Genomic DNA, 72,089 nt, shown 5'->3' on the forward strand with positions numbered 1-72,089 from the left:
CTGCACCTTTCTATTAGTGGGTCATACACTGCACCTGTCTATTAGTGGGTCATACACTGCACCTATTAGTGGGTCATACACTGTACCCATCTATTAGCGGGTCATACACTGCACCTGTCTATTAGTGAGTCATACACTGCACCTGTCTACTAGTGGGTCATACACTGCACCTGTCTATTAGCGGGTCATACACTGCACCTGTCTATTAGTGGGTCATACACTGCACCTGTCTATTAGCGGGTCATACACTGCACCTGTCCATTAGTGGGTCATACACTGCACCTGTCTATTAGTGGGTCATACACTGCACCTGTCTATTAGTGGGTCATACACTGCACCTGTCTATTAGCGGGTCATACACCGCACCTGTCTATTAGTGGGTCATACACTGCACCTGTCTATTAGTAGGTCATACACTGCACCTGTCTATTAGTGGGTCATACACTGCACCTGTCTATTAGCGGGTCATACACGGCACCTGTCTATTAGTGGGTCATACACTGCACCTGTCTATTAATGGGTCATACACTGCACCTGTCTATTAGCGGGTCATACACCACACCTGTCTATTAGGGGATCATACACTGCACCTGTCTATTAGTGGGTCATACACTGCACCTGTCTATTAGTGGGTCATACACTGCACCTGTCTATTAGCGGATCATACACTGCACCTGTCTATTAGTGGGTCATACACTGCACCTGTCTATTAGCGGGTCATACACTGCACCTGTCTATTAGTGGGTCATACATTGCACCTGTCTATTAGCGGGTCATACACTGCACCTGTCTATTAGCGGGTCATACACGGCACCTGTCTATTAGTGGGTCATACACTGCACCTGTCTATTAGTGGGTCATATACTGCACCTATTAGTGGGTCATACACTGCACCTGTCTATTAGCGGGTCATACACTGCACCTGTCTATTAGCGGGTCATACACTGCACCTATCTATTAGCGGGTCATACACTGCACCTGTCTATTAGCGGGTCATACACTGCACCTGTCTATTAGCGGGTCATACACTGCACCTGTCTATTAGCGGGTCATACACTGCACCTGTCCATTAGTGGGTCATACACTGCACCTGTCTATTAGTGGGTCATACACTGCACCTGTCTATTAGAGGATCATACACTGCACCTGTCTATTAGTGGGTCATACACTGCACCTGTCTATTAATGGGTCATACACTGCACCTGTCTATTAGCGGGTCATACACGGCACCTGTCTATTAGTGGGTCATACACTGCACCTGTCTATTAATGGGTCATACACTGCACCTGTCTATTAGCGGGTCATACACCGCACCTGTCTATTAGGGGATCATACACTGCACCTGTCTATTAGTGGGTCATACACTGCACCTGTCTATTAGTGGGTCATACACTGCACCTGTCTATTAGTGGGTCATACACTGCACCTGTCTATTAGCGGGTCATACACTGCACCTGTCCATTAGTGGGTCATACACTGCACCTGTCTATTAGAGGATCATACACTGCACCTGTCTATTAGCGGGTCATACACTGCACCTGTCTATTAGCGGGTCATACACTGCACCTGTCTATTAGTAGGTCATACACTGCACCTGTCCATTAGTGGGTCATACACTGCACCTGTCTATTAGTGGGTCATACACGACACATGTCCATTAGTGGGTCATACACTGCACCTGTCTATTAGTGGGTCATACACTGCACCTGTCTATTAGTGGGTCATACACTGCACCTGTCTATTAGTTTGTCATACACTGCACCTGTCTATTAGTGGGTCATACACTGCACCTGTCTATTAGTAGGTCATACACTGCACCTGTCCATTAGTGGGTCATACACTGCACCTGTCCATTAGTGGGTCATACACTACACCTGTCTATTAGTGGGTCATACACTGCACCTGTCTATTAGTGGGTCATACACTGCACCTGTCCATTAGTGGGTCATACACTGCACCTGTCCATTAGTGGGTCATACACTGCACCTGTCCATTAGTAGGTCATACACTGCACCTGTCCAATAGTAGGTCATACACTGCACCTGTCTATTAGAGGATCATACACTGCACCTATCTGTTAGCGGGTCATGCACTGCACCTGTCTATTAGTGGGTCATACACTGCATCTGTCTATTAGAGGATCATACACTGCACCTGTCTATTAGCGGGTCATACACTGCACCTGTCCATTAGTGGGTCATACACTGCATCTGTCTATTAGAGGATCATACACTTCACCTGTCTATTAGCGGGTCATGCACTGCATCTGTCTATTAGAGGATCATACACTGCACCTGTCTATTAGCGGGTCATGCACTGCACTTGTCTATTAGCGGGTCATACACTGCACTGTCTATTAGCGGGTCATACACTGCACCTGTCTATTAGTGGGTCATACACTGCACCTGTCTATTAGTGGATCATACACTGCACCCATCTATTAGCGGGTCATACACTGCACCCATCTATTAGCGGGTCATACACTGCACCTGTCTATTAGCGGGTCATACACTGCACCTGTCTATTAGCGGGTCATACACTGCACCTGTCCATTAGTGGGTCATACACTGCATCTGTCTATTAGAGGATCATACACTGCACCTGTCTATTAGTGGGTCATGCACTGCACCTGTCTATTAGCGGGTCATGCACTTCACCTGTCTATTAGTGGGTCATACACTGCACCCGTCTATTAGTAGGTCATACACTGCACCTGTCTATTAGTGGGTCATACACTGCACCTGTCTATTATTGGGTCATACACTGCACCTGTCTATTAGTGGGTCATACACTGCATCTGTCTATTAGTGGGTCATACACGGCACCTGTCTATTAGCAGCTCATACACTGCACCTGTCTATTAGTGGGTCATACACTGCACCTGTCTATTAGCAGCTCATACACTGCACCTGTCTATTAGTGGGTCATACACTGCACCTGTCTATTAGTGGGTCATACACTGCACCTGTCCATTAGTAGGTCATACACTGCACCTGTCTATTAGTGGGTCATACACTGCACCTGTCTATTAGTGGGTCATACACTGCACCTGTCTATTAGTAGGTCATACACTGCACCTGTCTATTAGTGGGTCATACACTGCACCTGTCTATTAGAGGATCATACACTGCACCTGTCTATTAGGGGGTCATACACTGCACCTGTCTATTAGAGGATCATACACTGCACCTGTCTATTAGGGGGTCATACACTGCACCTGTCTATTAGCGGGTCATACACTGCACCTGTCTATTAGCGGGTCATACACTGCACCTGTCTATTAGAGGATCATACACTGCACCTATTAGTGGGTCATACACTGCACCTGTCTATTAGCGGGTCATACACTGCACCTGTCTATTAGTGGGTCATACACTGCACCTTTCTATTAGTGGGTCATACACTGCACCTGTCTATTAGTGGGTCATACACTGCACCTGTCTATTAGTGGGTCATACACTGCACCTGTCCATTAGTAGGTCATACACTGCACCTGTCTATTAGTGGGTCATACACTGCACCTGTCTATTAGTGGGTCATACACTGCACCTGTCTATTAGTAGGTCATACACTGCACCTGTCTATTAGTGGGTCATACACTGCACCTGTCTATTAGAGGATCATACACTGCACCTGTCTATTAGGGGGTCATACACTGCACCTGTCTATTAGAGGATCATACACTGCACCTGTCTATTAGGGGGTCATACACTGCACCTGTCTATTAGCGGGTCATACACTGCACCTGTCTATTAGCGGGTCATACACTGCACCTGTCTATTAGTGGGTCATACACTGCACCTTTCTATTAGTGGGTCATACACTGCACCTGTCTATTAGTGGGTCATACACTGCACCTATTAGTGGGTCATACACTGTACCCATCTATTAGCGGGTCATACACTGCACCTGTCTATTAGTGAGTCATACACTGCACCTGTCTACTAGTGGGTCATACACTGCACCTGTCTATTAGCGGGTCATACACTGCACCTGTCTATTAGGGGGTCATACACTGCACCTGTCTATTAGCGGGTCATGCACTTCACCTGTCTATTAGTGGGTCATACTGCACCCGTCTATTAGTAGGTCATACACTGCACCTGTCTATTAGTGGGTCATACACTGCACCTGTCTATTATTGGGTCATACACTGCACCTGTCTATTAGTGGGTCATACACTGCATCTGTCTATTAGTGGGTCATACACGGCACCTGTCTATTAGCAGCTCATACACTGCACCTGTCTATTAGTGGGTCATACACTGCACCTGTCTATTAGCAGCTCATACACTGCACCTGTCTATTAGTGGGTCATACACTGCACCTGTCTATTAGTGGGTCATACACTGCACCTGTCCATTAGTAGGTCATACACTGCACCTGTCTATTAGTGGGTCATACACTGCACCTGTCTATTAGTGGGTCATACACTGCACCTGTCTATTAGTAGGTCATACACTGCACCTGTCTATTAGTGGGTCATACACTGCACCTGTCTATTAGAGGATCATACACTGCACCTGTCTATTAGGGGGTCATACACTGCACCTGTCTATTAGAGGATCATACACTGCACCTGTCTATTAGGGGGTCATACACTGCACCTGTCTATTAGCGGGTCATACACTGCACCTGTCTATTAGCGGGTCATACACTGCACCTGTCTATTAGAGGATCATACACTGCACCTATTAGTGGGTCATACACTGCACCTGTCTATTAGCGGGTCATACACTGCACCTGTCTATTAGTGGGTCATACACTGCACCTTTCTATTAGTGGGTCATACACTGCACCTGTCTATTAGTGGGTCATACACTGCACCTGTCTATTAGTGGGTCATACACTGCACCTGTCCATTAGTAGGTCATACACTGCACCTGTCTATTAGTGGGTCATACACTGCACCTGTCTATTAGTGGGTCATACACTGCACCTGTCTATTAGTAGGTCATACACTGCACCTGTCTATTAGTGGGTCATACACTGCACCTGTCTATTAGAGGATCATACACTGCACCTGTCTATTAGGGGGTCATACACTGCACCTGTCTATTAGAGGATCATACACTGCACCTGTCTATTAGGGGGTCATACACTGCACCTGTCTATTAGCGGGTCATACACTGCACCTGTCTATTAGCGGGTCATACACTGCACCTGTCTATTAGTGGGTCATACACTGCACCTTTCTATTAGTGGGTCATACACTGCACCTGTCTATTAGTGGGTCATACACTGCACCTATTAGTGGGTCATACACTGTACCCATCTATTAGCGGGTCATACACTGCACCTGTCTATTAGTGAGTCATACACTGCACCTGTCTACTAGTGGGTCATACACTGCACCTGTCTATTAGCGGGTCATACACTGCACCTGTCTATTAGGGGGTCATACACTGCACCTGTCTATTAGCGGGTCATACACTGCACCTGTCTATTAGGGGGTCATACACTGCACCTGTCTATTAGCGGGTCATACACGGCACCTGTCTATTAGTGGGTCATACACTGCACCTGTCTATTAGTGGGTCATACACTGCACCTGTCTATTAGCGGGTCATACACTGCACCTGTCTATTAGCGGGTCATACACGGCACCTGTCTATTAGCGGGTCATACACTGCACCTGTCTACTAGTGGGTCATACACGGCACCTGTCTATTAGCGGGTCATACACTGCACCTGTCTATTAGGGGGTCATACACTGCACCTGTCTATTAGCGGGTCATACACTGCACCTGTCTATTAGGGGGTCATACACTGCACCTGTCTATTAGCGGGTCATACACGGCACCTGTCTATTAGTGGGTCATACACTGCACCTGTCTATTAGTGGGTCATACACTGCACCTATTAGTGGGTCATACACTGCACCTGTCTATTAGCGGGTCATACACTGCACCTGTCTATTAGGGGGTCATACACTGCACCTGTCTATTAGTGGGTCATACACTGCACCTGTCTATTAGAGGATCATACACTGCACCTGTCTATTAGTTTGTCATACACTGCACCTGTCTATTAGTTTGTCATACACTGCACCTGTCTATTAGTGGGTCATACACTGCACCTGTCTATTAGCGGGTCATACGCTGCACCTGTCTATTAGTGGGTCATACACTGCACCTGTCTATTAGTGGGTCATACACTGCACCTGTCTATTAGTGGGTCATACACTGCACCTGTCTACTAGTGGGTCATACACTGCACCTGTCTATTAGCGGGTCATACACTGCACCTGTCTATTAGGGGGTCATACACTGCACCTGTCTATTAGGGGGTCATACACTGCACCTGTCTATTAGCGGGTCATACGCTGCACCTGTCTATTAGCGGGTCATACACTGCACCTGTCTATTAGTTTGTCATACACTGCACCTGTCTATTAGCGGGTCATACACTGCACCTGTCTATTAGCGGGTCATACGCTGCACCTGTCTATTAGCGGGTCATACACTGCACCTGTCTATTAGTTTGTCATACACTGCACCTGTCTATTAGTGGGTCATACACTGCACCTGTCTATTAGCGGGTCATACGCTGCACCTGTCTATTAGTGGGTCATACACTGCACCTGTCTATTAGTGGGTCATACACTGCACCTGTCTATTGTATCCCCAGGAATATAATGTGTGGTTGTGATGCCCCGCTTACACCCGGCCCTAACTTCCCAGGGGCCCAGCGGCCCCTCTACCCCTATAGACATGATAGTATTATACATTACTGGGGAAGGGTCTGGAGCAGACTCTGTTATACAGGAGCAGCTTCTTTGTAATACAATATCTGGATACAATTTGTATTGATTCTCTTGCTTAATCGCCATCTTCACATGTTCTTTAATAATTTGCTCGTCTTAATCTACGTCCATTTGTTTCATGGCTGTTTTTCCTTCGAAGCGTTAGTATCGATCACGCCATAATGTCGTCCTTACATGTGACTGGTTATTTATCACTGGATATTTGCTTCCGTATATTTATACAGTATATCTACATGGACACTTGCTCTTTCCTCGTGTCTATTATTTATAATGATGACCCCTCGGGGCCCGGAGATGATATGACATTTACTGTTTATGCTATTGAGCGATGGGTGACCTATACGTGGAGCTCTCTATGGGTATATACACAACAATCAATGGCGGACACTCCGCAGGGTAATAATCAGTTCCACCGCTGTAGTCGTGCTGTAACTTGTCCCGCTGCTTGAGGTAGATGTATTATAGCAGCAGTCTGGAAGTGTTTTGTGCAGCGCAGAAGCCAAGTGTTACCTGTCAAGCAATGGGAATATGAGAGTCGTGCAGGGGTGTGGGATGGGTCTGTGGTCAGTATAGCAGGTATACCATAGCAGTAGATGACACGTTCCTCCTACACATTGCACCCATTGCTGTGGTTTTGCACTTTTGCTGTGCATTTAATTCTTTTATTTGTTCTCTTTGAGTAAAACTGCAAAGTTAAAGCAACAGTTCCAGCAAAGTCCATACAGGGGGCAAAGCATGACCCAGGGGTATGAGTTTCCTGCTCCTAGTATATGTGCATATGTGGTTATGGGCTGGTACTTAAAGGGGTTGCTCAGTTGTAAGTCAGTACAGCTTAAAGGGAACTTGTCTATCAATTTGGGGCAATTAACAGGTATCACATGACTCTCCTGGGCGCCAATGCAAAATTTGTACCAGGACAATCACAACTATACTGTATCATTTATAATACTGGTCTTCTCATATTGGGATGAGACACCTTACAGATCACCTAAGACTCCTGGGTGGAGTGTTGGCGGAAAAGATGGTCGCCACATCACTGTGCTGCCTGAGGCGAGAGTACGTGGTAAGGGGCGCCTGCGGCCTCCTCTGCCACTATCGACATCTCCACCTGCTGTCAGTGAATAGAAATGCTATTGCTTAGATTCAAAGGTTAGAATCCATAATATCCACATATCCATCTGTAATCTGGTAGTTGTTACATTGTATCTGTCTGCTGTCTGTCTATTCCAGACTGACTTTTCCCTGCACTGATACAATGTAACATATCGCTCCGCTCTGTGAGCAGGATTAGGTTATGACTTGTTTTTCAGCCTCAAAATGGAAACAATAAGTGTTTTTCACCTCGATACACAATGTACATTAGCAAGCTGCAGAATTCGATGCCTAAGTTGCCCTGAACCCTGTCCCCTGTCCCTGGGTGACCCCGACATTAGGGCTTGTATTGGGGGGCTCTGCGGCAGATTCCTCGCAGACAATCCTCATCCCACAACCTGATCTTCAGCTCCATGAACAATTCCTACTTAGCAGCAGTGAAGCCGACAGAATCCAAGAGACTGGAGCAAACAATCTATTTGTGAGAAATTTGCAGAAAAAAATGTAAATAGATTTTATGTAGCGTGACTGAACCCATCCAGACACAGATCCATCTTATCCCAGGCAGGCTTCTCTAGCACCGAGCAGTCGTATTTCCCCAAACTATAGAATTCTGCTGCAGGCTTTTAGCGGCTGCACAGTGATTCAAGAGCAAGCCATTATCCCTAGGAAATACATTAATATAAAGCAGGGCTCCATCTCCTCCTGGAGAAAATTCTGCATTTTCCTTAAACTTTACATCGCCTCGGCTGTTCATAAAAAATTTGATAGAATTCCAAGTGGGATCACCAGTCTATAAGGAGGGCGGTAAGGAATAGTGGCTACCCCCATTCTGACAGTGACTACCCCCATTCTGACAGTGACTACCCCCATTCTGACAGTGACTACCTCCGTTCTGACAGTGGCTACCCCCATTCTGACAGTGACTACCCCCATTCTGACAGTGGCTACCCCCATTCTGACAGTGACTACCCCCATTCTGACAGTGACTACCTCCGTTCTGACAGTGACTACCCCATTCTGACATTGACTATCTCCATTCTGACATTGACTACCCTCATTCTGGCATTGACTGCCCTCCATTCTGAAATTGACTTCCCCCAATTCTGGCAGTGACTACCCCCATTCTGACAGTGGCTACCCCCATTCTGGCAGGGACTACCCCTATTCTAACAATGACTACCTCCATTCTGATATTGACTACCCCCATTCTGACAGTGACTACCTCCATTCTGACAGTGACTATCCCCATTCTGACATTGACTATCTCCATTCTGACATTGACTTCCCCCAATTCTGGCAGTGACTACCCCCATTTTGACATTGACTACCCTCATTCTGACAGTGACTACCCCCATTCTGACAGTGGCTACCCCCATTCTGGCAGGGACTACCCCTATTCTAACAATGACTACCTCCATTCTGATATTGACTGCCCCCATTCTGACAGTGACTACCATTCTGACAGTGACTACCCTCATTCTGACAGTGACTAGCCCCATTCTGACATTGACTATTTCCATTCTGACATTGACTACCTTCATTCTGGTATTGACTGCCCGCATTCTGACATTGACTACCCCAATTCTCTCATTGACTACCCCCATACTGGCAGTGACTATTCCCATTCTGGCAGTGACTACCTCCATTCTGGCAGTGACTATTCCCATTCTGACAGTGACTACCCCCATTATGGCAGTGACTATTCCCATTCTGACAGTGACTACCCCCATTATGGCAGTGACTATTCCCATTCTGACAATGACTACCCTCATTCTGGCATTGACTGTCCCCATTCTGACAATGACTCCCCCCATTCTCACAGAGATTACCCCCATTCTGGCAATCACTACCCCTTCTGACAAACTGGAGTCCACCTTGACTGAAGGACCCAGTAATAAGATATTATTGCACTGCCGCTCTGATGAGGATGTGTTACGTGTTGGCTCCTTATGTTGACAGACTAATGTGTCACCCACTCGGGGACAGAAGGCGGCAGCTGATGGTCTCTGGTCCACACTGGGGAGGGACAATATTAAAGAACTGGAGAGCACCATTTTGGATGGAGTGTGGCACAAGTCAGATGGTGTTTATCTACCCCCCCCCCCTTCTTCCCCAGATGGGTTTGGGACCCAGTAAGGTTTCTTGGCCCCTTTGTACTGAATCCCTAGCTATGCCTATGCAGGATTCCTTCCTTGACCATCACCATCATTGATGACAAGACTCCTGAACATTGGGCCACAGAGAAGCCTAAAGACCCTCCATAAGATGGGATGTACTAGGTAAATGATGCCACAAGACCACCAGGGCCTTCACCAGCTCCCATACCCCTCCCGTATACACTAATCCCACCACTATTTCCTCGCTTTGTCTCATCCTATAGGAGTTGTCTTCTCCTATTACATATTGCTGAGTTGTCCCCTGTGTTCTAGTAATGGATGCTGACAATACTCCGGGCTCGGGGCTTGTTATCGGTCACTCGATTTAGCCAATAACCCATCTCCAATCCCAGTAATTGCCCCTGGGCTGACTCATGGATTCTGTGCACAATAAGTAGTGATGGGATGGTCTCGTCCGCACCCATCAGCGCTCACATAATGAACTTCCTCCTGACATCAGTCCATTCTGACATTACTTACACACCGCTCAGTGCCGGCCGCCACACACTAGGTGAACAGCCATGAATATGAATTCCCATTAGCGCCTGACAACGCCATAAATCCACTACCAGAATGCTTTGTAAAGCTTTTCTCCATCACTTGCATTAACCCTTGTATGGCCAGCCATTGTGCAGCCCACTCTTTACATGGCATGGGGTAGAATTATAGGCAAGCGATGGCGTCATCAGTGGCCACAGCATAAAGACTGTTCTCAAGTCCCATAGTACTTAAAGGAGTTGTCCATTTACCTGGTGGGCGTATCCATTAAAGGAGTTGTCTGGGATGATGATGATGATGATGATGATGATGATGATGATGATGATGATGATGATGATGATGATGATATTGAGCCCCGCTTCCTCTTCTCAGGCCAATGGTCACATGGCCATGCTGCACATCAAACAAATGGGGATAAGCTGCAACACCAAGCACAGCCTTAGTAAACCCCTTTAAGACCACCTTATACTTCAGCTTTTGATTGAGACTGGCATATTGTATGTTAGTCTTTACAAAGGGCCTGAATTATCGAGAAGATCTGGTGCTGGCATCGACTTCATTCATCACTCCGCCAGAAGACTGACCTCACTTATAATAAAGATGTTGGGCTGAGGGTTCCCCTCCCTGGTCCACCCCATTCTCCACCCCGATCCAGGTGCACAACTGGGGATGTGTTGCACCCTTAGCACAAGAAAGGGCCTTGTCCCAAAGATGTGTCCCATTATCACCCTCCTGTGCCAGAAAACAGCATAGAGGGATAATATATACAATATATACAATATATACACCTCAATGTGTCAGTACAGGGAAAAGACATGAACCTGAATTTGGATCAGATCCTGGACATCCAATTTTATAAACAATATATAACATGTATCAGTCTGGAGTCCGGGATTGTGTAGTTGGATACAGTAGTAACTAAGTATCAAGAATTATTGTTTGTTGCTTCTGGATATAAATCATCAAGTTTCTGTTCACTGTCAGTAAGCACAGGCCTGTATATTATATAGCTGACCCCTCTTCTGTATATATTATATAGCTGACCTTTGTATATATTAGATAGCTGACCCCTCTTCTGTATATTAGATAGCTGACCCCTCTTCTGTATATTAGATAGCTGACCTTTGTATATATTATATAGCTGACCCCTCTTCTGTATATATTATATAGCTGACCTTTGTATATATTAGATAGCTGACCCCTATTCTGTATATTAGATAGCTGACCCCTCTTCTGTATATTAGATAGCTGACCTTTGTATATATTAGATAGCTGACCCCTCTTCTGTATATTAGATAGCTGACCCCTCTTCTGTATATTATATAGCTGACCTTTGTATATATTAGATAGCTGACCCCTATTCTGTATATTAGATAGCTGACCCCTCTTCTGTATATTAGATAGCTGACCCCTCTTCTGTATATTAGATAGCTGACCTTTGTATATATTATATAGCTGACCCCTCTTCTGTATATATTATATAGCTGACCTTTGTATATATTAGATAGCGGACCCCTATTCTGTATATTAGATAGCTGACCCCTCTTCTGTATATTAGATAGCTGACCTTTGTATATATTAGATAGCTGACCCCTCTTCTGTATATTAGATAGCTGACCCCTCTTCTGTATATTATATAGCTGACCTTTGTATATATTAGATAGCTGACCCCTATTCTGTATATTAGATAGCTGACCCCTCTTCTGTATATTAGATAGCTGACCCCTCTTCTGTATATTAGATAGCTGACCTTTGTATATATTATATAGCTGACCCCTCTTCTGTATATATTATATAGCTGACCTTTGTATATATTAGATAGCTGACCCCTATTCTGTATATTAGATAGCTGACCCCTCTTCTGTATATTAGATAGCTGACCTTTGTATATATTAGATAGCTGACCCCTCTTCTGTATATTAGATAGCTGACCTTTGTGTATATTAGATAGCTGACCTTTGTATATATTAGATAGCTGACCCCTCTTCTGTATATTAGATAGCTGACCCCTCTTCTGTATATTAGATAGCTGACCCCTCTTCTGTATATTAGATAGCTGACCCCTCTTCTGTATATTAGATAGCTGACCTTTGTATATATTATATAGCTGACCCCTCTTCTGTATATTAGATAGCTGACCTTTGTGTATATTAGATAGCTGACCCCTCTTCTCTATATATTACATAGCTGACCCTTGTGTATATTATATAGCTGACCTTTGTATATATTAGATAGCTGACCCCTCTTCTGTATATTAGATAGCTGACCTTTGTGTATATTAGATAGCTGACCTTTGTATATATTAGATAGCTGACCCCTCTTCTGTATATTATATAGCTGACCCCTCTTCTGTATATTAGATAGCTGACCTTTGTGTATATTAGATAGCTGACCTTTGTATATATTAGATAGCTGACCCCTCTTCTGTATATTAGATAGCTGACCTTTGTATATATTAGATAGCTGACCCCTCTTCTGTATATTAGATAGCTGACCCCTCTTCTGTATATTAGATAGCTGACCTTTGTGTATATTAGATAGCTGACCTTTGTATATATTAGATAGCTGACCCCTCTTCTGTATATTATATAGCTGACCCCTCTTCTGTATATTAGATAGCTGACCTTTGTGTATATTAGATAGCTGACCTTTGTATATATTAGATAGCTGACCCCTCTTCTGTATATTAGATAGCTGACCTTTGTATATATTAGATAGCTGACCCCTCTTCTGTATATTAGATAGCTGACCCCTCTTCTGTATATTAGATAGCTGACCTTTGTATATATTATATAGCTGACCCCTCTTCTGTATATTAGATAGCTGACCCCTCTTCTGTATATTAGATAGCTGACCTTTGTATATATTAGATAGCTGACCCCTCTTCTGTATATTAGATAGCTGACCCCTCTTCTGTATATTAGATAGCTGACCCCTCTTCTGTATATTAGATAGCTGACCTTTGTATATATTAGATAGCTGACCCCTCTTCTGTATATATTATATAGCTGACCTTTGTATATATTAGATAGCTGACCCCTATTCTGTATATTAGATAGCTGACCCCTCTTCTGTATATTAGATAGCTGACCTTTGTATATATTATATAGCTGACCCCTCTTCTGTATATTAGATAGCAGGTTATAAGCTGGCCCTCTTGCAGTATACAGTATGCAGATTGCCCGGCAGTGTCCAGTATACGCCTTTGCCAGGGCCTTCATTTCCATTCCCTCTGCCACCTCCTAATAGAGCAGTCACTTAATAGCATGTATGGCCTCCACCGCAGGAGAGATTACATTGTGCCGCAGCAGGAATTCCCCGCACGCCCAGCAAAGCAGAATATTGTACATTTCATTTCACTCTGTTTAAGCTCCGTTGCATTTAAGGTTCCCAGCCTTGTCACAGAGTAATTTGTAGGAAATATGGAGTAACACGCGAGTGTTGTTCAGGTGTTGGCGTGTGAGTTACACCACAGAAAAGCCACTAATTTAATTACAGTGAAATTGGCGGATGGGGGGGGGGGGAGGGTATGCACAGACGGATGGAGGCTGAGTGGTAAGCCATCAATATGATGAATATCCAGCAGAGTAATGGGGCGGCATGCATATTGCATGTGACACCTCATATACACTTCTTCTCATTTAGACTTGCCCAGAGGAGAAGGCGAGAGCCCGAGCCCTGATATGGGGGAAGATCCGCCTGATAAGATGGGAGATGTAGTGTCTGATCTGCAGTGACTGCGGACACCACTGCCGGGCTACAAAGCCTTGTTACATGAGTCGCACTAAGTTTCATCTACAATCTTCTTATTTTCAGGTCCTGATATTCAGTTCGCAACCCAGTCAAAGCCTGAAGCCTGTCCTCATATGGCGGTATACATCAGTCTATTACCTGCTAGATGTAGGGTCTGTGTCCGGGGTGCTGAGTCCTAATACTAGTGTCATATAGTGCTAAATAACTGTGCACACATACAGTAATATCACCTTATGGTAGCTATAAAATAGTCCAGAGTTGTACAGTACAGTATAGTGCTACATAACAGTACCATACAGTGCCCACATAATACTGCCGTGTAATTTCTACATAGTATTACCCTACAGTTCTAAATAACAGTACAATACAGTGTTCATATAATACTATCATATAGTACCTATGTAATATTACAGTACCATCCTAAATAACACCAAAATACAGTGTCCACATAATACTGCTGTATAATATCTACATAGTATTACCCTACAGTTCTAAATAACAGTACAATACAGTGTTCATATAATACTGTCATATAGTACCTATGTAATATTACAGTACCATCCTAAATAATACCACCAAACAGTGCCCACATAATACTGCCGTATAATATCTACGTAGTATTACCATACAGTTCTAAATAAAAGTACAATACAGTGTTCATATAATGCTGTCATATAGTACCTATGTAATATTACAGTACCGTCCTAAATAACACTACCATACAGTGTTCACATAAATTACCTACATAATATTGCCATATAGTGCCAAAATATGCTATATAGTTCCTAAATCATACTACCATACAGTGCTATATAACAGTACTATAGAGTACCCATGCCCATGTACTAATGCCAAACAGGGAGCCCACACTGTCCAGAGCACCAGCTTTCTCAATCTCATATGCTATAGGGGTCCCAAATAATACCATGGACAACACTTGGCAGTAGTTTTACCCCCTGAGGATACGCGGGTGCCCTTTTCTATGGAGTTCAATGCTAGTGACAACTGGATTTTTCTGAAGAAACTCCCTTTAAGGGTCCGAGCTAATACAATGTTTCAGTTTTTGGTTTCTTTGTAGCGGATTCCATTTACTGCTCAGACACTCCAGCCATATGTGTCCTCAGATAATAAACAACCGCAATAAGACTTGCAGGGTCGGAGGATTTGTCAGCTAATTGGACGGTGAGAGTCATACTGATGTAGTCATTTAAGGTATCAGTAGATTAATAGGGTCAGGACGCCCCGGAAGAGGGTCAACCCCGCCGCAGCGGAACACGGCGCAGATTAGAAATGTTCTATTAATCTTATATTATGGCCCAAAATGAGCAGAGGCGACCTGTCAAGTCATGTGGAAAAGCAGCACAAAAGTGTCTACAGGGTGGCGGGGCGAGCTGTGACATCAGTGCAAACCAGGACACATGGAACGTGCAAGGAACAGGCAGGAAATATGGTGGATCCTGTAAGAGAACTCTGGATGGCGCTATTCTTAGGGAAACTGCCAAAGGTCCAGCAGGTCCCAATAATGGCCCAATGCAGTTAGGTCTGGTGTATGAGATCCTAACTAGACTCCCTAATGTCAAGTGGGTGGTGTCAGGCAGGAGTAGGCAAGGGGGTGTGACTCCAATCAGAGGTGGACACTGATCGCTCAGGTCTTAGTTTTGGGGTCCTGGGTTCAAATACAACCAAATGCTCAGTCTTCTCCTGAGTTCCTTCCTTCTACAATCCAAAAATACTCTATTAGTTATCGTGGAATTCAGATGGTAAAGACTGATGTGAGTGATAATCTCTGTACAACGCTACAGAATATGTTGGTGTGACTTCCTAGACTGATATTTCGGCTGGTGAGATGCTGACATGTATCTGATGTGTTCGCCCCGCGCTGCCCTCTCTGCGCAGCTATAAATGTCTTCTTCCATTCCACCACTTTGCCAGTCTATGAATTATTCAGGCTGAGCCCATTGAGAATATGCCAAGGCCTCAACCACTCTCCATGCACTGGGCAGAAACTTCTCATCACTCTGACCCGCCCTGCCCCCGATACATAAAGATACAATAGACACTAAAGTAACGAATTGGAGCAGTTGACCCTCCTCATCTTCATCGCTGTCCTGACCCTCCTCATCTTCATCGCTGTCCTGACCCTCTGCATCTTCATCGCTGTCCTGACCCTCCTCATCTTCATCGCTGTCTTGACCCTCCTCATCTTCATCGCTGTCCTGACCCTCCTCATCTTCATCACTGTCCTGACCCTCCTCATCTCCATCACTATCCTGACCCTCCTCATCTTCATCACTGTCTTGACCCTCCTCATCTTCATCGCTGTCCTGACCCTCCTCATCTTCATCGCTGTCCTGACACTCCTCATCTTTATCGCTGTCCTGACCCTCCTCATCTTCATCGCTGTCCTGACCCTCCTCATCTTCATCGCTGTCCTGACCCTCCTCATCTCCATCACTTCCCAGACCCTCCTCATCTTCATCGCTGTCCTGACCCTCCTCACCTTCATCGCTGTCTGACTTTCCTCGCCTTCATCGCTGTCTGACCCTCCTCATCTTCATAACTGTCCTGACCCTCCTCATCTTCATCGCTGTCCTGACCCTCCTCATCTTCATCGCTGCCCTGACCCTCCTCATCTTCATCGCTGCCCTGACCCTCCTCATCTTCATCGCTGCCCTGACCCTCCTCATCTTCATCACTGTCCTGACCCTCCTCATCTTCATCACTGCCCTGACCCTCCTCATCTCCACCACTTCCGAGACCCTCCTCATTTCCACCGCTGTCCTGACTCTCCTCCCCCGCTAATCCCTTTTTCAGATTTTAAGTAAAAGTTAAAAATTCACAGCAAAGAGATGAGTTTTCTGGTCAGATGAGCAGATGAGGAAGAAAGGATCTTGGCGGGATGTTGTCAGTGTATTGTCAAGTTGGCAGCCGTGATGTATGGAAAATGAAAGCCTTTCTCAGGGAGAGCGTGAAGGCGGCTCATAATGGTCATGGCACCCACACAGACATTGCCAGTTCCATTACTTTTACCTGACTGCATTGACACAATGTGACGGGCCATAGATTCCTGCCTGCAGCATAAAGGGACCGTCCTATAGAGGTGCAGATGAATGTGGGGATCAATAACCGGAGAGCAGATTAGGTCTCTCCTGTCTGGTCAGGACAATGGGCAGAGAAATGGCCATGACTGACAATTGTTGCCAGGAACACAAAGTTTTGGAAAGTTCTGAAAGGTTTTGCAGAGGTCTTATTAACCCTGAAAGCACTGCAGCTGCAGCATATGGGACATAAAGGTAGGGAGAAATCTCTTATATGAACATAGGGCTTCCTCTCTATTACCCTCCCCAAATCCAAGCCATTGTCTGGAGACTTTACAGCTCCAAGATCACTAGAAATCTGTGATGAGGGAAAGTTCCAGGTAGGTCCAGCCTGGACTTCGGGGGCAACATTTAACCTAAGCCCTGAGCCCACTTCTCATAGTATACACAGAAATACTCACACAATGTATCTGCTCACATAACGTATTCTGTAAAAATAACATCCTGTGTGACAAACTAACATCCTGTGCAACAAAGTAACATCCTGTGCAACAAAATAACGACCAAAAAATGGATTCTGTGATCATATCTGTGTTGACAAACTGAAACCTATGGCATTGTGGCCAAATGGCGTCACGTATCATCACCTATCTAATAGACTGACTTGGAAGCCAGAGCCCCGGGGAAGCTACATGGTCATTGGTAATTGGTGGGCACTACTGTTGTCACTTCTAAAAACATATGGACAGGTCATTTACAGTCATTGACTCCATGGACAGATCAATAAGTGTAAAGCAAAGAGAACCTTTCCAATAGACAAGAGGTTATTGATGAGGGGCTATTGCTATTTTGCACTGTGGACTCCATAATTCACTGCACTCACACACATCCGAACACAATTTGTATCCCCATCTCATGACAAAAGTCCTCTAAAGTTACTCACACCACCTTACACAATGACATTTGTACCTTTAGGTACTGTATTGGGAACCATAAGTGGTCTTCACCTTGGAAATCCAACATAAGATGACTAAGAAAGCTGAATAAATAGAAGATTAAACAGAAGAGGATGAGTCAGTGCTCGATACTTGTATAATAAGGAGCAGGAATCCCGGCATCAATGGGTTAAAACAAAACATCAGCTTTTATAAATCCTCCTGCCTAGTATATTTCACATCAGTAATGTTCTCCTGAGCGAGAGGAAACTGCATTTACACTACAAGGACACCTAAGACTGGATCAGCACTCAGCAAATGTGACTCACCTCCTATTGTGCCAGGAAGAAAAGCGAGCGAGCTTAACCCCTTCATTGTACAGGTTGGAAATAACAAGATTTATGTTCACAGCACGAATCAATAAAAGGGGAACTTTTGTTCCAATATTTGATAAATCACAAACAAGAACTCAAGAGGCAAAATTTCTAAATATTCTGTAGTCTTATGTGTAGTCTATGGAGCTCCAGACTAAAAGGTGCATTAACTATGTAGTCTCTGCACCATGGAATGGGATTTAGTGTGCTTAGTGTCACCCCCTGTGTACAAAAATGTAACTACTATAATATACTATAATACTCACCCCTCATACAAGAATATAACTACTATAATACTACTCCTATATACAAGAATACAACTACTATAATACTACTCCTATATACAAGAATATAACTACTATAATACTGCTCCTATGTACAAGAATATAACTACTATAATACTACTCCTATATACAAGAATATAACTACTATAATACTACTCCTATGTACAAGAATATAACTACTATAATACTACTCCTATGTACAAGAATATAACTACTATAATACTGCTCCTATGTACAAGAATATAACTACTATAATACTACCTCCTATGTACAAGAATATAACTACTATAATACTACTCCTATGTACAAGAATATAACTACTATAATACTACTCCTATGTACAAGAATATAACTACTATAATACTACTCCTATGTACAAGAATATAACTACTATAATACTACTCCTATGTACAAGTATATAACTACTATAATACTACTCCTATATACAAGAATATAACTACTATAATACTACTCCTATATACAAGAATATAACTACTATAATACTACTCCTATATACAAGAATATAACTACTATAATACTACTCCTATGTACAAGTATATAACTACTATAATACTACTCCTATATACAAGAATATAACTACTATAATACTACTCCTATATACAAGAATATAACTACTATAATACTACTCCTATGTACAAGAATATAACTACTATAATACTACTCCTATGTACAAGAATATAACTACTATAATACTACTCCTATGTACAAGAATATAACTACTATAATACTACTCCTATATGCAAGAATATAACTACTATAATACTACCTCCTATGTACAAGGATATAACTACTATAATACAGCTCCTATGTACAAGAATATAACTACTATAATACTACTCCTATGTACAAGAATATAACTACTATAATACACTCCTATGTACAAGAATATAAATACTATAATACTGCTCCTATGTACAAGAATATAACTACTATAATACTGCTCCAATGTACAAGAATATAACTACTATAATACTACTCCTATGTACAAGAATATAACTACTATAATACTACTCCTATGTACAAGAATATAACTACTATAATACTACTCCTATGTACAAGAATATAACTACTATAATACTACTCCTATGTACAAGAATATAACTACTATAATACTACTCCTATATGCAAGAATATAACTACTATAATACTACCTCCTATGTACAAGGATATAACTACTATAATACAGCTCCTATGTACAAGAATATAACTACTATAATACTACTCCTATGTACAAGAATATAACTACTATAATACACTCCTATGTACAAGAATATAAATACTATAATACTGCTCCTATGTACAAGAATATAACCACTATAATACTACCCCTATATACAAGAATATAACTACTATAATACTGCTCCTATATGCAAGAATATAACTACTATAATACTACTCTTATGTACAAGAATATAACTACTATAATACTACTCCTATGTGCAAGAATATAACTACAATAATACTGCTCCTATGTACAAGAATATAACTACTATAATACTACTCTTATGTTCAAGAATATAACTACTATAATACTGCTCCTATGTACAAGAATATAACTACTATAATACTACCTCCTATGTACAAGAATATAACTACTATAATACTACTCCTATGTACAAGAATATAACTACTATAATACTACTCCTATGTACAAGAATATAACTACTATAATACTACTCCTATGTACAAGAATATAACTACAATAATACTGCTTCTATGTACAAGAATATAACTACTATAATACTACTCCTATGTACAAGTATATAACTACTATAATACTACTCCTATATACAAGAATATAACTACTATAATACTACTCCTATATACAAGAATATAACTACTATAATACTACTCCTATATACAAGAATATAACTACTATAATACTACTCCTATGTACAAGTATATAACTACTATAATACTACTCCTATATACAAGAATATAACTACTATAATACTACTCCTATATACAAGAATATAACTACTATAATACTACTCCTATGTACAAGAATATAACTACTATAATACTACTCCTATGTACAAGAATATAACTACTATAATACTACTCCTATGTACAAGAATATAACTACTATAATACTACTCCTATATGCAAGAATATAACTACTATAATACTACCTCCTATGTACAAGGATATAACTACTATAATACAGCTCCTATGTACAAGAATATAACTACTATAATACTACTCCTATGTACAAGAATATAACTACTATAATACACTCCTATGTACAAGAATATAAATACTATAATACTGCTCCTATGTACAAGAATATAACCACTATAATACTACCCCTATATACAAGAATATAACTACTATAATACTGCTCCTATATGCAAGAATATAACTACTATAATACTACTCTTATGTACAAGAATATAACTACTATAATACTACTCCTATGTGCAAGAATATAACTACAATAATACTGCTCCTATGTACAAGAATATAACTACTATAATACTACTCTTATGTTCAAGAATATAACTACTATAATACTGCTCCTATGTACAAGAATATAACTACTATAATACTACCTCCTATGTACAAGAATATAACTACTATAATACTACTCCTATGTACAAGAATATAACTACTATAATACTACTCCTATGTACAAGAATATAACTACTATAATACTACTCCTATGTACAAGAATATAACTACAATAATACTGCTTCTATGTACAAGAATATAACTACTATAATACTACTCCTATGTACAAGAATATAACTACAATAATACTGCTTCTATGTACAAGAATATAACTACTATAATACTACCTCCTATGTACAAGAATATAACTACTATAATACTACTCCTATGTACAAGAATATAACTACTATAATACTGCTCCTATGTACAAGAATATAACTACTATAATACTGCCCCCTATGTACAAGAATATAACTACAATAATACTACTCCTATGTGCAAGAATATAACTACTATAATACTACTCCTATGTACAAGAATATAACTACAATAATACTACTCCTATGTACAAGAATATAACTACTATAATACTACTCCTATGTACAAGAATATAACTACTATAATACTACTCCTATGTACAAGAATATAACTACTATAATACTGCTCCTATGTACAAGAATATAACTACTATAATACTACTCCTATATACAATAATATAACTACTATAATACTACTCCTATGTACAAGAATATAACTACTATAATACTACTCCTATGTACAAGAATATAACTACTATAATACTACTCCTATGTACAAGAATATAACTACTATAATACTACTCCTATATACAAGAATATAACTACTATAATACTACTCCTATGTACAAGAATATAACTACTATAATACTACTCCTATGTACAAGAATATAACTACTATAATACTACTCCTATGTACTGTAATATAACCGCTATAATACTGCATGGATATGATCTATAGGACAGTCAGGTATCCTATTATGCCCCTGTTGTTGTACTTTGCATTGTCAGTCAGCAGGTGCTGCGTACGTTTTCTGCACGTTTCTTGGCGTAGTGTTGGTTAATCCCTTGGCCCTGTCTTCCATCGATGGCTCCGTCACCTGGGTCTGAGTGTGCAGGTGTCTTCCACACAATTAGTTCGCTTGTTGAGCTCACATCTGATGTTATTCATACAGACAGACTAGTGGTTTTGTCTCCATATGTTCCTGTTGGTGAATACCGCCCCCCCCCCCCCCCAGGTCTCAGCCCCCACCGCTGCGCCGCTATGACAGGAACAAAAGCCTCAGACTGATTAGTGTTTGTCAAGTGTTTATTAAAATGGTTGACAAAAGTCAGAAAGCCAGGAGCAACATGTCAGCAAGGTGAGCGGCGCACCAAGTCCTCGCCCCCCTCAAACCCTCATCTGCAGATATGCTAATTGATGTCTAATTGGTTCAGTCATTGGAGAGTGGAGACAAAGTGATGCTAATGACTTGTATAAGGAGGAGGTGAAAGAAACTGCTGGAGATGAATCCGGTTTCATAGGACAGAAAAGTGCATTTGCTTTACATGGGGGTGCACGAGTTATAGCTTAACCCCTTCAGGTCACAGCCAGGGTTCTCCTTAATGCTGAGTTTTCAGATTTTTCCCTCCTTTAATAGCCTCCCCCCCCTCCCCATCCACTCATTCTGGACCAGTTGGAATTGGGGGGTTTTTGCCCCCACCATTCCTGAGCAATCAGTGCTGTCAGTTTTGGTGTCTGATATGGTAACTAGACTCCCTAATGTCAAGTGTAGCTGCTTGACCAGATCCCAGGATCTCCTGATCCCTCAGAGAATACACTGGATTACTAATGTACTGCAGTGTATTCTGGCAGGTGGCTGCACCGGGCAGGAACTTGCAGAGCAGTAAAGATGGCGGGTCAAGATACTTTAGACCTTGGAGCCATAGCTTGGCATGTGCTGATGTGCGGGGCCACCATTGCAAACAACCCCTTAGATGCTTTTGTTGATATTGACCATGGCGAATACCCGCAGTTATGAGTGACGCACCCAAGTCATACCAGTATGGCGCAGAGCACTAAGGGGTTAAGGTGCAATCCATCCTGGAGGTCCAGTCCTGCAGAGCTTTGTTGGATATAGATCAGTAGGGCGCGATATAACAGCGGCATAAGACTGAGTTTCCACAATTTTACAAATGTCTGCAGCCAAAACCTAATCCACCAATGGTTGGTAATGCGAGTAAACTGAGGGATTACTACAAAGGTTTGCAGTCATTGGGTGAAGTTACAATAATGATCCATTACAGGGGTCCCTAAAGGGTCTTACTTATATACCATACCATAGGTATAACCGCCATGGAGAGGAATAGCACAGCGTCAACATGAGCGACAGACCCCTATAGAGCTAATGGTCATCCACTCTATAGAGGATAAATTATTACCATATATCCCTGTAAACACTACAAGGAGGTAAAGACATTAACAAGAGGTCCCCCAGGGGAAGCAATGGCTGCAATGACCAGTCCCAGTACAAATGCAGGCGACAGGAATAGTAGACAAGCAGGGTATGGGCAGAGGCAGGTGAGGTTTGGTTTTGAGCAATATAAAGGTGAAGTCTGGACTAGTCACAGGCTACAGGACCCAGCCAAGAACACAAGCCATGTCCATAGCAAATGCAAAGATGCAGCTACAGATTGCACCAGGGGCCTGCACCAGAGTCCTGAATACCAGGGGCAGAAATCAAAAGTTGTCCTAAAGTTCAGTTACACTTAAACAAGGCTGACCATAAAAAGCATAAACTTGTAAAAATCCATTAATAGGAAGGTGTCTGCACAGAGAGTGCCCGGCTTCTTCTCTAGTGCACTCCAAGTCAGTGCAGACAGGGAACTAGAGAAAGATCTCAGGAATCCTCCTGTAAGGCCTTATGTGAGTGTCCGGGGCAGGTATAGGGCTGCGCCCCTGTCTCTGGGTCTACGCTGCTTTATTCATGAAACTTTTACATATCGTAAAATGAGAAGAAGGCGTTCAAGACACTTTCCAAAAACAGAGATTGTAGCCCCTCTGTCCATCCTAAGCTAGATACTCAGGACACTACATGATATGAGACAAGTCACGGTCTCGCACTTCTCCAGGTATATTAATAGTCGGTCCTAGGGCAGGTAAATCACATCTAATTCATCTTCTGCCTGCGACACTTCCCAGTGACTAATCCCTGCCCGGCTCTTTCAGTTCACTTACAGACGGGTTCAGCCTTATTTCCTTCCAAGAAGCTGAGTATCAAGGCTGAAGACTTGGCGCTGTCCGCGGCTTGTGGTGCTGAATGTGCCGCTCTGTCAGTTTGTCCTTGTCTTGGTGCCAACGTTGGTGACATCGCTGAGGAAGCCGGGCACGTCGCTGGCCGCCAGCTCCTGACTACGGACATCGATGGAAAGTGTCACTTTTACTCGTTTGGTTTCTTTTTTTCGTTATTTACAGTCAAATTAACAAAACGTCGTCCCAGAGGCCGCTCCGCGCCCCACAATATTCCCACATTAGTCCTTTTTGCGATAAATGGATGAAGCCAGCGCTCGTGGATGTCACCCCAGGCCTGCTCTTAGCTATAAATGTCTAATGGGACATTTCCCATCCAAATTATAAGCACAAGTGCACACGGAGTAGAATGGAGCGCCAGGGAGCCGCCGGGGTCTTCTGCTACAAAACAAGGATCAATGTTCTGGAAGGAACAATGCAAAGAGACTGGAGGAAGTCTAAATCTAATCTCAGATATCCCATAATTATGTACATGACATAGTGACTGCCTGGTGTACAGCGCCCCATGCAAGGTGATTGATCCTTGTATTTTCAGTGCTCTAAACTCTGCACCAGGTTAAAAGTCACAAGACCTCCGAACCCTACAGACAGATGTGCTGAGGCTGGAGCTGGTGCCAGAGGGACATCATATCAGCAAGAAGACTAAAGCCTAATTAGGTGTTTAGGGGACAGTCCAGGATCTTTTTTCTCAATTTAACAACCAAACACCAACCACTAAACACAACATCCCCCCCCCCCCGAATAAAAAACAACCTGTAAAAAAATGTTCATATTTCATGGATATACCAAACCAAAAAATAACCCGATACCTCCCTCCTGTCTATATGTAAATGAATACAGACTCGCTGGGTCTGACTCTCTATCCCTATATATCAGTCTATCCCATTGTTCATTGTACAATATGGGATAAGCCATTGATATCTCCTATCTGACAAGGCTCTGGACAGTCCCCACTGCTTCCTGCAAAACAGCGCTCCGCATCCAGTGATGGGAAGGGTGAGTGGTCACAACAATGGGGCATGAAGTTCTCCAAGGGTCTGATGCAATGAGGGCTGAGAAGCTGCAGAAATGTGGTGTGATCTGCTGCTGCTGCTGCTGTGGGGCAAGGATGTTACTGCTGTGGGGTGTTGCTGCTGCTGTGGGGCAGGGATGTTGCTGCTGCAATGGAGTGCGGATGCTGCTGCTGTGGGGTGTTGATGCTGCAATGGGGTAGGGATATTGCTGCTGTGGGGAAGGGATGTTACTGCTGCTGCTGTGGGGCAGAGATACTGCTGCTGTGGGGTGTTGCTGCTGCTGTGGGGCAGAGATGTTGCGCCTGTGGGGCAGAGATACTGCTGCTGTGAGGCAGGGATGTTGCTGCTGTGGGGCCTGGTGGCTACATCATCAGATACAGCACCAGCATCCAAATACAGAATGAAATAAGGAAAGTGTGGTCATAAAAATGGGGAGTGGGCTGTTGGAAAGAGGACATGACAACCCCGCACTCACCAACAACATTGGCTGCCTGTATGGGGAGAGCTCTAGATCGTGTACATGCTGAGAGTAATGGTGTGAATACTGTCATACTTTGCCAGCAGACTATTTACATTACAGGATAGAATCCTACAATAACATTTACCTTTACTGATACATTGTATCAAACTGTGACCATGGGATAGATTTGTGTTGCTGCTGTGGTTACATCTGGATACAATTGTAGCAATCTCTGCTGATGTCGGGGTGAAGATTCAGTTAGGACAGATTTTATCTAATCAATACAGACAGGAATATTTCTTACAAGGACAGCAAGCAGAGATTTTGATGACAATGAACAGAGAATCCTGGACTGGGCTTTATTCACATAGGGCTGGCTATGAGCGGAGCTGTGGGGGGTCTTCCCTTAATGAAGGTGCCAGCAGAGAAGAGGGAGCCGGACCCCGGGGTGCATAGATTTCTCCGCAGCCGAGGACTTGATCCTTTGTTCTTTTGCTTTGGTGCAGTGAATAGTAGTGAAGTCGTTTCATCTAATTTACTTAGAGAAGAACAGATCAATCCTTCCTAAATAAGCAGCGGAGCCTCAGGTCTGAACGATGGCGTATTGATTTAACTGCGTCCTCATCTACGCGGTTTACATAAAGTTCTTCTCATCCCCGAAGCCTCAGTTACCAGACAAAAAAAATCACAATTCTTTTTATAGATCAATTTCATGTATTTTAGTTTCTGATTATGTGAAGGGAGGAGAAAGTCAGCGCCGTCACTATACACAGCGCCTGCCGGAACGGAGCGAGCGATCTGCCCCACCATGTCCAGCAAGAGGTCAGGATAATGGGGGTGGTAGTTGTAGGGAACTGGAGGAGCAAAGATGGCCGGTGTAATCCGTCTACTGCTCAGACTCCATATTATAGGCAGATCACAGGCCGGGCCCACAAACTGCAGAGGGCCCAGTAATACCTGTCCGGTCATAGCCTGGAATACTGATCATCTGCAGAGGAGTCTGAGCCCAGAGGTGATGTGATACATAACATACAAGAAGATTTACTTGCACTACCACATCTGACCACATGGTGCACTGTTTAGAAAAGAAGAAGCCAGAAAGCTCTATCATTCAGGATTAAGTTCCCACCCCTAGAGCGCCACCTCTTGGCAGACGTATTTAGTGCACTTTTTTGCCATATTTAGGTGGTGCTTGGTATTAGAGGGTGCCAGTCCAGTGAGTTGCAGTTTGATGTGTTGCTATGGCAAACACTGGAACTTCTCTTTGCACTTGATATAATAATTGTCTGTAATTTTCTATTTCTTCCCTCCAACTACAAACAGTAAAGCAGTCAGGTAGAAATCATGTGTGAATAGCGCATCTACCTGGAGAATCACGAGCTCCCGACGCCTCCATGGTCCTGGCACTTTATCTAGAGCACAATTAGAATGTATTTATTCCTGGAAATATGGAAGACTGATGTGTGTGCCAAAGGAGCGAACCGAAGGGAAGGGGAAGGGGCTGCGATAGATGGGGCTCTAAGACCTGCACCTATATGAAGAACTGGGGTCCCAGTTATAAAAGCTGCTGACTACCACACCTAGGCTAAGGATGGGTGACTGCCCATGCACAGCTCTCTCCATTGACTTCTATGGGTCCCAGAGGCAGAGTGACTGTGATAGATTTGGCGCCCACTTCTAAGACCTTTACTTATTGCAACAACTGGATCAGCTGCTTCAGGAGAGGCACCTGCTGACCATCATGTCATGGAGGGGTCCACACATGCACAGCTCTCTCCATTGACTTCTATGGATCTCAGAATCAGTTACAGATGAGACACCATGAGATGCAAAAACCAATTCTTAAGATTGCTGATTGACTTGGAGAATGTAGTGAGCGTGCTCTGTGTGCTGTGAGAGGGAGGAGAGAGGAGGAGCTGTGTTATCTTATCCACTATTGTTACTGGCACATCCTATGTTATCAGCTTTATTCTGGTGATTCCATGTAGATTATACCGGATCTGTGTCATGTGATGGCAGTGACGTCACTATCCGTACAAAGTCCTTATGTTTCTTCACCTGACTGTCGTCATGTGATACATCCGTTGTTTCCGACTCCCTTGGCTTTTACATTGTGACATCTTCTGACCTCCGAAGGGTTAATGTTGGTGTAGACTTTGCATCCCGAATTCCTCTCCTGTCTATAAAGACGGCAATCTAGTTTAATTATCATCATCATTCTCATTAGATCATTTTATTACAGTATCATCCAGTGATTGGGCCAATTATACATCCCGGCGACCGCCACGCTGAAGACTTCACTTATAGAACAGACCAGAATAATGAGCGTGAAGAGGATGGAAGAGCCAAAATTAGATGTGTGGAGGAGCTGTCACCGAGGCCGGACGTCGGGGTGCTCTGGGGCCCCATCCATAGGGCCCCGCTCTAGTGGCTGCTGAGCTGTATGGACTACAAAGCATATTGGGGGCTGAGTGTGGACAGAACCTTGGTCAGCAACATTTGTGGAAAATTTGCAATGAACCTGGCTTGTTGCAACCAGTTCGCCCATCTGTAGATCTGGAGATGCGGTACATTGGGGGGCACAGCCGGTCCTATTATAATTGGGAGAGATACTTTGGGTATCATATGGTGGTCCCACCAGTTTTACCACCCAATGTGTCCTCTGTATCTCTCACTGCCCCTTACAACTTTAGGCACAAGGTATAAATTCAGTTCTTGGGTCCCAATGCAAAATCTATAACAACTCTGCCCATAATCCTTATATAGGGGCCCTCAGGCATTGGGGCCCCTGGTGTGATGGGGACGGTATCAGCACTCGCCCAGCCTTACCTGACACAGCTCAAGAAATAATTCAAGGACTTTTCTATTTCTAAGGACAGGGCCATGTTCTGTAGGGGACGCCCCATGTCCCGGACACATGGCCCCCCCTGACGCCGCCTGCTTACAGATTGCAGAATGTCCCGGTCGTTCCTTTTGTCACACATATAGTGGAAGCGAGACATTATGAAACTCATGATAAGTCCTCGCTCACCTCCTCGGGCTGTCAAGGTGATTTATCGCAACGCAAGCCTGTTCTTTATTACTATAATAAACAATCCTTCAAGTATCCTCAGCTCTCAAACACGCTGCAGGGAGGAGGAACTATGTGAACCCCAGCGCTGCCTACACGGCTTTTATTACTGACACTGGCAGGAGAACCGCTTGTCTAACTATAGGGGTCATTACTAGGAATAGAAATGGAACATCAGGAAAATCTCCATCAGCAGTCGAGGAAACGTCTAAAGACGACGGGGCAGGGTGACAGCGAGTCTTATTATCTCCTCTGTTACATACAGATACAATAGTGCAAGTTCTACATGATAGTCCCATCAGCTGGCATCTCTGAGACTGCGGGGGGCAGGGGCATAGCTATGGGGGGAGGAGGGGCATAGCTATGAGGAGGGGGTAGGGGCATAGCTATGGGGAGGGGGCAGGGGCATAGCTATGGGGAGGGGGCAGGGGTATAGCTATGGGGGGAGCAGGGGCATAGCTAAGGGGAGGGGGCAGGGGCATAGCTATGGGGGGAGCAGGGGCATAGCTATGGGGAGGGGACAGGGGCATAGCTATGGGGAGAGGGCAGGGGCATAGCTATGGGGAGGGGACAGGGGCATAGCTATGGGGGGAGCAGGGGCATAGCTATGGGGGGAGCAGGGGCATAGCTATGAGGAGGGGGTAGGGGCATAGCTATGGGGAGGGGGCAGGGGCATAGCTATGGGGAGGGGGCAGGGGCATAGCTATGGGGAGGAGCAGGGGCATAGCTATGGGGAGGGGGCAGGGGCATAGCTATAGGGAGGGGCAGGGGCATAGCTATGGGGAGGAGCAGGGGCATAGCTATGGGGAGGGGGCAGGGGCATAGCTATGGGGAGGGGCAGGGGCATAGCTATGGGGGGAGCAGGGGCATAGCTATGGGGGGAGCAGGGGCATAGCTATGGGGGGAGCAGGGGCATAGCTATGGGGAGGGGGCAGGGGCATAGCTATGGGGGGAGCAGGGGCATAGCTATGGGGAGGGGACAGGGGCATAGCTATGGGGAGAGGGCAGGGGCATAGCTATGGGAAGGGGACAGGGGCATAGCTATGGGGGGAGCAGGGGCATAGCTATGGGGGGAGCAGGGGCATAGCTATGGGGAGGGGGCAGGGGCATAGCTATGGGGAGGAGCAGGGGCATAGCTATGGGGAGGGGGCAGGGGCATAGCTATAGGGAGGGGCAGGGCCATAGCTATGGGGAGGAGCAGGGGCATAGCTATGGGGAGGGGGCAGGGGCATAGCTATGGGGAGGGGCAGGGGCATAGCTATGGGGGGAGCAGGGGCATAGCTATGGGGGGAGCAGGGGCATAGCTATGGGGGGAGCAGGGACATAGCTATGGGGAGGGGGCAGGGGCATAGCTATGGGGAGGGGGCAGGGGCATAGCTATGGGGGGAGCAGGGGCATAGCTATGGGGAGGGGGCAGGGGCATAGCTATGGGGAGGGGGCAGGGGCATAGCTATGGGGAGGGGGCAGGGGCATAGCTATGGGGATGGAGCAGGGGCATAGCTATAGGGAGGGGGCAGGGGCATAGCTATGGGGGGGAGCAGGGGCATAGCTATGGGGAGGGACAGGGGCATAGCTATGGGGAGGGGCAGGGGCATAGCTATGGGGAGGGGACAGGGGCATAGCTATGGGGGGAGCAGGGGCATAGCTATGGGGATGGAGCAGGGGCATAGCTATGGGGAGGGACAGGGGCATAGCTATGGGGAGGGGGCAGGGGCATAGCTATGGGGAGGGAGCAGGGGCATAGCTATGGGGAGGGGGCAGGGGCATAGCTATGCGGAGGGGCAGGGGCATAGCTATGGGGAGGGAGCAGGGGCATAGCTATGGGGAGGGGGCAGGGGCATAGCTATGGGGAGGGAGCAGGGGCATAGCTATGGGGAGGGGGCAGGGGCATAGCTATGCGGAGGGGCAGGGGCATAGCTATGGGGAGGGAGCAGGGGCATAGCTATGGGGAGGGAGCAGGGGCATAGCTATGGGGAGGGACAGGGGCATAGCTATGGGGAGGGGGCAGGGGCATAGCTATGGGGAGGGGGCAGGGGCATAGCTATGGGGAGGGAGCAGGGGCATAGCTATGGGGAGGGGGCAGGGGCATAGCTATGCGGAGGGGCAGGGGCATAGCTATGGGGAGGGGGCAGGGGCATAGCTATGGGGAGGGGGCAGGGGCATAGCTATGGGGAGGGAGCAGGGGCATAGCTATGGGGAGGGGGCAGGGGTATAGCTATGGGGGGAGCAGGGGCATAGCTATGGGGAGGGAGCAGGGGCATAGCTATGGGGAGGGGGCAGGGGTATAGCTATGGGGGGAGCAGGGGCATAGCTATAGGGAGGGGGCAGGGGCATAGCTATGGGGGGGAGCAGGGGCATAGCTATGGGGAGGGACAGGGGCATAGCTATGGGGAGGGGCAGGGGCATAGCTATGGGGAGGGGACAGGGGCATAGCTATGGGGGGAGCAGGGGCATAGCTATGGGGATGGAGCAGGGGCATAGCTATGGGGAGGGACAGGGGCATAGCTATGGGGAGGGGGCAGGGGCATAGCTATGGGGAGGGAGCAGGGGCATAGCTATGGGGAGGGGGCAGGGGCATAGCTATGCGGAGGGGCAGGGGCATAGCTATGGGGAGGGAGCAGGGGCATAGCTATGGGGAGGGAGCAGGGGCATAGCTATGGGGAGGGACAGGGGCATAGCTATGGGGAGGGGGCAGGGGCATAGCTATGGGGAGGGGGCAGGGGCATAGCTATGGGGAGGGAGCAGGGGCATAGCTATGGGGAGGGGGCAGGGGCATAGCTATGCGGAGGGGCAGGGGCATAGCTATGGGGAGGGGGCAGGGGCATAGCTATGGGGATGGAGCAGGGGCATAGCTATGGGGAGGGGGCAGGGGCATAGCTATAGGGAGGGGGCAGGGGCATAGCTATGGGGAGGGGGCAGGGGCATAGCTATGGGGGGAGCAGGGGCATAGCTATGGGGGGAGCAGGGGCATAGCTATGGGGAGGGGGCAGGGGCATAGCTATGGGGAGGGGGCAGGGGAATAGCTATGGGGGGAGCAGGGGCATAGCTATGGGGAGGGGGCAGGGGCATAGCTATAGGGAGGGGCAGGGGGCATAGCTATGGGGAGGGGCAGGGGCATAGCTATGGGGGGGAGCAGGGGCATAGCTATGGGGAGGGGGCAGGGGCATAGCTATGGGGAGGGGGCAGGGGCATAGCTATGGGGAGGGGCAGGGGCATAGCTATGGGGATGGAGCAGGGGCATAGCTATGGGGAGGGGGCAGGGGTATAGCTATGGGGGGAGCAGGGGCATAGCTATGGGGAGGGGGCAGGGGCATAGCTATGGGGAGGGGGCAGGGGCATAGCTATGGGGAGGGGCAGGGGCATAGCTATGGGGATGGAGCAGGGGCATAGCTATGGGGAGGGGGCAGGGGTATAGCTATGGGGGGAGCAGGGGCACAGCTATAGGGAGGGGGCAGGGGCATAGCTATGGGGGGAGCAGGGGCACAGCTATAGGGAGGGGGCAGGGGCATAGCTATAGGGAGGGGGCAGGGGCATAGCTATGGGGAAGGGGCAGGGGCACAGCTATGGGGATGGAGCAGGGGCATGTGCCTCGAGTTCTGAATGTCACTTAGCCTTGGTCACTTAGCCTTGGTCAGAATACTTAAACATAGGGCAGCAAATATAATGTTACACTGGGTGCAAGAAAGTCCAACTCTATGGGGGGGGGGGGGACAGATGGTAACTATTTGTATACACTACATAGGCTCATTAGTCATTACAATACCTGTCCTTCCAAGGCTCCCAAATTTCTGCAGAGCCACCAAAGACCTATCTATGCCAAGGCTTAAGGCAATGTCGTAACCAAATATACTTGCCATTTATCCACATTGCTGTCTCATTGGAGTTGTGCAATTCTTTTAGGGTGCAATGTGCCGGCATGTTGTATGTGATTTAGGTTTTGCAACACCTATCAGACTAGAGGCAATTTTGACCCCAAAACATGTCATATTACCCTAATCGCAGTGGTTGCAAGAAATCCAGCAGGTTTGGAGATCTTATCTAATGGGACGTCCTAATAGGTTATTACACAGTGTATGATGTGTCATCCTAGAATGTAGTTATTATAGTATATTATACAGAGACAATGAATCCCATTTACACCGCTCAGCACTTGTATTTGCAAAACTCCAATTTCGTGTATTGTTGCGGATCCTGCGTCGGTCATCAGCCATTGTAATTAAAGGGTTTCATTGCATTGCAGCCAGGGTTAGCCTGACATGGTCCGCCACATATGGCTGCAGCCTAAAGGCATCTTCTAAGCTCCACCACAAGCCTAGCAATGCGGTCCAAGGGAAGGCAGAAAGCAGTAAAGACCAATCTTCTGGATATCAGCGGCCGACCCACAAGCGATGAATATAACATTGTAACATTTATACTTTATCCTTCAATCTGCCTTGGCTTTTGCAGCTGCTGCCGGGCATTGACCGCTCGACTTTCATTATTCAATAGCTTTGGTATTTTTACATAATCCTGGAAAACTCCTCCAAGAGAAGGTCAAGAAGCCAACGATGAAGAGCAGAAGACTCATTCCTGCGGAGATTGATAATAATCGAGCTCCTTTATGAGAGTCATCTTGTGGTGAATCACCGTGACACATGCACCGTATGAAGCAGCCGTGTCGGCGTCATCTATAATAAATGACATAGATAAGGCTGTTACATGAACGGGTATAATGAATGGCGCGTTGCACGGATTCCTGATGCCGGAGCGCAGGCTGTAGTGCAGTAAATGGAGATGGATTGTTCCCGCAGCACAGAGGAGATTGAGCTTTATGTATGTTGTACCGGACAGTATCACCTGCTGCTGTGCATTAGGGTTATAGGACGCAACGTGTTACCATGGATTCTGTAATGGTGCAATTTACTGAAATATGAAAAAAGTATGTGCCCCCCATCACCCATACCCTTGGTAGAAAATGCATTACTGGAAACATCTTCTAGTTGAAGGTTTGATCCATCTGGTCCTCAGGAATCTCCAGCTCTGCACTGTAAGGATTGCAGGGGTCTTGTAAGATAGACAATCCCTTTAAGGGAAAATCAGGGCCAAGAATCGACGACTTCTGACACCCAATGACACGATCCTCCAGCGCAGCAGGGGTTAAGCGCACCTTGTGATAGATGGAACATCTGCTTTTGTTGTAATTAATCTCAAGCTTTTTTTTTTTTTGCTACCAAAACATATAAAGCTCCATCTGGGCTGACGGCCAGCCCGGCGCAGCGGCCAATTATCCTCTAATAAACACCATCCAGGAACGAACCGCAGACGTGAGATATATAGGACGCTTAGATGCTAAATGGGATTAATTAAAATTTAAAGGCGGGTTCGGTCATCGCCATCGTTCTGACAGTAAATCCTCATTGCGCGTCTTCTGGGTGATCGCGTTGCGCTTTGTCAGCACCGTATACGTCAACGGAAAAAAAAAACTTTATTAAGCAAAAACACTTTTCCCTCCAGCACCGGCCCCCTGCGGATCCCTGCACATCCATTACAGCACATTTGCGCCTTTCTGATCTGACACTTATAAACTGGAAAATCGATTTGCCGATTCGCCAGCCAATGGGATACAATAGATGAATCAAATTTACAAAATCTATTTGATGGAAGATAAATCTTTAGTAAATCTTCAGTTTAGAGAATTAAAACTAAGAAGTTGGTGAATCTTAATCTACAATGTTCATCCTTAAATGCTATATAAGGGGGAGCTCAGGAGCTGACCGCAGACTGATTATATACAGTCACCACTAGAGGGAGCTCTGGAGCTGACCGCAGACTGATTATATACAGTCACCACTAGAGGGAGCTCTGGAGCTGACCGCAGACTGACTATATACAGTCTCCACTAGAGGGAGCTCAGGAACTGGCTGCAGACTGATTATATACAGTCACCACTAGAGGGCGCTCAGGAGCTGACCGCAGCCTGATTATATACAGTCACCACTAGAGGGAGCTCTGGAGCTGACCGCAGACTGATTATATACAGTCACCACTAGAGGGAGCTCAGGAGCTGACCGCAGACTGATTATATACAGTCACCACTAGAGGGAGCTCTGGAGCTGACCGCAGACTGACTATATACAGTCACCACTAGAGGGAGCTCAGGAGCTGACCGCAGACTGATTATATACAGTTACCACTAGCTGAGCAGTTTACTGTATACTATCTGTACATTAAGCTCAATGATAACCCAGTATGCTGTGAGCTCCTGAGCTCCACCTAGTGGTGAGAGAGCAGACAGAATTCTATCATGTCAGTATGTGTGTGAAGGGGGTTTAGATCTCCGGCCACCATGAAGACAAGTCGGAGATTCACTTAATTCACTTCTATCTATCCAGAAGGGTTTTCGGTTTATTCTACCTACTTTAAAGTTCTTGTGTTCTCTGACGTCGCCTTATGCACGGACACGGAGGATTTGTCACCAAATCAATCGTATGTTCATGTTTTCAGCTTCTCACTGTTGTTAAGATCTCTGTTTCTTGTCAATGAGTGGGAAAAGATGATGAGGACACTTAAGTGGTTGTCCAAGACTGGATATTGATGGCCTATCCTGATAATAATATCAGACTGGTGGGGTCTGACACTCAGCGCCCCCACCAATCAGCTGGTACATGCACAGTGTACAGAGCCAGTGGACATCTAGAGGCCGTGCCCTGTTACTGCAGCCATGCTCCTATTCCCTTGCCTGCCCCTGCCTGACACTACCCACTTGACATTAGGGAGTCTCCTTGGCATATCAGACACCAAAACTAACTGGTAATTGCTCAGGAATGGCGGGGGTGAGAGAAAAAACTCCAACTGTGCTGGAATAAGCAGAGGGGCGGCTATTAAAGGAGGGAAAGAGCTGGAGATGGTGGCAGGTCCTCAACACCTAAAATTTCCAAATCATCACAGCCATGACGTCGCTGACTACCCCATGTGACCAATGAGGCCAATGATTGGCTGCAGCAATCACATGGAGTCTGAAGTACAGAGATAGGAGATGCAGAGGTAGCTCCCGAAACCTGAGAGGGCCAGGGGACTCCCTCAAACATAGGAAGACACCAATATTAAAGACTGCACATGGTAAGTGGTGGCCCCGCCACAGATTGTGGGGCCCAGGAATGGAATGGCGCAGACCTGGAAACAGAGACCAATAATATTGGGGAGGGGGGAGGTGAAGCTTCTATGGCCTGTGTACAGGGGAGCAATGTTTGTCTTTAGCATCATATACCAAGTTGAGTTAAACGTTCCCGGGGTGTTGGCGGGGGAGGGGAGGGGGTAATATAGAAATATCACTTGTGACAGCGGCAGGCTAGAGGTGACAGAGATAAGTGGCGCCGGAATAAAGTAGGATAAAAGGCGTCTTATTCATTCTGTTTTGATTTAGAAATACACAGAGTAAATGTATTCATCTCCAGGCCGGGAGCATTAAATCAGCTGCGGAGCTGCGGGAGGGGGAGATGGATTTACCCAAAGAAGTTCTGCAACGAGAGCGGAATAGATGAGCAGGGCATTGGGCGAGCGGGGTCATCATCTCCCCAGTCCTAGGCCCCATTAATCCTGTGCACAGAGGTATAGACTGAGCAGACACCATCACAAGACATAGATATATATAGAGCCATACATAATACATAAGTATGTGACCCCCTGTCACTGTCAGGCTCCTGACCTCTGCAGCAGGGTAGAAGATGCAACGGAATACACAACATAAGAAAGCTGGGTGACAGCCACCAGGTCAAGGTGCAGAGCGTTGTAGTGCCGAGGACTAGAGAAAAGAAGGTGCAGGAGTCCGCTGTAGTGACAACTAATAGTGTCAGCGTCTGCAGGGGTCGTCACTCAGCTTTTCCAGGCTCCTGAATGTGTCATTTATGACTCTGGCAGGCGCTGTGTACAGAATGACTCTGACTCTGGATGGACACAAGAGAGCAGATCTGGACTCCATCTATAGCATTCCCAGTGTCGCCCGATACTCACTGACCCCCAGGACTGTAGGGCCAAAATATACAGCAATGACCGGACGGTCACATAGACAAGCCCCAAAACTGGCGGGGGACACGAATGCAAGGAACTCACAATGAGGAGGGTGATGGCGGAACGAATGGATGATGGGACAGTGGTCAGGGGGTGTAACACATGCAAGAACCGGCCCAGACTGCACTGTGGTAACTGCTGTCAATGGGGGCGCTGTTCGTTCTGACGAGTCATATCTATGGGCACATTGCTGATACTATTAGTGCGGGGGCTGGGGCTGTCTATAAAGACACAGGCTGACAATGGAAAGAGATTATAAGCAAATTTTCCTCTGCATTGTCTGATCTGTATCTTACTGAGAACAATTCATGCCATGCTAGAACACTTGGGGGTTGCAAAAACTGACAAGGCGCCACCACCTGCCCCTAAACCTTGTGAATGGGTGCAACCATCCTGGTGACTCCAGTGCACTGACCAGTCCGGGGCTCCAGCACTTCCAGCGCCTCCCCATATTATATCACGTTTATTATATCACATGTTTCTCTGATTTAGGCTTTTCATTTACTTGTAGTTTTTATTGTTCACTTTACATTGTGATGTTTATATAACCACAGAAGGACCCGAAACCAGACGGAACATTATCTGTGAGTTCCTGGATAGACGATTTGTCACACTGCTGAGAAGCCGACAGCTCATGATGAGATCTACAGGAAAGCTCATCAGCAAGAACATCGGATCTGCAGAAGAAGAGAGAACGTATAGAAGGAGGAAGAGAAGAGTCACAACATTATAATATTACATAGAAACAATATATACATGTACTGGGGGGATACATGGACCATCTGGTATAACCTGGGTATACACTGTATATAATATATACATACAGCCGGTATAACCTGGGTATATACTGCATATACTATATATGTACAGCCGGTATAACCTGGGTATATACTGTATATAATTATATATGTTCAGCCGGTATAATCTGGATATATGCTGTATATAATATATATGTACAGCCGGTATAACCTGGGTATATACTGTATATAATTATATATGTACAGCCGGTATAACCTGGGTATATGCTGTATATAATATATATGTACAGCCGGTATAGCCTGGGTATATACTGTATATAATTATATATGTACAGCCGGTATAACCTGGGTATATGCTGTATATCATATATATGTACAGCCGGTATAACCTGGGTATATACTGTATATAATTATATATGTACAGCCGGTATAACCTGGGTATATACTGTATATAATTATATATGTACAGCCGGTATAACCTGGGTCTATACTGTATATAATTATATGTGTACAGCCGGTATAACCTGGGTATATACTGTATATAATATATATGTACAGCCGGTATAACCTGGGTATATGCTGTATATAATATATATGTACAGCCGGTATAACCTGGGTATATACTGTATATAATTATATATGTACAGCCGGAATAACCTGGGTATATACTGTATATAATTATATATGTACAGCCGGTATAACCTGGGTATATACTGTATATAATTATATATGTACAGCCGGTATAACCTGGGTATATACTGTATATAATTATATACGTACAGCCGGTATAACCCGGGTATATACTGCATATAATTATATATGTACAGCCGGTGTAACCTGGGTATATACTGTATATAATTATATATGTACAGCCGGTATAACCTGGGTATATACTGTATATAATTATATATGTACAGCCGGTATAACCTGGGTATATACTGTATATAATTATATATGTACAGCCGGTATAACCTGGGTATATACTGTATATAATTATATATGTACAGCCGGTATAACCTGGGTATATACTGTATATAATTATATATGTACAGTCGGTATAACCTGGGTATATACTGTATATAATTCTATATGTACAGCCGGTATAACCTGGGTATATACTGTATATAATTATATATGTACAGCTGGTGTAACCTGGGTATATACTGTATATAATTATATATGTACAGCTGGTATAACCTGGGTATATACAGTATATGATTATATATGTACGGCCGGTATAACCTGGGTATCTCCTGTATATAATTATATATGTACAGCCGGTATAACCTGGGTCTATACTGTATATAATTATATGTGTACAGCCGGTATAACCTGGGTATATACTGTATATAATTATATATGTACAGCCGGTATAACCTGGGTATATGCTGTATATAATATATATGTACAGTCGGTATAACCTGGGTATATACTGTATATAATTATATATGTACAGCCGGTATAACCTGGGTATATACTGTATATAATTATATATGTACAGCCGGTATAACCTGGGTATATACTGTATATAATTATATACGTACAGCCGGTATAACCCGGGTATATACTGCATATAATTATATATGTACAGCCGGTATAACCTGGGTATATACTGTATATAATTATATATGTACAGCCGGTATAACCTGGGTATATACTGTATATAATTCTATATGTACAGCCGGTATAACCTGGGTATATACTGTATATAATTATATATGTCCTGGTATAACCTGGGTATATACTGTATATAATTATATATGTACAGCCGGTATAACCTGGGTATATACTGTATATAATTCTATATGTACAGCCGGTATAACCTGGGTATATACTGTATATAATTCTATATGTACAGCCGGTATAACCTGGGTATATACTGTATATAATTCTATATGTACAGCCGGTATAACCTGGGTATATACTGTATATAATTATATATGTACAGCCGGTATAACCTGGGTATATACTGTATATAATTATATATGTACAGTCGGTATAACCTGGGTATATACTGTATATAATTCTATATGTACAGCCGGTATAACCTGGGTATATACTGTATATAATTATATATGTACAGCTGGTGTAACCTGGGTATATACTGTATATAATTATATATGTACAGCTGGTATAACCTGGGTATATACAGTATATGATTATATATGTACGGCCGGTATAACCTGGGTATCTCCTGTATATAATTATATATGTACAGCCGGTATAACCTGGGTCTATACTGTATATAATTATATGTGTACAGCCGGTATAACCTGGGTATATACTGTATATAATATATATGTACAGCCGGTATAACCTGGGTATATGCTGTATATAATATATATGTACAGTCGGTATAACCTGGGTATATACTGTATATAATTATATATGTACAGCCGGAATAACCTGGGTATATACTGTATATAATTATATATGTACAGCCGGTATAACCTGGGTATATACTGTATATAATTATATATGTACAGCCGGTATAACCTGGGTATATACTGTATATAATTATATACGTACAGCCGGTATAACCCGGGTATATACTGCATATAATTATATATGTACAGCCGGTATAACCTGGGTATATACTGTATATAATTATATATGTACAGCCGGTATAACCTGGGTATATACTGTATATAATTATATATGTACAGCCGGTATAACCTGGGTATATACTGTATATAATTATATATGTACAGTCGGTATAACCTGGGTATATACTGTATATAATTCTATATGTACAGCTGGTATAACCTGGGTATATACTGTATATAATTATATATGTCCTGGTATAACCTGGGTATATACTGTATATAATTATATATGTACAGCTGGTATAACCTGGGTATATACTGTATATAATTCTATATGTACAGCCGGTATAACCTGGGTATATACTGTATATAATTATACATGTACATCTGGTATAACCTGGGTATATACTGTATATAATATACAGTATATGTACAGCCGGTATAACCTGGGTATATACTGTATATAATATATATGTACAGCCGGTATAACCTGGGTATATACTGTATATAATTATATATGTACAGCCGGTATTACCTGGGTATATACTGTATATAATTCTATACGTACAGCCGGTATAACTTGGGTATATACTGTATATAATTATATATGTACAGCCGGTGTAACCTGGGTATATACTGTATATAATTATATATTTACAGCCGGTATAACCTGGGTATATACTGTATATAATTATATATGTACAGCCGGTATAACCTGGGTATATACTGTATATAATTATATATGTACAGCCGGTATAACCTGGGTATATACTGTATATAATTATATATGTACAGCCGGTATAACCTGGGTATATACTGTATATAATTATATATGTACAGCCGGTATAAGATGAGCATGTTCCTGTACATATATTCTATAATGTTCTGCACTTCTTACAGGTCTGTTCTCCGTTCTCGGTTCTCGACTCATATTTATAAGGAACGTTATTAAGGAAATTTTTGAAAATTTTTTCCTTTGTCTTTTTCCTACTTCAAAAAGCAAAAACAAAGTATCAAAGACTTGCGGTAGAACGCGGCGATGACCTATAAACACAAACTTCAGGTGAGATATAGAGGACGACACATAATATCAGAGACTTTTTCATCTCGTTATTTTTTAAGTTTTTGATGTATTGAACTATTTTTAATTCTGAAGTTTGGAGGATGTGTCCCATAAATGTGACCTTAGAGGGCCCCGTCCATACTGGAATCCTGCACTCGTACAGTCAGAACAGTAAGGTGGTTACAGACTACAAAACAACCTGTGTAGTCGGGGGTAGTCAGACCCTGCAGCCATGTTTTACTTCTCATTAGGAATGAGTGAGAACAAATATGGCAACAAATGTAGACTCCGACTACAGAGGGTTTGTTTGTAGTCTGTAACCATGGAGACACATCGCCCTGCCTAGGAGCTGCGGACACTAAACGGTCGGACGTTTTCATCAACGATTCGCCAAATGTTTCTTTTAGTTGCATTGGGGAAGTTACAAGTAGTCACAAGACTTGCAGAACCCCCCGAGAGCTCAGACGTGGGGTGCAGGGGCTCGTGTTTGTTTTGCATTCATTGAGGCTTTACATTATTACGGCTCGTCATTATAGGAATTATTTTTCGTTGTATTTTTCACATTTTTTTTATTACAGCTTTATGTTGTTAATGTAATTAAGATTGGAGGAAACGGATTATGAAAATGAGCTGTAAAGCCGGAGGCGAGGCATTGTGAGGAACATTGCTCCATTATCAGCCATTGTCCCCGGAGATCGCACAATCAACAAGGGCTTCATTAATTTGTTACAATGCTGCGAGAGGTCAGAGGTCAAACCTCATCCTGTGCATTAGGAGGGAAGCGGCCGCCCTGGACACCGAACGAGTCCGAGCAACGAAGGCTTCAAGTGAAGGAGAAACATCTAAAGCGAAGGCTCGTCCTTCATATCACAGTCCCTACAGACCTGGACAGATCCTGTATTCTGTGATGTGTCATTGACAATTTACTGATACAAAGAACCAAACACTCTGCACAGACACAGACCTGTAGCCACCACTAGGGGGAGCTCTGGAGTTTACAGCGGACTCCACAATATCTCAGTGCAGGTTTACTATATTCCGGATCACTGCTCTATATTATATGGGATTTATGGGATGTCGGCATTTCTTTCCTTGTGTTTTGCAGATCATTACAGAATAGGAAGGGGTTAATATAATATTATCTTTGCTTTATTCTCACATTATTGGCACGTCAGCACTTTATCTCATGTCCTTATATAATTATATACTAGATACGGTTCATTATAGCAGATCACACATATAACAACAGATCACATATATATAATAGCAGATCACATATATATAATAGTAGATCACACATATAACAACAGATCACATATATAAGAGCAGATCACATATATATAATAGCAGGTCACATATATAATAGCAGATCACATATATATAATAGTAGATCACATATATAATAACAGATCACATATATATAAGAACAGATCACCTATATAACAGCAGATCACATATATAATAGCAGATCACATATATATAATAGCAGATCACATATATATAATAGCAGATCACATATATATAATAGCGGATCACATATATAACAGCAGATCACATATATAATAGTAGATCACATATAATAGCAGATCACATATATAATAGTAGATCACATATATAATAGCAGATCACATATATAATAGTAGATCACATATATAATAGCAGATCACATATATAATAGTAGATCACATATATAATAGTAGATCACATATATAATAGCAGATCACATATATAATAGTAGATCACATATATAATAGTAGATCACATATATAATAGCAGATCACATATATAATAGCAGATCACATATATATAACAGTAGATCACATATATAATAATGGATCACATATATAATAGTAGATCACATATACAATAGTAGATCACATATATAACAGCAGATCACATTTATAACAGCAGATCACATATATAATAGCAGATCACATATATATAACAGTAGATCACATATATAATAATGGATCACATATATAATAGTAGATCACATATATAATAGCAGATCACATATATATAACAGTAGATCACATATATAATAATGGATCACATATATAATAGTAGATCACATATATAATAGCAGATCACATATATATAACAGTAGATCACATATATAATAATGGATCACATATATAATAGTAGATCACATATATAACAGCAGATCACATATATAATAGCAGATCACTATATATATATATATATATATATATATATATATATATATATATATATATATATAACAGTAGATCACATATATAATAATGGATCACATATATAATAGCAGATCACATATATAATAGTAGATCACATATATAATGGCGTCTTCTTGGTTTCAGCCGGACTTTTGTTTATAATTGTTATTAAATTCATTCAGGGCAATAAAATGTATTTTTCACTTTTTACAGAAACCCCTGGTAGTTTGGTCGTTTCTCTTCTATGTTTCCTCCCCCTGTAGGTGCTGTCAGCGTCTCCGGCCGGGGCTCCGACTACATCATCTGCAAGGTGACAAATACAAAGGAATCATGTATGGAGTAATATCACGAGAATATGATGGTGGAGCCCCAACCCTTAGCCCAGAACCAGCCCCTACACCAGCCCAAGCCCTTACCCCAGCACCAACCTCTGCCCCTACCCCAGCTCCTGCCCTTAACCCTGCACCAGCCCCTACCCCAGTCCCGGCCCTTTCCCCAGCACCAGCCCCTACCCCAGCGCCGGCCCTTTCCCCAGCACCAGCCCCTACCCCAGCCCCGGCCCTTTCCCCAGCACCAGCCCCTACCCCAGTCCCGGCCCTTTCCCCAGCACCAGCCCCTACCCCAGCCCCGGCCCTTACCCCAGCCCCAGAACCAGCCCCTACCCCAGTCCCGGCCCTTACCCCAGCACCAGCCCTTACCCCAGCACCAGCCCTTACCCCAGCCCCGGCCCTTACCTCAGTCCCGGCCCTTACCCCAGCACCAGCCCTTACCCCAGCCCCGGCCCTTACCTCAGTCCCGGCCCTTACCTCAGTCCCGGCCCTTACCCCAGCCCAAGCCCCTATCCCAGCCCAAGCCCCTATCCCAGCCCAAGCCCCTACCCCAGCCCAAGCCCCTACCCCAGCCCAAGCCCTTACCCCAGCCCAAGCCCTTACCCCAGCCCAAGCCCCAGCACGTATCACAGCGATGTCTTTCCTGTTATAAGCCCAGTCTTCCATTAATAAGAATGTTATATTATATATAAATAGCAAATGAAACTCTCTCATGCCAGTGATATTACAATAACATGGACAGGGATATAGGGGATAGGTAAGGGGGGACGGGGAAACCCCTATATAATTGGCAATTGTCAGCCAGAGTGAACATTGTAGGTTATCGTATTTTATAAGATTTTATTTGAGAAAATTTCTTAATCAAATCTTAAATCTGAAGTAGAACAAGCCTATACCCAGCACAAGTCTCTCTCCTGCCCTGATGATTTGTTACAATGTATCAGTGGAATGTTCCAGTCTGGATCCGACTGTTTAGTTTAAGGACAATTGTCTTGACTGGATACAATTAAGCAGACCCTCCGATGTGAGACATACAAGGATTCTACCTACATTTCTGCTACAGAGTAACAAGATGAGAATTCGGGGCAGGAACGGGATTTTTTTTACCAAGGTGGAATTTCCCCAAATCTGCAGGATTGTTCCAGCGACCGCCGGATTACGACTGCACTAATAATTCTTCTGCAATAACGCGACACGTGGACGCCATGATCCTTAGGAAGTCTGGAAGTTAATTTACTTTCAGCAGAAAGAGACTCGACGGGGATATTGGTAAAATTAAGCTAATGGGCGCCATATCCGAAATAGAGGAAGAGGAATGGGCCGCCCGTGATAGGAGCGCAGAGATATCTGCAGATGATTGAAAATAAAGTAACTGCTGCATTAGGAGGTAATGACGCCTCGCCCCGACCAAAGAGCCCTGGAATAATACAAGAGCTGATGGGGCTGCATTACATGAGCCGGCAATGGCCATCGCCCCCTCTATGCACATTAGCATATTGCTGGATAATAAGCTAAATGAGGGTTATGGCGATGGCGGTAATTATTATGGAATGCAGACAGCGCGGCGAGGACAGCGGCCCGGCACATTGTCTGTTAGCAGGACATGCCCATTAGGTTACATTAGAGCTTCTGGGGTGTGAATAAGCGGCCCCCACACCCATAGCAAACACAAAATCCAAAGATTAACATCCCCGCTACTCCGTGAAGCAGAGCTGAGAGCAAGAGCCGGGCTATGGATTATACAAAGCCTGTACAATGGATCCACAATGTAAGAGGAAGGTCAGCGGGACTGGGACACTATAGAAATTGTCTATGGTGCTCAGCCGGGCCCTTGGCTCCATCAGAGGGCCACATGTGCCACTGAACCAAGACCAGGAGGTGGGGGAGGTATAGACACCTAGAGAGAGGGCCATAGGTCTCTATTACTGTCCCCAAACTATGAAGTGATCGAAATGTCACACGTTCCAACCCTCACCACCTCCTGCCGCCTCCAGCTCAAGAACATCCATCGAATCCGCTCCTTCCTCACCCCTGAAACTACCAAGATGCTCGCCCAGGCCCTAATAATCTCCTGCCTAGACTACTGCAACAACCTTCTGCATGCACTCCCAGCTAACACCCTCCCCCCCTCCAGTCCACCCTAAACTGCGCTGCTCGCTTAATCCACCTCACCCCCCGATCTTCATCAGCTGCTCCCCTCTGCCAGTCCCTCCACTGACTACCTATAGCCCAGCGAATAGAGGTCAAGCTACTAACGCTAACATACAAAGCCATCCACAACCTGTCCCCTCCATATATCTCTGACCTCACCTGTCCCCTCCATATATCTCTGACCTCACCTGTCCTCTCCATATATCTCTGACCTCATCCACACCTGTCCCCTCTATATATCTCTGACCTCACCTGTCCTCTCCATATATCTCTGACCTCACCTGTCCCCTCCATATATCTCTGACCTCATCCTCACCTGTCCCCTCCATATATCTCTGACCTCATCCTCACCTGTCCCCTCCATATATCTCTGACCTCACCTGTCCCCTCCATATATCTCTGACCTCACCTGTCCCCTCCATATATCTCTGACCTCATCCTCACCTGTCCCCTCCATATATCTCTGACCTCATCCTCACCTGTCCCCTCCATATATCTCTGACCTCACCTGTCCCCTCCATATATCTCTGACCTCACCTGTCCCCTCCATATATCTCTGACCTCACCTGTCCTCTCCATATATCTCTGACCTCACCTGTCCCCTCCATATATCTCTGACCTCACCTGTCCCCTCCATATATCTCTGACCTCACCTGTCCCCTCCATATATCTCTGACCTCATCCTCACCTGTCCCCTCCATATATCTCTGACCTCACCTGTCCCCTCCATATATCTCTGACCTCATCTACAACCTGTCCTCTCCATATATCTCTGACCTCACCTGTCCTCTCCATATATCTCTGACCTCATCCACACCTGTCCCCTCCATATATCTCTGACCTCATCCACACGTGTCCTCTCCATATATCTCTGACCTAATCTCCCACTACCTGTCCACATGTAACCTCAGATCCTCCAATGATCTCTTACTCCGATCTGCTCTCATCCGCTCCTCACACAACCGTCTCCAAGATTTCTCCCGTGACTGTATACTCTGTATATAGTGAGCTCCTCCTAGTGGTGACTGTATAATCTGTATGTAGTGAGCTCCTCCTAGTGGTGACTGTATAATCTGTATGTAGTGAGCTCCTCCTAGTGATGACTGTATAATCTGTATGTAGTGAGCTCCTCCTAGTGGTGACTGTATAATCTGTATGTAGTGAGCTCCTCCTAGTGGTGACTGTATAATCTGTATGTAGTGAGCTCCTCCTAGTGGTGACTGTATAATCTGTATGTAGTGAGCTCCCCCTAGTGGAGACTGTATAATCTGTATGTAGTGAGCTCCCCCTAGTGGTGACTGTATAATCTGTATGTAGTGAGCTCCCCCTAGTGGTGACTGTATAATCTGTATGTAGTGAGCTCCTCCTAGTGGTGACTGTATAATCTGTATGTAGTGAGCTCCTCCTAGTGGTGACTGTATAATCTGTATGTAGTGAGCTCCCCCTAGTGGTGACTGTATAATCTGTATGTAGTGAGCTCCTCCTAGTGGTGACTGTATAATCTGTATGTAGTGAGCTCCCCCTAGTGGTGGCTGTATAATCTGTATGTAGTGAGCTCCTCCTAGTGGTGACTGTATAATCTGTATGTAGTGAGCTCCTCCTAGTGGTGACTGTATAATCTGTATGTAGTGAGCGCCCCCTAGTGGTGACTGTATAATCTGTATGTAGTGAGCTCCCTCTAGTGGTGACTGTATAATTAGTATGTAGTGAGCTCCCCCTAGTGGTGGCTGTATAATCTGTATGTAGTGAGCTCCTCCTAGTGGTGACTGTATAATCTGTATGTAGTGAGCTCCCCCTAGTGGTGGCTGTATAATCTGTATGTAGTGAGCTCCCCCTAGTGGTGACTGTATAATCTGTATGTAGTGAGCTCCCCCTAGTGGTGACTGTATAATCTGTATGTAGTGAGCTCCCCCTAGTGGTGACTGTATAATCTGTATGTAGTGAGCTGCCTCTAGTGGTGACTAAATCTGTATGTAGTGAGCTCCCCCTAGTGGTGACTGTATAATCTGTATGTTGTGAGCTCCCCCTAGTGGTGACTCTGTAATCTGTATGTAGTGAGCTCCTCCTAGTGGTGACTGTATAATCTGTATGTTGTGAGCGCCCTCTAGTGGTGACTGTATAACCTGTATGTAATGAGCTCCCCCTAGTGCACTACATAACAGCCTCTAGTGATGCCCCCTGCAATCTAGCAATGCCCCATTTTCACCTTATGCTCCATCACAGTCAGAGTTAACCCCTTGAGTCACTGACCCCATAGCCGCTCTATTGCTTGGTGTAATCCTTCCCATCATGCAGCCATATTATCTACAACTTAGTCTCTGATGGACCAAATCTTTTCCAAGGGACGAGGGTCGCCCATTCCTCCAAAATACAAGAGACCAGACCTTTTGGAGGGGCTACACTGAGCTCCTCCTGTTCTATATCCCTCCTTGTGATATCTCGAGGAGCGGAGACACCTTGCTCCTCACACACAGAATCCAGATTTTGCAAGTAATAATTAACTGTGAGCGGTGGACGGCGGCGGAATTAGAAATCATGAGTAATACGTGAATTACCTGTAAGATAAATGCACGATACGATAATCAGCCGGCGCCGATTCCTTCCCGTGACACATCCCGGCTCACCTTTCCCTCCCTTCCCCCACCCCAGCTCATTATCTCTCTCCATAGTTTATTATCCCGCTCCGATTAGTCACAGCAAATCCTGAGATCTCATTCATTAGTTCATCTATCACCGGCGGAGAAGATATTAGGGCGCGCCGACTCTGACACCAAGGGAATGATACTCGGAGAATTGGCTCATCTGAAATCATACAAAACTCTGCATCGTGTAGATGTGACGGCGCCGAAGCTCATTATGTCCTGACGTGGATCCTGATCAACTGACAGCTGCAATACAGGAAAGCCGTCACCCAACTTTCTACAGACTCTGATCAATGTGTATGCTAGTAGGAACCAGGAGGTACTGGATGAGCACAGCTATAAGGATATCCCATAAGCAAGTGACTCCAGGGGGAACTACTAGCACCAACATCCTCACTGCAGGGCCCTCGTCACTATTGCCCCGGTCCCTGTGGACTAAGCTGACTACAACTCCCATCGTCCCTATCACATTGGAATCCTTGTCACGGGTTTAATCAGTGATGAAGAGGTTAAATGCTCTAATTGCCAAATTAGCCTGTTTGCAGAGAGTTCAGACCATGGGAGTGGATGGCGGCAGCGAGCAATTACCGGGCATGAAAGAAAGTGATGATTACACCGACACGTCGTGTGGGACGGATCGGGCAGCAGGAGGCGCCACCAGCAGGGCTGCCAGCACTACATAGACAATGGCGGAGGTGGCGGCTCAATCAGGAGCGTGATGGGAGGATGACAGGCGTACGCTTCATGATGGGAGGGTGACAGGCATATGTTTCATGTCTTTCGGTTGTCAGATCTCTCCACACAGAGGATGGGAGGGGACGCGGAGGAAAGAGCAACAACTAGAAGAACCCGGCGAACTACGGCAAAGACAAAATCTACAATGGCAAGTCTCAAAAATCTGTATAAACCCCCGAATGTTCCCCAGGGCATTAAAGAAGACCTTTCACCACCTCCCCAGCTCTGTCCATCCTTTAATAGCCCCCTCTCTCCACTGACTCTGGCACAGTTAGAGTTTTTCTCTCGCCCCCGCCATTCCTGAGCAATCAGTGCTGCTAGTTTTAGTGTCTGATATGAGAACTTAACTCCCTAATGTGTCAAGTGGGTGGTGCCAGGCAGGAGATGGCAAGGGGGGTGTGACTCAGAGCTCTAAGCAGAGGTGGACCGTGACACAGCCCGCCCCCTCTCTGCAATAGGGAGTCTAGTTAGTATATCAGACAGCAAAACTAACTGCACTGATTGCTCAGGAATGACGGGGGCGAGAGGAAAAATCCTAAGGGTGCTGGAATCAGTGGTGGGGCGGCTATTAAGGGGCGGGGTGGTGAAAGGTCATAATAGACATAGTAACCAGTGACAGACATAGCAGCTGCTGTGGGGACCCACTAAAGGGGACAATTTCCCCTGTGACATGCGATGACTATGGGCACAACCTTATAGGTTACATTATTCTGATATTTAATATCTATTTACTGTGGGGGGAGGGGGTGCACTCTAAGGCCCTGGTGGTCCCCTATGGTGGTCCTGGGGATGTGACATTACCGTATACCACACCTAGAATACAGATATTTCATGTTGTGATCCTTTCATGTCCTCAGTGGAGCTCTTTCCACCACAACCTCCTCCATCTCTTAGTGATGTGGCCTCCTGGTATTTGGGCACCATCTCTGGATCTGCAGAGTTCCACATGGCAATGGTGTTGGGTGACCGGACGACCCCACCTGTCTCCGGAGCAGCTTCATGTCTCCTTGGTGTGGGTTGGGGTTTGATCTTATTTTGCTCCTTATTCTATTCATTTGCTTCTTTGCATAATGTTCCTTATCTAATCCCAATAGAAACAACCAAGAACTTGAAGGAATAAACATTAGGATGGGCTGAGCTTGTTGACCTGTCCCTGTCCCATCCCCGCACCCTGACAGAATATTGTGAGCCCCAAATACTTTCCATCTCCCATGTTCTCCAAAAATTCAGGGTTTTTTGGAGCTGGTGAGTCCTGTGGAAAGTCGTGTGTAGGTTCTTATTACCGGCGGGTGCTCAGGTCTATCGAACAATGTCCTGGTGAGTGGATGTGGCCAAACCTTGTCTGCTTTCTTCTCTCTTCTCTCCTCCATGTCTCTTGCTTTGACAGCTGACCTTGTTCCTTGCACAATTTTTCTTTGTTGACCATAATCCAGACTTTGGTCCTGTTCCTGGATATTGCTCCCGCCTTGTTCCTTGGATTGTTCATCTTGTACCTGTTGTCCTACTCCTGACCATAGTAACATCTCGTCTTCTGATCTGTCACATACTGAGCACTCTCCTATATAAGTGCGACATCTTCTCATCTAAGACTTTTCCAGGATCTTGCACAGCAAAGTCCTTACCCCCTTCAGATGGCCCAAGACCCAGCCAAGCCCACGCCCATTGGATTATAGTCTAGACCTGGTATATAAGATAGAAGGGCCCTCAGGATCGGCTCCTCTGGTGGACTCAATGAAGCTGCAATACCTGTGGTGAGCTGTAGAGGGCACCACTCATGGGCACCTCCTCAGTGGTATGGGCACTGTTCACATATAAGTTCTCGGCCTCTGATTCCTGCCATCGCTCCGTCTTCTCGTCTATTCCCCATACTGGTCTTAGTGTGAACCGACTCTCTACAGTCTCAGCCAAGAAATTATTGGTAGACAAGAGACAGATTGAACTTCAAGACAACCAACATATTCTCCGTAGAGGAGTCCTCTTCATTGGTATGGCGGTGTCTGCCCGCTCCTCGCCAGACGCCGCCGCAGTTTCGTTAATTAGAGACTGATGAATCAGAAGGTTCTGTAGTTAATAAGCAGCGGGAGGGACGGCCGAGGTTATGGCGGCTCTCGGGTCTATGGATCAGGGAATAGTCTGGAAGGCGACCGAGCTTCATGATCTAGAAGTGGTGCAAGGTGGACAGAAGAAGAACAGATGGGAGGAAATCTCCAGCATGCTGATGGCTGGCTCTAACTATAAGGGAGGCGGCGAGCGCGCCGAGAGCCAGGACGCATTTACTAGCCATCTGTTACTGATAATAAATATGTGATAAGAAGCCAAGTCCGGCCGATCCATCATTAGCTCCAACCCTGCTCCGCCGCAACTCCGAGCGATGAACCCGAGAGCTTCGAGGTGATGGCGCAACCATAAAGGAGGCGACAAGGAGCAGCGTCAATACAAAGGGTCCAAGTGATGAACCTGCGAGCTACAAGGTGATGGCACAACCATAAAGGAGGCGACAAGGAGCAGCGTCAATACAAAGGGTCCAAGCGATGAACCCGAGAGCTTCGAGGTGATGACGCAACCATAAAGGAGGAGACAAGGAGCTGCGTCAATACAAAGGGTCCAAGTGATGAACCCGAGAGCTACAAGGTGATGGCAGAACCATAAAGGAGGCGACAAGGAGCAGCAGCAATACAAAGGGTCCAAGTGATGAACCCGAGAGCTACAAGGTGATGGCGCAACCATAAAGGAGGAGACAAGGAGCAGCGTCAATACAAAGGGTCCAAGTGATGAACCCGAGAGCTACAAGGTGATGGCGCAACCATAAAGGAGGCAACAAGGAGCAGCATCAATACAAAGGATCCAAGTAATGAACCCGAGAGCTACAAGGTGATGGCACAACCATAATGGAGGAGACAAGGAGCAGCAGCAATACAAAGGATCCAAGCGATGAACCCGAGAGCTATAAAGTGATGGCACAACCATAAAGGAGGCGACAAGGAGCAGCAGCAATACAAAGGATCCGAGTGATGAACCCGAGAGCTATAAAGTGATGGTGCAACCAAAAAGGAGGAGACAAGGAGCAGCGGCAATACAAAGGATCCGAGTGATGAATCCAAGAGCTACAAGGTGATGACGCAACCATAAAGGAGGCGACAAGGAGCAGCAGCAATACAAAGGGTCCGAGCAATGAACCCGAGAGCTACAAGGTGATGGCACAACCATAAAGGAGGCGACAAGGAGCAGCATCAACACAAAGGGTCCAAGTGATGAACCCGAGAGCTACAAGGTGATGGCACAACCATAAAGGAGGAGACAAGGAGCAGCAGCAATACAAAGGATCCGAGCAATGAACCCGAGAGCTACAAGGTGATGGCGCAACCATAAAGGAGGTGACAAGGAGCAGCGTCAATACAAAGGATCCGAGCAATGAACCCGAGAGCTACAAGGTGATGGCGCAACCATAAAGGAGGTGACAAGGAGCAGCGTCAATACAAAGGATCCGAGCAATGAACCCGAGAGCTACAAGGTGATGGCACAACCATAAAGGAGGCGACAAGGAGCAGCGGCAATACAAAGGATTCAAGTGATGAACCCGAGAGCTTCGAGGTGATGGAGCAACCATAAAGGAGGAGACAAGGAGCAGCGGCAATACAAAGGATTCAAGTGATGAACCCGAGAGCTACAAGGTGATGGCACAACCATAAAGGAGGCAACAAGGAGCAGCATCAATACAAAGGATCCGAGTGATGAACTCGAGAGCTACAAGGTGATGGCACAACCATAAAGGAGGCGACAAGGAGCAGCGTCAATACAAAGGGTCCAAGCGATGAACCCGAGAGCTTCGAGGTGATGACGCAACCATAAAGGAGGAGACAAGGAGCTGCGTCAATACAAAGGGTCCAAGTGATGAACCCGAGAGCTACAAGGTGATGGCACAACCATAATGGAGGCGACAAGGAGCAGCGTCAATACAAAGGATCCGAGCAATGAACCCGAGAGCTACAAGGTGATGGCGCAACCATAAAGGAGGTGACAAGGAGCAGCGTCAATACAAAGGATCCGAGCAATGAACCCGAGAGCTACAAGGTGATGGCGCAACCATAAAGGAGGTGACAAGGAGCAGCGTCAATACAAAGGATCCGAGCAATGAACCCGAGAGCTACAAGGTGATGGCACAACCATAAAGGAGGTGACAAGGAGCAGCGTCAATACAAAGGATCCGAGCAATGAACCCGAGAGCTACAAGGTGATGGCACAACCATAAAGGAGGCGACAAGGAGCAGCGGCAATACAAAGGATTCAAGTGATGAACCCGAGAGCTTCGAGGTGATGGAGCAACCATAAAGGAGGAGACAAGGAGCAGCGTCAATACAAAGGGTCCAAGTGATGAACCCGAGAGCTACAAGGTGATGGCACAACCATAATGGAGGCGACAAGGAGCAGCGGCAATACAAAGGATTCAAGTGATGAACCCGAGAGCTACAAGGTGATGGCACAACCATAAAGGAGGCGACAAGGAGCAGCGTCAATACAAAGGATCCGAGTGATGAACTCGAGAGCTACAAGGTGATGGCAGAACCATAAAGGAGGCGACAAGGAGCAGCGGCAATACAAAGGGTCCAAGTGATGAACCCAAGAGCTACAAGGTGATGGCACAACCATAATGGAGGCGACAAGGAGCAGCGGCAATACAAAGGATCCAAGTGATGAACCCGAGAGCTACAAGGTGATGGCACAACCATAATGGAGGCGACAAGGAGCAGCGGCAATACAAAGGATCCAAGTGATGAACCCGAGAGCTACAAGGTGATGGCGCAACCATAAAGGAGGTGACAAGGAGCAGCGTCAATACAAAGGATCCGAGTGATGAACCCGAGAGCTACAAGGTGATGGAGCAACCATAAAGGAGGCGACAAGGAGCAGCGGCAATACAAAGGGTCCAAGTGATGAACCCGAGAGCTACAAGGTGATGGCGCAACCATAAAGGAGGCGACAAGGAGCAGCGGCAATACAAAGGGTCCAAGTGATGAACCCGAGAGCTACAAGGTGATGGCACAACCATAAAGGAGGCGACAAGGAGCAGCAGCAATACAAAGGGTCCAAGTGATGAACCCGAGAGCTACAAGGTGATGGCGCAACCATAAAGGAGGCGACAAGGAGCAGCATCAATACAAAGGGTCCAAGTGATGAACCCGAGAGCTACAAGGTGATGGCGCAACCATAGAGGAGGCGACAAGGAGCTGCGTCAATGGTTCAGCTCCCACCAAACCTTACAATTCAGTCACTTTCCCCTGCCGGACCCACATAACATAATTCCACCTGACACACTATCAAATATACATGACAAGCGAATGAGGAGACGTCATATGAAGAGATCCTGAAAGCTTTACTGACAGATGACGGCGGATTCCAAGTCAAAATACAAAAACATTCCATTCTCATCTCAAAATAATTGCACAAAAATGTAAAAACTGTAGACAAGGTTATTAACTGTTATATGTGATGGCTCCGACACCATCGCACCAGCAGGGGGGGCAGTGTGCGGCCTCCAAACCCCAACCATCATATCCCAAACCAAATCTGGAATCTACACTAAAGACGAAATGGTTCCAGTCTTTACAGTCCGGGCTCGATATCGCTGAATTAATTTTTTGAGTTCCGACGATCCTCCCGGCAATTGGGCGTGTTCAACAACGTTGCGTCACGTTTGTATTTTCTACCAATGGGTCTCATCCCTTGCAATGCCGGCTCTATATCTCTGTATTCATCATCATCATCGATCATACGGATCACACGGTAATAGTCCCATTGTGGTGATGGTCGGTCTCCGGATTGGCCATGAATCTTCATTAGTCATCGAGTCCCTAGGAAACGGATACAAATAATTATACAAATGAGAAACATTCCGGAACGGACTGAATCAAACTAGAAAGAGCTCTGGCCGCTCCCCCACCGAACCTCAACCTTGAAATCCCTTTCATATAGTGAAGCACAAGCCGGAGTCTCAGGTCATGTCCGCTCTGTCTTCTCCTCCGCCTTTGAAGCCGTCCTTTGTCTTCCTATCCAAGATCCAGTGAATGAGATGAAACGTTCCATTGATGGCCGCTCTTGGTTTTGTAGTTTTTTTTTTTCGTTTTTTTTCCCGGAGTCTTGCGATGAATCTGAAAAAGCCCTTCTGAGATCTGCAGCCGTATAATGATGAATGTGGAAGATCTTGGAACGGACAGTAACGTTCCGGGCGCCGATAACACAGCTCCGAGCCAGAAGAGCAAAAAATAAACACATGTAAAATAAAACTAATGAGGTGGGAAGAGAACGGCAGAAAGATCCAGACGGGGAGAAGAAGAAGAAGAAGAAGAAGAAGAAGAAGAAGAAGAAGGAGAAGAAGAGGAAGAGGAAGAGGAAGAGGAAGAGGAAGGAGAAGGAGAAGGAGAAGGAGAAGGAGAGGAAGAGGAAGAGGAAGAGGAAGAGGAAGAGGAAGAGGAAGGAGAAGATTACTTCAACATTCTAAGATTTATATATCATTTGTGTAAAGGAAATAATTTATATAAATAATAGAAATGTAAAGAAATAAAAAGAACATAAAGAAGTTGTGACACCTAGAACATCGAGACTGCAGAGAATCCAGAACTATCCCTGATAAGTAATGCAGAATAATGAGCGCAGCTCTGGGGTATAATACAGGATAAGTAATGTAATGTATGTACACAGTGACTGTACCAGCAGAATAGTGAGCGCAGCTCTGGGGTATAATACAGGATAAGTAATGTAATGTATGTACACAGTGACTGTACCAGCAGAATAGTGAGCGCAGCTCTGGAGTATGATACAGGAGAAGTAATGTAATGTAATGTATGTACACAGTGACTGTACCAGCAGAATAGTGATCGCAGCTCTGGAGTATAATACAGGATAAGTAATGTAATGTATGTACACAGTGACTGCACCAGAAGAATAGTGAGCGCAGCTCTGGAGTATAATACAGGATAAGTAATGTAATGTATGTACACAGTGACTGCACCAGCAGAATAGTGAGCGCAGCTCTGGAGTATAATACAGGATAAGTAATGTAATGTATGTACACAGTGACTGTACAGCAGTATAGTGAGTGCAGCTCTGGAGTATAATACAGGATAAGTAATGTAATGTATGTACACAGTGACTGCACCAGCAGAATAGTGAGCGCAGCTCTGGGGTATAATACAGGATAAGTAATGTAATGTATGTACACAGTGACTGCACCAGCAGAATAGTGAGCGCAGCTCTGGAGTATAATACAGGATAAGTAATGTATGTACACAGTGACTGCACCGGCAGAATAGTGAGCGCAGCTCTGGGGTATAATACAGGATAAGTAATGTAATGTATGTACACAGTGACTGCACCAGCAGAATAGTGAGCGCAGCTCTGGAGTATAATACAGGATAAGTAATGTAATGTATGTACACAGTGACTGTACCAGCAGAATAGTGAGCACAGCTCTGGAGTATAATACAGGATAAGTAATGTATGTACACAGTGACTGCACCGGCAGAATAGTGAGTGCAGCTCTGGAGTATAATACAGGATAAGTAATGTAATGTATGTACACAGTGACTGTACCAGCAGAATAGTGAGCGCAGCTCTGGAGTATAATACAAGATAAGTAATGTAATGTATGTACACAGTGACTGCACCAGCAGAATAGTGAGCGCAGCTCTGGAGTATAATACAGGATAAGTAATGTAATGTATGTACACAGTGACTGCACCAGCAGAATAGTGAGCGCAGCTCTGGAGTATAATACAGGATAAGTAATGTAATGTATGTACACAGTGACTGCACCAGCAGAATAGTGAGCGCAGCTCTGGAGTATAATACAGGATAAGTAATGTAATGTATGTACACAGTGACTGTACCAGCAGAATAGTGAGCGCAGCTCTGGAGTATAATACAGGATAAGTAATGTAATGTATGTACACAGTGACTGTACCAGCAGAATAGTGAGCGCAGCTCTGGAGTATAATACAGGATAAGTAATGTAATGTATGTACACAGTGACTGCACCAGCAGAATAGTGAGCGCAGCTCTGGAGTATAATACAGGATAAGTAATGTAATGTATGTACACAGTGACTGTACCAGCAGAATAGTGAGTGCAGCTCTGGAGTATAATACAGGATAAGTAATGTAATGTATGTACACAGTGACTGCACCAGCAGAATAGTGAGCGCAGCTCTGGAGTATAATACAGGATAAGTAATGTATGTACACAGTGACTGCACCGGCAGAATAGTGAGCGCAGCTCTGGGGTATAATACAGGATAAGTAATGTAATGTATGTACACAGTGACTGCACCAGCAGAATAGTGAGCGCAGCTCTGGGGTATAATACAGGATAAGTAATGTAATGTATGTACACAGTGACTGTACCAGCAGTATAGTGAGCGCAGCTCTGGAGTATAATACAGGATAAGTAATGTAATGTATGTACACAGTGACTGTACCAGCAGAATAGTGAGCACAGCTCTGGAGTATAATACAGGATAAGTAATGTATGTACACAGTGACTGCACCGGCAGAATAGTGAGTGCAGCTCTGGAGTATAATACAGGATAAGTAATGTAATGTATGTACACAGTGACTGCACCAGCAGAATAGTGAGCGCAGCTCTGGAGTATAATACAAGATAAGTAATGTAATGTATGTACACAGTGACTGTACCAGCAGAATAGTGAGTGCAGCTCTGGAGTATAATACAGGATAAGTAATGTAATGTATGTACACAGTGACTGCACCAGCAGAATAGTGAGCGCAGCTCTGGAGTATAATACAGGATAAGTAATGTAATGTATGTACACAGTGACTGCACCAGCAGAATAGTGAGCGCAGCTCTGGAGTATAATACAGGATAAGTAATGTAATGTATGTACACAGTGACTGTACCAGCAGAATAGTGAGCGCAGCTCTGGAGTATAATACAGGATAAGTAATGTAATGTATGTACACAGTGACTGCACCAGCAGAATAGTGAGCGCAGCTCTGGAGTATAATACAGGATAAGTAATGTAATGTATGTACACAGTGACTGTACCAGCAGAATAGTGAGCGCAGCTCTGGAGTATAATACAGGATAAGTAATGTAATGTATGTACACAGTGACTGTACCAGCAGAATAGTGAGCGCAGCTCTGGAGTATAATACAGGATAAGTAATGTAATGTATGTACACAGTGACTGCACCAGCAGAATAGTGAGCGCAGCTCTGGAGTATAATACAGGATAAGTAATGTAATATGTACACAGTGACTGTACCAGGAGAATAGTGAGCGCAGCTCTGGAGTATAATACAGGATAAGTAATGTAATGTATGTACACAGTGACTGTACCAGCAGAATAGTGAGCGCAGCTCTGGAGTATAATACAGGATAAGTAATGTAATGTATGTACACAGTGACTGTACCAGCAGAATAGTGAGTGCAGCTCTGGGGTATAATACAGGATAAGTAATGTAATGTATGTACACAGTGACTGTACCAGCAGAATAGTGAGCGCAGCTCTGGAGTATAATACAGGATAAGTAATGTAATGTATGTACACAGTGACTGTACCAGCAGAATAGTGAGCGCAGCTCTGGAGTATAATACAGGATAAGTAATGTAATATGGTAACAAGTTATTCTGTAGAGTATATTTGTGGTATAATAGAGATATATGGGGTCTCCTTCACCATGTGCTTCTTCCCTCTTCTTGCCTCTCCGGGCTGTTGTGACATTCTTGCCGTGTTGTCTCTCTGCTTTCCTTCAGTTTCTTCTTGGAGGTGCCAGACTCAATTTCGTTTTTGGCCCTGTCTTGTGACCACAGATGGATATTAATCACCACCAGATCTTGCACCAGTTGATAATTACCCGCTACTTGTCAGGACTCCATTCTCCGCCAGACATATAGTCTTTCCTTCACATAAAACTTGTAGCCTTAATATGCAGAGGAAGTTGATAAAACTACAAAAAGAGGAGAAAGATGGGACAGTTTTATTTCTCCCTCTGAAAGGTGGAATATGTGGAGCGTGACAGAGCACCAATTAATCTCTGAAAATATCTGCCAGCATCTCCTGACTTGGCTCTTCGTGTTCTGCAGGGACGACCCAGGTCTCTGCCGCTACCTTTAAAGTGTGCACAGATCCTCAAGACGCATTAGGATAAAACCCACTTGAAAGGCAGACGTTTTTAGGGGGCTCTCGAAGCAAGGACACAAAATGATTGTGAATGCTCAACTTCTTTCCTCTAACACATAAATTGCAAAACTTGCAGACAAGCAATGGTTTGTGCTTCCCTCCCCGAGGCTGTGCTGAAATTGCCTTTTTCTCATCCCTTATATAAACCGCCACCAACGCCTTTATATATGACATCCGCAATGCAAAAGACAAGATTCAAGGTCTGGAGTGGATGTCAGGCTGCGAGTCACCACTAGGCATTATTAGATATCATTATATAATAGGTCACGTCAGGGTCCTGAGTCTGCAGGATGGACAGATAAGATGGAGCCCTGGGGAAAGTGCACCAACAACTTGTCCTAGAGGAATAGTGCGGGGGATAGAAGAAACTTTGTAATGCATCTTGTTTAAGAAATCTGTTTCATTCTCCACTTTCTAGGCTGCTCTCCTTATCTTCACGCTGTCTCTATAGTCACATCACACATAGAAGTCTATGGAGAGGGAGGAGGGGTCGCTAATGGATGTATTAAATCCCCCAAAACTCCCAGCATGCATACTTGCTCTGCTGTTCTTGGAACTCTGATAGAAGTGAATGGAGCATGCTGGGAGTTGTAGTTTCACAGCAGCTGGAGAGCCGAAGGTTCCCTACCCCTGCACTACAGAATTGGTAATTGTTAGTCTATTATTACACTTTGTGGCTAGAGTGAAAATTGCAGGACTTATTTTAAGTATAGACAGGAACGTCACCAAAAATTCTGAAATAATATATTTAACATACCAATGGAGACACATTGCCTGTATGTAACCAGGGTCGGCCATGAGTGCTTGTCGCCCATATTCTGTCTCAGGGCTTTCATGATGCTCCTGTTCTCCAGCATAGATCTACCTTGGACTATCCCTGACTTCCAGAGAACTTTCCCTTTAATTGCACCCTCTTTCCATCGCCCCCCATATAGCACCGGCTGCTCCCTGTTCCTAATGATCCGCGTTTCCTCGCCGTCTCCGAGGCTTTGTCTTCGCTCTTCACTTCGGCATCCTGGCATTTTTTTTTCATGTCACTTTTTTGCAGCCAATGACTTTGAGATCCATGTGATCCCAGCTTCACAGATTAATTAGGGGCCCCGGGTCCCTCCACATTGTGTTCAATTAGACAGGGACATCTTCAGGAGGTGACTAAGCCGTCACTACAGCAGGGCAGAGCGGTAAGCCAGCCGCAGCGCCACGCAACCCTCACAGTCCCAATTATTTGGATAAGTGTGACATTTCCAGCGCGGGTACAGGACAATATGTGATATATGAAGACAGAATGACAGAAGCGCGCAGCTCATTACTGCAACGGGAGACAACTGTGCAGGATACGATCACATACAATGTACTGGGCGTAAACCGGACCCCAGGCCTAGGCAGAGACCCCTCCAATGTGGACTGGACACCTGGTGCATTCTCTGCCATCATGGGGCAGTCAATGGATCTCTGCAACCTTGGTGATAGCTTTGGTACTAACTAGAGTAGAAGAAAGCTCAGTATCTAAAAGATGATAAATCCTTCCATAGGAAACAGCAAGGTGAGCCCGGAGAAAATGGTTTCCAAGGATCCGGATATCAAGACTGTCCTTTGAGGGGCTTGGAGAGGGTGACATCATAATCATAGGTGACTGGTAAATTGGGCACCACATTTGGGTTATGGCTTCTTACTAAAACATTGGATGAGTGACATTGGCCATGGGCCACCTGTAGGACTGCACTATGTGGGAGACTCAATGGTGACCTAGTCCTTGGCATTAGGTTTCAATAAAGTTGACATGACATTGCCCAGATCCAGTGGGTAAGTGATTGGTAAATCAGAGAAGGTCCCGAAGCCAAAAATCAACCTCCCTTTGCCTGTAGGATTGGAGGAATACATTGTAGGTTCATCCAGCCTGTGGGGAAGGTCAATAGAGTTTGCCCCCTGCCCACTGGCCACTGGCCACATGGTATCTGCATGGGCTGAGCTATAGAAGAGATCTCCAACCATTACATGTTACACCACTAGACCCCGCCGGCCCCAGGACATCAGGTTTATTGTCTTAGTGGAGGACCTCAGTTTGGAGACCATTACCCCGCTGTAGGTATACATATAGATACAGCTTCCCGACAGTCTATTCAAGAACAAGGAGCTCGGTCTCCATCATAGAAACCCCTGAATGTAAAGAACCTAAGTGATCTGGATACATTGTAAGTGATTGGTAACTAAGTGTCTATATCCAGAGTATCAGGCTGATAACAGAGAGTGCGGCTCACACACAGAGCTGTAGTCACAAGCCCCTGGCAGGTTTGGGTTTCTTCTCAGGTTCCCAGTGACTACGGGCTGAATACTAATGGCAGTATCAGGGATAGTGCGGTGTTATATCCAGGCTGCTGGTGACACTTTATAGACGCCATTTAAAGAGGATAAATAAATAAAATGACAGGTTGTACAAAATCCAAAGAGAGGAAATCTCCCGCTCCAGAGACCCGACAACCCCAGAGCCGCAAACAACTGAGGGCCGAGCAGCCAGAGGGGTGTCAGCTTGTTGGGTCGTCCATAAAGCCTTGACCTCCTGGATGAGCGATGCCGAGAGGATCAGCATTATACGGCCCCAATATGGATCTTCCAGTAAAGTTTCACGGCCGATTATAAGGGCCCAATAAAGTTGTGATGTCTTCCTGCTGAGCCGCATAAATAAAGTGAAGATGTTTATACATCTGAGACCCCGAGACAAGCGAGAATGGAAGAAAGCTGAGTCTGGATATAGTGAGGAGAACGCCGACAGTGTGAAGATACAAAGTATCCGAGAAATGATATTATGTCCTGAGTATAGAGAGGAAAGCAAAGAGCTCACTGGGAAGAAAAGAGAATCCTGGCCGGGATATTGTGCAAATCTGTATAAGACCGAGGCCGCAAAGACACAAGGACACACAGACACACAGACACACAGACACACGGACACACGGACACACGGACACACAGACACACGGACACATGCTACAGTCACTGTGTACATACATTACATTACTTATCCTGTATTATACTCCAGAGCTGCGCTCACTATTCTGCTGGTACAGTCACTGTGTACATACATTACATTACTTATCCTGTATTATACTCCAGAGCTGCGCTCACTATTCTGCTGGTGCAGTCACTGTGTACATACATTACATTACTTATCCTGTATTATACTCCAGAGCTGCGCTCACTATTCTGCTGGTACAGTCACTGTGTACATACATTACATTACTTATCCTGTATTATACTCCAGAGCTGCGCTCACTATTCTGCTGGTGCAGTCACTGTGTACATACATTACATTACTTATCCTGTATTATACCCCAGAGCTGCGCTCACTATTCTGCTGGTACAGTCACTGTGTACATACATTACATTACTTATCCTGTATTATACTCCAGAGCTGCACTCACTATTCTGCCGGTGCAGTCACTGTGTACATACATTACATTACTTATCCTGTATTATACTCCAGAGCTGCGCTCACTATTCTGCTGGTACAGTCACTGTGTACATACATTACATTACTTATCCTGTATTATACCTCAGAGCTGTGCTCACTATTCTGCTGGTACAGTCACTGTGTACATACATTACATTACTTATCCTGTATTATACTCCAGAGCTGCACTCACTATTCTGCTGGTACAGTCACTGTGTACATACATTACTTATCCTGTATTATACTCCAGAGCTGCGCTCACTATTCTGCTGGTGCAGTCACTGTGTACATACATTACATTACTTATCCTGTATTATACTCCAGAGCTGCGCTCACTATTCTGCTGGTGCAGTCACTGTGTACATACATTACATTACTTATCCTGTATTATACTCCAGAGCTGTGCTCACTATTCTGCTGGTACAGTCACTGTGTACATACATTACATTACTTATCCTGTATTATACTCCAGAGCTGCACTCACTATTCTGCTGGTACAGTCACTGTGTACATACATTACTTATCCTGTATTATACTCCAGAGCTGCGCTCACTATTCTGCTGGTGCAGTCACTGTGTACATACATTACATTACTTATCCTGTATTATACTCCAGAGCTGCGCTCACTATTCTGCTGGTGCAGTCACTGTGTACATACATTACATTACTTATCCTGTATTATACTCCAGAGCTGCGCTCACTATTCTGCTGGTGCAGTCACTGTGTACATACATTACATTACTTATCCTGTATTATACTCCAGAGCTGCACTCACTATTCTGCTGGTACAGTCACTGTGTACACACATTACATTACTTATCCTGTATTATACTCCAGAGCTGCGCTCACTATTCTGCTGGTGCAGTCACTGTGTACATACATTACATTACTTATCCTGTATTATACTCCAGAGCTGCGCTCACTATTCTGCTGGTGCAGTCACTGTGTACATACATTACATTACTTATCCTGTATTATACTCCAGAGCTGTGCTCACTATTCTGCTGGTGCAGTCACTGTGTACATACATTACATTACTTATCCTGTATTATACTCCAGAGCTGCGCTCACTATTCTGCTGGTACAGTCACTGTGTACACACATTACATTACTTATCCTGTATTATACTCCAGAGCTGCGCTCACTATTCTGCTGGTGCAGTCACTGTGTACATACATTACATTACTTATCCTGTATTATACTCCAGAGCTGCGCTCACTATTCTGCTGGTGCAGTCACTGTGTACATACATTACATTACTTATCCTGTATTATACTCCAGAGCTGCACTCACTATTCTGCTGGTGCAGTCACTGTGTACATACATTACATTACTTATCCTGTATTACACTCCAGAGCTGCGCTCACTATTCTGCTGGTACAGTCACTGTGTACATACATTACATTACTTATCCTGTATTATACTCCAGAGCTGCGCTCACTATTCTGCTGGTACAGTCACTGTGTACATACATTACATTACTTATCCTGTATTATACTCCAGAGCTGCGCTCACTATTCTGCTGGTGCAGTCACTGTGTACATACATTACTTATCCTGTATTATACTCCAGAGCTGTGCTCACTATTCTGCTGGTACAGTCACTGTGTACATACATTACTTATCCTGTATTATACTCCAGAGCTGTGCTCACTATTCTGCTGGTGCAGTCACTGTGTACATACATTACATTACTTATCCTGTATTATACTCCAGAGCTGCGCTCACTATTCTGCTGGTACAGTCACTGTGTACATACATTACATTACTTATCCTGTATTATACTCCAGAGCTGCGCTCACTATTCTGCTGGTACAGTCACTGTGTACATGCATTACATTACTTATCCTGTATTATACTCCAGAGCTGCGCTCACTATTCTGCTGGTACAGTCACTGTGTACATACATTACATTACTTATCCTGTATTATACTCCAGAGCTGCGCTCACTATTCTGCTGGTGCAGTCACTGTGTACATACATTACATTACTTATCCTGTATTATACTCCAGAGCTGCGCTCACTATTCTGCTGGTACAGTCACTGTGTACATACATTACATTACTTATCCTGTATTATACCCTAGAGCTGCGCTCACTATTCTGCTGGTAAAGTCACTGTGTACATACATTACATTACTTATCCTGTATTATACCCCAGAGCTGCGCTCACTATTCTGCTGGTACAGTCACTGTGTACATACATTACTTATCCTGTATTATACTCCAGAGCTGCGCTCACTATTCTGCTGGTACAGTCACTGTGTACATACATTACATTACTTATCCTGTATTATACTCCAGAGCTGAGCTCACTATTCTGCTGGTGCAGTCACTGTGTACATACATTACATTGCTTATCCTGTATTATACTCCAGAGCTGCGCTCACTATTCTGCTGGTGCAGTCACTGTGTACATACATTACATTACTTATCCTGTATTATACTCCAGAGCTGCGCTCACTATTCTGCTGGTACAGTCACTGTGTACATACATTACATTACTTATCCTGTATTATACTCCAGAGCTGCGCTCACTATTCTGCCGGTACAGTCACTGTGTACATACATTACATTACTTATCCTGTATTATACTCCAGAGCTGCGCTCACTATTCTGCTGGTACAGTCACTGTGTACATAAATTACATTACTTATCCTGTATTATACTCCAGAGCTGCGCTCACTATTCTGCTGGTGCAGTCACTGTGTACATACATTACATTACTTATCCTGTATTATACCCCAGAGCTGCGCTCACTATTCTGCTGGTGCAGTCACTGTGTACATACATTACATTACTTATCCTGTATTATACTCCAGAGCTGCGCTCACTATTCTGCTGGTACAGTCACTGTGTACATACATTACATTACTTATCCTGTATTATACTCCAGAGCTGCGCTCACTATTCTGCCGGTACAGTCACTGTGTACATACATTACATTACTTATCCTGTATTATACTCCAGAGCTGCGCTCACTATTCTGCTGGTGCAGTCACTGTGTACATACATTACATTACTTATCCTGTAGTATACTCCAGAGCTGCGCTCACTATTCTGCTGGTACAGTCACTGTGTACATACATTACATTACTTATCCTGTATTATACTCCAGAGCTGCGCTCACTATTCTGCCGGTACAGTCACTGTGTACATACATTACATTACTTATCCTGTATTATACTCCAGAGCTGCGCTCACTATTCTGCTGGTGCAGTCACTGTGTACATACATTACTTATCCTGTATTATACTCCAGAGCTGCGCTCACTATTCTGCTGGTACAGTCACTGTGTACATACATTACATTACTTATCCTGTATTATACTCCAGAGCTGCGCTCACTATTCTGCTGGTGCAGTCACTGTGTACATACATTACTTATCCTGTATTATACTCCAGAGCTGCGCTCACTATTCTGCTGGTGCAGTCACTGTGTACATACATTACATTACTTATCCTGTATTATACTCCAGAGCTGCGCTCACTATTCTGCTGGTGCAGTCACTGTGTACATACATTACATTACTTATCCTGTATTATACTCCAGAGCTGCGCTCACCTCCATTCCTTGGTCTGTATGTCTCCGCCCTCTTGTCTTTGGTCCCTATATGTATAATACATACGTCCGGCCTTACACGGAGTCTCTTGTACTTGTAGTTCGTGTTCGGGCCCCCGGACGTCTGTGATTCCGTTGTGCATATATTACAGGGTACATTTGCATGTCTTTGTATGAAGTCGCTGTGTGTTTGATGGCGCAGTGTTGTGAAGCGTGTCTCCGCGCTGATGGATGTTGGCGTGCACCGTACTCCATGTAATTTGATTTGTCTGACAATCATTAGGAGAAATGAAATGTGCTGCTTTATTTTGTTCCATAAATGAGGACCTGTCAGATTAAGAAGAACAGCGGAGAGGAATCGACTTCACAGATCTTATTACTACACTCGTCTTTTCATTCCAAAATCTTCCTTTCAGTCAGGCTCCGCCCCCTTCTCCCACACGAGACGTTCCTGAGCGGCGTCTTATCATCCGGAGCTGCGAGTCCTACAAGAGCCCTGCGAGGCCTCTGGGGTCAATGTAATGGGGTCACCAATAACCACCGGGGAGGGGACGAGCGCCATAGAGTAAGTAATGGCGGCATCTTCAGATTCCACCAACTAGAACCAGAACATAAGGATTTATTACTATGTATTAGTGGGGAACCCGGACCCCTAAATTATGGAACCCGGACCCCTAGATTATGGAACCCGGACCCCTAGATTAAGGAACCCGGACCCCTAGATTAAGGAACTCAGACCCCTAGATTAAGGAACCCTGATCCCTAGATTAAGGAACCTGGACCCCTAGATTAAGGAACCCGGAGCCCTAGATTATGGAACCCGGACCCCTAGATTAAGGATCCTGGACCCCTAGATTAAGGAACCCGGACCCCTAGATTAAGGAACCCAGACCCCTAAATTATGGAACCCGGACCCCTAGATTAAGGAACCTGGACCCCTAGATTAAGGAACCCGGACCCCTAAATTATGGAACCCAGACCCCTAGATTAAGGAACCCAGACCCCTAAATTATGGAACCCGGACCCCTAGATTAAGGAACCTGGACCCCTAGATTAAGGAACCCGGACCCCTAAATTATGGAACCCGGACCCCTAGATTAAGGAACCCGGACCCCTAGATTAAGGAACCCAGACCCCTAGATTAAGGAACCCGGACCCCTAGATTAAGGAATCTGGACCCCTAGATTAAGGAACCCAGACCCCTAGATTAAGGAACCCAGACCCCTAGATTAAGGAACCCGGACCCCTAGATTAAGGAACCCAGACCCCTAGATTAAGGAACCCGGACCCCTAGATTAAGGAACCCGGACCCCTAGATTAAGGAACCCGGACCCCTAGATTAAGGAACCCGGACCCCTAGATTAAGGAACCCGGACCCCTAGATTAAGGAACCCGGACCCCTAGATTAAGGAACCCAGACCCCTAAATGAAGGATCAGCTACAAATAATTGTAACATAACAAATGGAACCTGGAGAGAGAGAACGCCGGGACTATGAGGGGGGCGAGCACGAGGGGCATCACTATATCCAATTGTCTGAGCTTGGACATTGCCCCCTTACTAACACCTGCCTGGCTCTCTGTGCTGACTCTGTCTTGGCCCCTCCCCTCACCGGACGGATTTCATGTTACTGACTGTAACTACAATAAAGCTTCTTGTTCCTCGGGATCTCACACGTTTGCCCCCAGGGGGTAAATTTCATGTGTCCTTTTTCGCTTTCTTGAGTTGTGGTCTTCAGAGATTGGGGACGTGAGGTCTGGCACATATGAGATGACAATCCATCGCCCTAAATGTGAGCGGCAGCTCCGTGACTGCAGATGAGGAAAGTTCAAAGCTCTCCTAAAGATGGTTACATAAGAGGAGAAGCCTTTGGGAGGCGGCAGTGTCCCCGCACCGCGCTGCACGGAGGGGCTCACAGTTCACATAAAGGTAATTCCATTGTGCATGGTCCTCGCTCACATCAGCAGCCTCCAGTGTTTTACAGCACTGGTGGAAAGCAATCCTTCCTCCAAAGCTGCCATGTCATCCTCCTTAAGCCGATTGTCAAGCTGATAAGTTCCATGTCAGGGGTGTTCTGGGTTATGATGTACAAGGAGCTGCGGGAATCTGAGGACAAAGTCATTAGCAACCAAATATTCCTTTCCTTATTTAAAGGGATACTCCAAGCAACTTTGTTACCTTTGTGGACAATCTGAGGAAATCCAATCAGTTACTTCCTAAAAACATTCAGCAATTCTCTATAATCTTCCTTAACGTTTCCTTACATTTTGCCGTTGTAGAGTCTGAAATTCCTTCACCTAGATGACTGTCCTGCAGAATCTGGCACAGACCCCAGGACCCTCTGGGGATGTCAACAGGGAGGTACAAGAAGTGTCACAAGTCAGAGTGAGGCAATGGAGGAAAAACACCCCAGTCTGTGGGGAGGACAGATCACATAAACTGTACAATAGGAGAATTTAGTGTCCAGAAAAGAGGCAACTAAGAATGAAGAAGGGAGGAGGAATCAGGCGGGTTGTACAGGATTGTACAGAAGTCATGGCGGATTCTGCAGTGAGAGGGAGGGGGAATCATACTGGTTATAAGTGGTAGAAGTGTCAAGAGAGAGAAGAGACCTCATGGCAGACTCAGCAATGGGAAGGAGGGAGAATCAAATTGTATTTATAGGGGTGTACAGAGAGAGGAGAGCACTCTATACAGACTCTGCAGTGAGAGGGAGGGGGATCTCATAGGTTGTATAGGAGTGTACAGAGGGAGGAGAGCACGTACAGCAGACTCTAGAGTAGGAGGAGGAATCTCAGGTTGTGTATGAGTGTACAGAGGGAGGAGAGCATGTACAGCAGACTCTACAGTAGGAGGGGGAATCTCATAGGTTGTATAGGAGTGTACAGAGGGAGGAGAGCACATACAGCAGACTCTACAGTAGGAGGGGGAATCTCATAGGTTGTATAGGAGTGTACAGAGGGAGGAGAGCACGTACAGCAGACTCTACAGTAGGAGGAGGAATCTCAGGTTGTGTATGAGTGTACAGAGGGAGGAGAGCACATACAGCAGACTCTACAGTAGGAGGGGGAATCTCATAGGTTGTATAGGAGTGTACAGAGGGAGGAGAGCACGTACAGCAGACTCTACAGTAGGAGGAGGAATCTCAGGTTGTGTATGAGTGTACAGAGGGAGGAGAGCACATACAGCAGACTCTACAGTAGGAGGGGGAATCTCATAGGTTGTATAGGAGTGTACAGAGGGAGGAGAGCACATACAGCAGACTCTACAGTAGGAGGGGGAATCTCATAGGTTGTATAGGAGTGTACAGAGGGAGGAGAGCACGTACAGCAGACTCTACAGTAGGAGGAGGAATCTCAGGTTGTGTATGAGTGTACAGAGGGAGGAGAGCACATACAGCAGACTCTACAGTAGGAGGGGGAATCTCATAGGTTGTATAGGAGTGTACAGAGGGAGGAGAGCACGTACAGCAGACTCTACAGAGGAGGGGGAATGAAATAGGTTGTATAGGAGTATACAGAGAGAGGAGACCACATATTGTACAGCAGACTCTACAGTAGGAGGGGGAATGAAATAGGCTGTGTATGAGTGTACAGAGGGAGGAGAGCACATACAGCAGACTCTACAGAGGAGGAATCTCAGGTTGTGTATGAGTGTACAGAGACAGGAGAGCATGTACAGCAGACTCTACAGTAGGAGGAGGATTCTCACAGGCTGTGTATGAGTGTACAGAGAGAGGAGAGCAGTCTTTACATACTCTGCAGTGAGTGGGAGGAGTATTCCCATAGGTAGTATAGGAGTGTGCAGAGACAGGAGAGTATGTACAGCAGACTCTACAGAGTAGGAAGGGGGATCAGACACTACTGAGCCTGTGGGCACTAGAATGAAGCTTTGCAGATACCTGAGAGCTAGTGCAGGCAGCAGCGTCCTGGACACACCTGACATCCAGCATGTACTACAGGGATGGCCATAGGAGTCACATCTGAAACTAGGAGCAGCTCATAATCTGCATATCAGGGGGTGATAAAATGAGTGACGGAATGAAGATGACACCTGAAACTTACTAAGACTTTTTTAAAGTGCAGATCACTGCTAACATCCTCTCTCTTTGGTTTTCTTCTGTCCTCCTCACCTGCAGATTGTGAAGGTTCGCTGCCTGTTACAGAATGGTTTCTACATTGCAGCAGCTTCAGACTATTATTATCTTAACATACTTCTTCCCACAGCAGCAAATGGGTGTCAGACATAATATTCCCGGTGTCAGGCTCCCCCTGATGTCAGGCTCCACCCCCTGGTGTCAGGCTCCCCCCCCCCCTGGTGTCAGGGCTGCCCCCCTGGTGTCAGGCTCCCCCCCTGGTATCAGGCTCCACCCCCTGGTGTCAGGCTCCCCCCCTGGTGTCAGGCTCCCCCTGATGTCAGGCTCCACCCCCTGGTGTCAGGCTCCCCCCCCCCCCCCCTGGTGTCAGGGCTGCCCCCCTGGTGTCAGGCTCCCCCCCTGGTATCAGGCTCCACCCCCTGGTGTCAGGCTCCCCCCCTGGTGTCAGGCTCCCCCTTGTGTCTGGCTCCCCCCCTGGTGTCAGGCTCCCCCCCCCCCTGGTGTCAGGCTTCCCCTTGTGTCTGGCTCCCCCCCTGGTGTCAGGCTCCACCCCCTGGTGTCAGGCTCCCCCCCCCCCTGGTGTCAGGGCTGCCCCCCTGGTGTCAGGCTCCCCCTTGTGTCTGGCTCCCCCCCTGGTGTCAGGCTCCCCCCCTGGTGTCAGGCTCCCCCTGATGTCAGGCTCCACCCCCTGGTGTCAGGCTCCCCCCCCCCCCCTGGTGTCAGGGCTGCCCCCCTGGTGTCAGGCTCCCCCCCTGGTATCAGGCTCCACCCCCTGGTGTCAGGCTCCCCCCCTGGTGTCAGGCTCCCCCTTGTGTCTGGCTCCCCCCCTGGTGTCAGGCTCCCCCCCCCCCTGGTGTCAGGCTTCCCCTTGTGTCTGGCTCCCCCCCTGGTGTCAGGCTCCACCCCCTGGTGTCAGGCTCCCCCCCCCCCCCTGGTGTCAGGGCTGCCCCCCTGGTGTCAGGCTCCCCCTTGTGTCTGGCTCCCCCCCTGGTGTCAGGCTCCCCCTGATGTCAGGCTCCACCCCCTGGTGTCAGGCTCCCCCCCCCCCCCTGGTGTCAGGGCTGCCCCCCTGGTGTCAGGCTCCCCCCCTGG

This window comes from Leptodactylus fuscus, chromosome 9 (genome assembly GCF_031893055.1).
Source record: "Leptodactylus fuscus isolate aLepFus1 chromosome 9, aLepFus1.hap2, whole genome shotgun sequence".
Lineage (NCBI taxonomy): Eukaryota > Metazoa > Chordata > Amphibia > Anura > Leptodactylidae > Leptodactylus > Leptodactylus fuscus.